At 45.7% G+C, this 70,251-nt stretch overlaps 3 protein-coding genes and 1 long non-coding RNA gene across 7 annotated transcripts; 1 reads left to right on the plus strand and 3 right to left on the minus strand.

Annotated features, from left to right (window-relative positions):
• Nucleotides 1–2,473: 2,473 nt before the first annotated feature.
• On the minus strand, nucleotides 2,474–5,830 carry LOC139596094 (T-cell surface glycoprotein CD1b-3-like). Of its 3 annotated transcripts, none has more exons than XM_071440132.1 (6): nucleotides 5,697–5,830; nucleotides 4,223–4,480; nucleotides 3,350–3,634; nucleotides 2,976–3,260; nucleotides 2,757–2,853; nucleotides 2,474–2,630 (listed from the first exon to the last, which is right to left on the minus strand). In XM_071440132.1, the coding sequence occupies exons 1-6, from the start codon at nucleotides 5,767–5,769 to the stop codon at nucleotides 2,585–2,587; spliced, it is 1,044 nt and encodes a 347-aa protein (XP_071296233.1). In that variant the 5' UTR covers nucleotides 5,770–5,830; the 3' UTR covers nucleotides 2,474–2,584. The 3 variants fall into 3 exon arrangements, with proteins under 3 accessions (XP_071296233.1, XP_071296232.1, XP_071296234.1); XM_071440131.1 differs by having other exon boundaries at nucleotides 4,223–4,483; nucleotides 5,697–5,807; XM_071440133.1 differs by having other exon boundaries at nucleotides 4,223–4,399; nucleotides 5,697–5,780.
• Nucleotides 5,831–9,024: 3,194 nt separating this feature from the next.
• LOC139596096 (T-cell surface glycoprotein CD1b-3-like) lies at nucleotides 9,025–11,799 on the minus strand. Its single transcript, XM_071440137.1, has 6 exons — nucleotides 11,044–11,799; nucleotides 10,470–10,727; nucleotides 10,029–10,310; nucleotides 9,655–9,939; nucleotides 9,452–9,548; nucleotides 9,025–9,283 (listed from the first exon to the last, which is right to left on the minus strand). Exons 1-6 carry the CDS (start codon nucleotides 11,120–11,122, stop codon nucleotides 9,223–9,225), a joined length of 1,062 nt encoding a protein of 353 aa, XP_071296238.1. The 5' UTR covers nucleotides 11,123–11,799; the 3' UTR covers nucleotides 9,025–9,222.
• A 2,909-nt stretch (nucleotides 11,800–14,708) lies between these two features.
• On the minus strand, nucleotides 14,709–52,934 carry MAJIN (membrane anchored junction protein). Of its 2 annotated transcripts, none has more exons than XM_071440134.1 (11): nucleotides 52,790–52,934; nucleotides 30,057–30,183; nucleotides 29,721–29,766; nucleotides 28,352–28,427; nucleotides 24,346–24,471; nucleotides 22,999–23,030; nucleotides 22,101–22,210; nucleotides 18,985–19,039; nucleotides 16,115–16,187; nucleotides 15,865–16,009; nucleotides 14,709–15,080 (listed from the first exon to the last, which is right to left on the minus strand). In XM_071440134.1, the coding sequence occupies exons 2-11, from the start codon at nucleotides 30,155–30,157 to the stop codon at nucleotides 15,035–15,037; spliced, it is 810 nt and encodes a 269-aa protein (XP_071296235.1). In that variant the 5' UTR covers nucleotides 30,158–30,183; nucleotides 52,790–52,934; the 3' UTR covers nucleotides 14,709–15,034. The 2 variants fall into 2 exon arrangements, with proteins under 2 accessions (XP_071296235.1, XP_071296236.1); XM_071440135.1 differs by having other exon boundaries at nucleotides 52,769–52,927.
• Nucleotides 52,935–53,014: 80 nt separating this feature from the next.
• On the plus strand, nucleotides 53,015–54,028 carry LOC139596098 (uncharacterized). The gene is made up of 2 exons (XR_011681245.1): nucleotides 53,015–53,146; nucleotides 53,883–54,028. It is a non-coding gene; the product is annotated as an uncharacterized lncRNA (long non-coding RNA).
• The last annotated feature ends 16,223 nt before the right edge of the window (nucleotides 54,029–70,251 follow it).

Consider the following 70,251-nt stretch of genomic DNA (forward strand, 5'->3'; position numbering starts at 1 on the left):
TCTGGAATGTATATGCAGTCCTGGGATCAGGAGGTTTTTAATGGCCAATGCATTTTCTGCAGATGTACAAAGTCTCATCTGACATATGTATACTCCACGTGGATCTTATTTCCCAGTAATTGGAGTGTAACTGATAGGCTGCTGTGCTTCTTGAAAAGTGTGTGCCTTGATTGGAAAGTATTGGAGTCTTCAATGTCTTTAAGGGGGAATAGAAAACTTGTATCTAGACAGAGATATCACCGTTGGGGAGTCTTAATTAGATATTAACAACTTAGGTGGGAAAGCATTTTCTGGGGATTAGTGACCATCTGGGAGAAACCAATGGCCTAAGAAACCCTGATCATTAGTGTATAGGCCTTGTACTTAAGGTCATCAGTAGGGCTGTAGGGTATGGCTGTATCAGAATTTAAATATCCGTTAAAAGGCACCTTCTGACCCCTGAGTAGTTTGTCCCTGATTTGCAGCCAGCTGCGAATAAACTGGTATTATCCAGAAGGTTTTGAAAGTATTCAGAGACCCTGTTTGAATGACGGATAAAAGGATCACAGATCAGGTAAGCTTTAATCTCTTCAGTTTATAATATCCATCAATTAATTTATTTTACAATAAAGGCTTTACCCTGGAGCTCATTAGAAGCAGTTTTGATGGTGTCAGTCCCCAAAGATGATAGTACCTTGGTGTCTCAGATTTCTGCCTGGCATATCCACTAGCAAGAAATGTTTCTCAAAAGAGGTGGGAATTGCAGGATAACCCACCCAAACAGGGAGATATTATTGCTTTGGTATGAAATTTTGGAAGTTTAAATTTTCAGCAGTTTTATACACGTTTTGTATTCATACATATAGGTATGTGCATACAGAAAGAGAGAAAGAGGGAAACAATGTCATGACAATGAGGTCCACAATGCTCTAATAATTCTGGACCAAATGGTTGGATTATTTCACCATGTCATGTCTCTCTGGCTCCCTAAGACAGGTGATGGAACATGCCTTTGGGTTTTTAAGCAGGCCCGACAATTGCAAACATCTTCCTGGCTTTTTGCCTTTATCTTGAAATCTGGAGCTGAGGCGAGAAACGCCTTGGGCTCATCCCCGGCTCTCCGGTGCCGGGGGTGACTGACGGCTGGATCCGGGGACATGCGGAATCGGCAGGAAGCCACAGCGAGCGCTTGGAAGCTCAGGGCCGGGGTTGAATGGGGCCGAGGGCAAGGACTGGGAGTGCGGGTTAGCCCCACCTCCCCGCCGCGCTTGTCCCACGCTCGCCCGGTGACCGGTGACGTAGGAGGAGCACGAATGGCATTGGCGAGCGGGCCGTGGCATAGCCAATGGAAGCGTGAGGCGGGGGGGGCAGAGGCGCCGGGGATCTACCGGGCACCAGGTGACGTCAGGTGTAGTCCGGGTCACCATTGGCAGCTCGCTCGGCAGCGGTCCGGCAGGGACCCTGCTGGCTCCCGGCAACTGAGCAGAGATGGTCCCCGAGCAGCCTGTGGTGAAGACCTTGGGGAAGCAGCTGTCCTGCAGCAGCCCATGAAGGTCCACACCTGCAGAGATCCACCTGCAGCGTTTGGAGGAGTCCAATGTCGTAGAAGGTGGGTGTGCCTGAGAGAGACTGTGACCCTATGGAGACACTGTGCTGGAGCAGGTTCCTGGCAGAACTTGTGACCCTGAGGGCAATCCACACTGGAGCAGCCCGTTCCTGAAGGAGTGACCCCATAGAAAGGACCCATGCTGGAGCAGTTTTTGAAGAACTGCAGCCCACAGAAAGGACCCATGCTGGAGACATTTGTGGAACACTGTCTCCTGTAAGTGGGACTCCACACTGGAGCAGGGTGAGGAGGAAGGAGCAATGGACAATACAAAATGAACTGATGACAATCACATCCTGCTGTGGGGTGTGTTGCTCAGAGTCTCCCAGAACCTCAGCATGGCTCTTTCATAGCTGTCAGGCATAGTGGAAGGGTGACAATCCTCCATCCTTCCAGCTTTTACAGAGACAGGAAGGAAGCATGGGGGCAGGAGTCAGAAGTGGAAGAGATCCTGATCTAAAGGGTGAGGTCAGCCCTGGAGATGGAGCAGCTCAGTGTACTAAAAATGTGTCAGGGATGTCAGGGGTGTTGGTTCCTCCCTTCCCTTGTCTCCCCAGTAAAGAGCTCATGTCTCTCCATCTCTCCCTGATTTGTGGCCTGCACCATCACACATCTCACTCAGCAACCCCACAGTGGTCTGGCCCTGGGTTGTGACTGCCCTGTCAGGAATAGACACTGGCCATGGAGAGATGTGGAAGGGACTGTCAGAGGACTGGCTTCTCCTGACATGCCAGATGCGGACCAACCAGAGTCCAGGAAAAGGAAGAGTCTCTGCTTGCAATAGTGAGTATCTCTAGTGCGCCGAGGAGTTTCCTGAGAAAAGCTCCTGAGGGGGGAAGAAGGGTGAGAGACACAGGAACCACATGTATCAGAAGAAGTTTTCAGCTGTTTAATGTGGTGGTTTTCCAGAACAAAATCATGTTGGTGCTGATGGGTCAGGGGTGGGACATGAAGTAAGAACAGAGAGCAAGAAGCTGTTGTTGTGTGGGTAGCAAGGCCTCAAATGATGAATTCCTGGGTCTCCCATGTAGCCTCGTTACCTTTCCTGCAAAGACTATATGTGAGCTGTGGTGACAGTCTCAGGGACTTCACCCCTACAGAGCTACTGCAACCCCTGAACCGACCTATATGGCCATAAATCTTACAGCAGGAGATGGGAGGGAGAGCTCACCTGCGCTTCCACCACCAAAAACCCCCAGCAAAGGCTGTGGCCACAAGAAGCAGCACTGCAATGGTGATGCTGATGGTTGGAGCTGCGCTGCGGTTTTCTGGGACAGGGAGAGAAGAGGGTGACTGTGTGAGGGTGGCAGCGCCAGTCAGGAGCTGCCCCTCACAGGGCTAGGGGCTACTATCTGCAGCCTGCACCCCATCTCCCACGGGTGGCACCTACCCCATGGGATGAGAAGGCTGCGGGTGCCCAGGCTGTGGTGGCGCACACGGCAGACATAGCTGTGCCCATCACGGGGAGCCACAGCCAGGACGCTGCGGAGCTGGTAGGTGAGGTCAGCGTTGGGCAGGATGGTGCTGGTGTTGAGCACCGGGCCCGGAGGCACCTCCTGGCCATCCCGCAGCCAGGCCACGCTGATGGGACGGGGATAGAAGCCAGTGACATGGCAAACAAGCAGCAGCTGGTCTAGGCTGGGGGTGCGGGCGAAGACCGTGGCCACAGGCAGCTCTGGGGAGTGAGAGCAAAGGGGTGGGGCACAGCTGGGCCCCAGTGTGGGGGCCTTTGGGCTGGCTGTTGCAGGGTCAGGGTGGTCTTACCTTGTCTCTCTAGAATTTCCTTCCCATACCTCTTCAGGGTGAGGAAGTTGCTCTGGCATACCCAGATAGAGAGAAGGTGCTCCAGGAGTATTCTGAGAGACTTCTGCCTGTTGAGGCTCTTGCTGACCAGCTCTGCCACCTGGGATGGCTGCCGGGCCTCCCAGCCCTGTTTATCTACCTCAAAAGCTACAAGGTCTCTGCCATCCCAGCCAACATTCAGGAAGCCCTGGCTCGTCGTATTCGGGTACAGCACACAGCCTGCACGGAACTGAACCACCAAGGGGTCTGTCAACGGCAAAGGCAATGGAGAGGTCCCATGAGTGGGTGGAACGTGGGTGGCATGAGGTGGGATGTGTCTGAAAGCACATTCAGGGATGCAGTGGAAAGCAGGGTGCAATGGGCAGCAGGGGATAAGGCCATGCTTCAGGAGACCCCAGACACCCTGCAAGCCCTCAGGCCCCTTGGAAGAATGGAGTGGATACTGGTGTGGAGTGCTTGCTTAAAAAGAATTCTGTCCCCCAAAGTATTTGCCCCCAGTTTTCTCTTTCATGATGTGTTTGTCACACATTTTTGCTTTTTCAATCCTTCAGCTCCAGTAAATTTGCTGTGTCAATCCTTCAGCTCCAGTAAATTTGGTGGCAGCTCCCTGACATACAGAAGGGCTCCTTGTGCTAGATGGCAGAAGCCCCAAGGGGTATTTTTGGTCTGCTTCCCTACCCACTCCTGCTAGTCATATTCCGCAGCAGCTGCAGTGTTTCAGCAGCTGTTGCACCCTGTGAGATTCCCCCAAATGCCATCCTGGTGGGGAGGAGGCCACAGCCAAAACCTGGGGAGAAGGACTAGGGATGTGGCAGGGCTTGTTTCTGTACTCACAGTGCTGTTTTGTCTGCTGAACTGTGTCATGCACAAATCGGATCATATTGCGCAGAGCGATTTTGTACTGGGACATCATCTTTTCCCCGTCATCTTCAGCTGCAGCCTGGCTGACCCAGGGCCAGTGGAAGTGGATGCTCCAGTTGGCTGGATCCAGTGTTAAGATGGCTATGTCCCCTACGAGTGCCACACATGACACCTCAGCAGAGCTGATGTTGGCAAAGAGGCTAGTCAGGAGGTACTGGATAACCTGTGGCTCTGCTAGAAGAGAGGATGGAGACAGGAAAGGGTGCAGGAAGGAGATGAGTGGAGGTGCTAAAGGCGAAACACAAAGTGGAGGCGCTGGAGGGGAAACAGGGGATTCAGACTAGATAATAAGAAAGAAATTATTTAAGTGAGGGGTAGTGAGACACTGGTACATGTTACCTAGACATATGGTGGATGTCCCATCCCTGGAAACATTCAAGGCCAGGTTGTTTGGGCAGGGAAGGTGTTCCTGTCCATGGCAGAGGGGTTGGACTAAATGGCCTTTAAAGGTCCTTTTCACCCCAAATCATTCTGCACTTCTATGATTCTATGCTCTTCATCCTGCTCAGGGTTGCTTTCCTGTCTAACTTCCTCTAACTTCACTGCTCTTTTTCCTTCTCTATTTTTCTTTCAGCAAAGCGGTTATCTCCTGCAGAGGATTTTAGGCATTTTGTCCCCTCCTTTCCATGCCTCCCTCCTGGCCACAGCTGCTGTATTATTGTGCAGAGCAGATGAAAGGGCACCTTGCTGCTTGTTTGGAGTGATGTTTCCCCCCAGGAGAAACACCTGTGCCAGGACCTGTATCTGCCAAAGATATGGACATGGTACAGAGGATATGGAGGATGGTTGACAGAAAAGGGCATTTTGTCCAGATTTGGGGGTCCCTGATAGGGCCAGGACACCAGCCAAGCCCAGAGATCAGTCCTGACTTTTTGTGTCTGATGCTGCCTGCCCCGGAAGCATAAGGTCTCACAGGGTTGTGGTAAAACTCTCTGTGTGACAGCAGTGCCCAAAAAACCCTCTGACAGGTGCAGCTCCCTAACAAATGAGAGGCTGCTGGAAGAGGCCCTCAGCACCATGTGGAGCTGAGATCTGCCTGGCACCCATGGCCCATGGGCTCCCTGCAGGGGGAGGACATCTTGCAGGGTAACTTCACACCCAAGGCCTGGCTGGGGACCACTGTTGTCTCTTCTGCTTGTGTGCCCAAGGCCTTGTGTTGGAGCTGGTGAGGCAGAAGTCCTGAGCTGGAGGCAGGAAGGGTGGGCAGACAAGGCTTGTTTGGATGGTGCACGATGGGAGGTGGCCCTCTGATGCTGGGAATCATCCACCCCCCCTCCCCGATATGGCACAGTAGCCTGGCCATGCCGCCCCTGAGCAGAACTTGTGGAGTTCTCTGACAGGGCGGGGGTGGTAAGAGTGGTTGAGGTGAGTCAGGGCTCCCACTTACCCTCTGGGTCTGCCCACATCCCAGGGAGGAGGATCGGGAGAAAGAGGAAGAGGAGGAGGTGAGGCTGCTGCATGGTGCACACGGCAAGGCTGAAGAAGCAGCAGCAGTGACTGTGGGAGGAGGAAGAACCTGTGGGAACCTAAGCTTCAACCCAGCCCAGCAGTCACTGCGGTGCGTCTCCACCAATTGGAGAATCAATGTGTCAAGGGAGGGGCCCAGAGGTCCCAAGCCGAAAGCTGGGGATGTGTGGGAGGGACAAAAGCTGAAATAAGGTCGTGAGCATGAAACGCCTTGACAGGCTGGGGCTGGGGAAAGCTCAGCCAGAAGGAGAAGGTGGGGAAAGAGAGACCCATGAAACAGCACTAGGAAAATAGATATTCAAGCATCCAAGCTGGGTTTTCCTGACTCCCCCTCCCCACCTATTGTCCTATCCCTGTTCTTGTGGGATGCATCAGCACCAATGGAGGTGACGATGGCTTTTGGATTTCAGACCTGACTGGAGAAAGATGGTTGCTGTCTTCTCAACCCCTTCACGGGGAGAAGGGATACCCTCTCCCTCTCCTGGCACCTCCAGCTCAGGCTGCTCCTGCGTCACTTGCCTAATTCTGGGGATGGGGCTCCCAGGGAGGAGGCAACAAGCTGTTCTACCTAGACCAAAGCTGTAGGACACTGCTGAGGAGCCCCTACTCTGCTCTAAACACCTGGGGGTGGGGCTAGCAACTCCCCTTTCCTTCCCACCAGTTTTGATGAGGAATCCAGTCCCCATCCTCAAGAGCCCCTTGTGCATGGGAACAGAAATGGTGGGAGCCATGCCCCTGCTCAGTCCCTCTTGGCAGCAGTGTCCAGTGCTGGAGGGATCATGGGGTGACCAGAGTCAGCCTCTCCTCACAATGTTTCCAATCGACTCCTCCTCTCAACTCCTCTCCTCAACATGCAGTTTCTCTTCCCCTCTTTTGGGTAGTGCCTGCACTGGGGGCAAAGGCAGAACCAAAAGCACAAGCAAGGGCAAGTTTGAGGGGTTCAGCTCAGTAGTGTCCAAACACTGAATACTTTTGTTTCCATGGAGCTGTCCCAGAGAGAAGTAGGGATGCTGTGGTGGTCTGGTAGGCCCAGAAATGACACCAACTTCCCCAGCAGCATGGCACAGGGGATGTCCAGCTATGCCACCACAAGGTCCACATCCCTCCCACTAGTCCTAGACCTAGAGGAGACTGTTTGGCTGTCAGGACGGCAAAGTGCAGCCATGGGGCAGCCAGGGAGGAAAGAGACAAGGGGGCTTTTGTCTCTGCAGTCCTGTGAGGTGATCATTTGTCCCCATGGCTTCCCCTGAGACGACTGCTGGTCACTTCTTGCTGAGCAGCTGAGAGGCCATTCACAGCCTTCTGTCCTGTGAGCTGCTGAGTTGCTCATAGGACAGGAGCAGGCACCTGGCTTGTGTGGGTGGTCACGATGTGTTCAGCCCCCACAGAAATTCCTTCCATGTCTCCCACTCTCCCAGTGCCCAGCGGATCTGCTTTAAAGTTCTGCTTTAGCACTTTCACTTCTCTATTGAATGTACTTCTCATGTTAGCAGTTTTTTCACTTCCTTTTTTGCTCACTTCTTCCTCCTTCATATTTTCACTTCTCTGGTCTGAAAATGACCCAAGAAGACAGGGGACTGTTGGTCCACACAGTCCGTTGGTCCTCAGAGTCCTCTCAAGGGACCATGGTCCTCAGAGTCACACCCAGGTTACCACTGGTCTCCACAGTTTCCTCAGGTGACATCAGTCCTTAAAGTCCTCTGAAGTGATTACTGGTCCTCACTTCCCCCCTGCCCTAGAGTACTATTGGACTTTGAGGTTCTCATGTGGCCACTGGTCCTCAAAGACCCCACAGGTGATATTGGTCCTTGCAATCTCCCCTGAGGTAAAGTCTGTAATCCCCCCAAGCTGGTCCTGGGGAAGTTGGAGTGGAGGGGACAGGGATGCAGTGCCTCTGGGTGCCATACTGGGCGTGTGGGTGAGCAGCAGCAACCACTGCACTGGGCTGTGATGTGGTGCCTTTAGAACCCTCTAAAAATGCCTGGATGGGGTGTGTCATTGTAAGGTCTCTTAGGGGATGTGAGCAAACACTTGCAGACACCCCTCTGGTACCAGCTGTTTGTGGGTGTGGAACTGTAGGGTCTCTTGGGAGGTCATTCACATGAACAGCTTTCCTCAACAGGTTTCCTCACTGGCTGCACCTGATCTCCAGGTCTGCCCGTTATCATGAGTGCTGCATGATGTTCCACTCTGCTTGGGACAGGAATTGCCCCATTTGCCCTGTGGGTGCCAAGGCCACAGGGAGGCATGCCCATACCTAAGTGTTTTATCTGCCTGTCCCAAGTCAGCAGGACGTGGGAGAGGCTTGGTGTCACTCCTCTTGCAGGGAGTTCCTTGAGCCATATGATGCCAGCAGGTGACACTGGCTGCTAGGGAAACACAGTACTTACCCCAGCATTGTGGTTTCCAGGTTCTGGCCAGGGGAGAACAAACACCATTGGATTTGTGATGGATATGGCCACGAGGCAGCCAGGTTTTCTGGCTTGCCATGGCTGCCAGACTTATCCTGGGAAACTGCAGGAAGTTGTCCAGTGAAACCAAAACTTTTGAAGCTACATGTTCAAGTTGATTGGGAGCATGAACTACATGCCTTCCTGTGTGTGTGTGAACTCTGCTATGTTTCATGGGACATGGGCTTCTTTTTTCTCCTTTATTGGGAGCCTTGGGGATACTTTACCCTCATGTGCACAGTTGTTTATTTCCATGCAATATCTGAGAACATGTTCATATACGCACAGGCACACATGTACTGTTTTTCCCCCATGCCTTGGTGCTTCCTGCAATTTAGTGCCAATAATTCAGTGGTGTTTCAGCTTGCATACATGGCTGATCAAAAACTCTCCAAGCCCATTCAACTGCTAAGGAAAGGCATATTATCTTAGTGAAAATATGAATGGTTTATTTTTGTTTCATACACATATGCAGCTCCCACACATTACATCAGAGTTTCAGTATTACTTAGCACTTTGTAAAGCCATTTCTGACCAGGTTCTGTTAGTCTGTGTGGAACAGTTCAGTCTTAGCACAAATATTTCTGGAATATGGCTAATAAAGGCAATTTTTAGGAAAAAAAGTACCAGAAAGTGACAGTAGAAGGGGACAGCTTTCCACCTTCTGACAAAAGTGTTACTGAAGCAGAACCAGGAGAATTTGCCATTGGATGCTGAGGTGCCCTACAGCATCAGTGTGTGGACTGGCCAGTGCCACAAGTGAAGAGACGATCATGTGTAACAAGGGAGGAAGTCACAGATGTGCACTTGCATCTGTTTAGAAAATTCAGGTGAGTCAAAAGCTCAGATTTCTCTCACCAGGTTTCTCTTGTTCATCTCTGAATCAAGTTAGTCTTGCAATTGGCAATGCCCAAAACTTAGGTGAAGTAGAAAAAGGTAGTTCTTGTTACTCTGTAGGCAATGGGAGGGAACGGGGACTGTTGGCTCTCTTCTGAGCTAAGCTTCTTTGCTCAGGATGGAGTTCCTGGACTCTGATTCCTCCATCTGCTGGTGCTTTCTGAAACAAGAGGGAAATGGCTGGATGCTCCATGGCAGAGACCTTGTGGGAGTGCAGACAGCATCTGCCAGGGTACAAGCAAGAGCTTTGTTACTCAGTGCAGAAATCCCCACGGCATTTCTTTCTTTCCTCTCTCACTGCCACTCCATGGGGCAGACAGGGACTGACCTTTGTCTCCACACCCAAAGCAGCGACATGGCAGCTACAGCCATGGCTGTAAGCAGCCCGGCCATGAGCCCTGTGATCAGCACCACTTCTGAGTTCCCTGGGAAACATAAGGAGAAGCTGCCATGAACTTTCTGGGGTTTGCTCCATCTTGTGGTGCAGGGTGGCTCAGGACCCCCATCTCATCCCCCACAGGTGGCACCTACCCCATGGGATGAGAAGGCTGCGGGTGCCCAGGCTGTGGTGGCGCACACGGCAGACATAGCTGTGCCCATCACGGGGAGCCACAGCCAGGACGCTGCGGAGCTGGTAGGTGAGGTCAGCGTTGGGCAGGATGGTGCTGGTGTTGAGCACCGGGCCCGGAGGCACCTCCTGGCCATCCCGCAGCCAGGCCACGCTGATGGGACGGGGATAGAAGCCAGTGACATGGCAAACAAGCAGCAGCTGGTCTAGGCTGGGGGTGCGGGCGAAGACCGTGGCCACAGGCAGCTCTGGGGAGTGAGAGCAAAGGGGTGGGGCACAGCTGGGCCCCAGTGTGGGGGCCTTTGGGCTGGCTGTTGCAGGGTCAGGGTGATCTCACCTTGTCTCTCCAGAGCTGCCCTCCCATAGTGCAGCAACACCTCCATGTCATTGACACAAGTATCATTGAAAAGAGTTTCCACCAGCTCACTCAAGGCGGTGTAGTTCTGGAGAAAGGACTGGACATACCGTGACAACTCGGTGTCCTGGGAGAGGGTCCAGGTGAAATTCTTTGTGTCGAAGCTGAGGAAATCCTGACCATTGTAACCCACATAGACAAAGGCCAGGGAGGTTCTGTTGGGGTACAGCATGCAGCCTGCTGTGCACTGAACAACAAAGGGGTCTGTCGGGGCAAAGAGGAGAGAGAGGTTGCGTGAGGGGCTGGGATTGCCTTCCTCCAGACATGGTCAGTGTCTCCTATACAGCACCAGCTCTATCAGATCCTTCCCCACCTCCCAGCTGCTTTTCAAGAAAGGGGATGCAGTGAAGACCGAGCACTCACAGGGGATGTCCTTTTGCATGGCCCCTTCATTGATTAGATGGTTGAACTGCTGCAAATAGATCTTAAGCAGGTTTTCAATGGTGTCCCAGTCGGCACGGGGAAGGGCTGGGCGCACCCAGGGCTGGCAGAAGCGGATGGACCATGTTTGTTTATCAAGAGAACCAAGTTCGATGTCTTCCAGCAGGCCCAGCCCCTCTATGTCCGCAAATGAGGTGTTTTGGAAGGTGGTAGTCTGGAGCAGCCGGACAGTGAAGGTCCCTGCATGAGACAAGAGTTGACAGGGAGGAGATGGGACTGGGAGAAGAGGGCTGAGGAAAGTGGAGGAACTGAGGGATGGGTCCTTGAAGTTGCAGGGATCCCTGGGTTCCCCATAAGCCCCTTACAGCATTTGCAGCCCCAGTTCCCATCTTCTGCACCCACCTGGGGTGGCTGCATCCCTGCTGGGGAAGAGGTGTGAAGCCAGGGGACAAGGAGGAGTGAGGAAGCAAGTGCCCAAGGTGGGTGTGAAGCAAGAAGCCTCTCCCCAATGGAGTCCCATGGAGGTAGATGTGTATGAGCCAGGGGTCTCACTTACCCTCCAGGTTTGCCCATGTCCCAGAGAGGAAGAAGAGGTAGAGGAGGAGGGAGAGAAGGCAGCAGCAAGGGGACTGCATGATTCCAGCAGTGAGGCCCAGAGTGTGCAGCAGTTGGTGCAGCAGCAGGAAGAATACTCTTGAGAGATGTGGCCTCAGATGTCTCCTCAGGCTGGCTCTGCCTGGGCAGCTCTGCTGGTGCTAATGGCCCTGGCAGCAATGGGGCTGGCACTGAGGTTTAGGGGAGGGCTCTGAGGTTCCCACTTGGAGTGAGCTGGGGCATCCTGAGTATGGCTGTGAGTGCTGGGAGAATTTGATTGTGAGCAAGGTTGTTCTATTACATGCAGAAGCAGTCCCTCATGGCTGCAGCAGCACCCTGACAATCAGGGTGATGTGGGTGAACTGAGTCCTCTGTTCTACCCCCCTTTCAGGTCAATGTGTCTCTTGGCCATGTGCTGCATCCATTGCCCTGATAGGAATATCCTTTACTTATGTCTGGCATATCTGGCCCTGCATAGAACAGACATTGCCACCTGCTCTGCACTGCCAGGTGGGTTCACAACAACATGGCTGTTTTTCTCACAGGGCAGGCAAGCCTTATTCTGACCCCAGGGCCTCATGCCTGAGCTCTCTTTGCCCCAAGGCTGTGCACTGGTCCCATGCCTCTTTGTCACCTCCTAACCATCCCACACCCAGGCCACTCTGATGGGCCACAGGTATATAAGCCAGTGATGTGGCAAACCTGCAGGAGAGCTGGGCCATGGAAATCTCTGAGGGATAAGAAAGTGAAGGAGAAAAGTTGATGGTAATATCCCTTGACCCCTCAGCACTGCTGGTCTCATCCTGGGGAAGGGACTTCCCAGAGTTGAGGCAATGAGCACTTCCAGCCTGGATCACAGCTGTGGGGTCAGGGATGCCTGAGGAGGCAGTTCTCCAGGAGCTCTTCTTGGGGTGCAAGAAGTGAAGGGAGTGGAGCAGCTATAGTGTCGTGGTCACCAAGGGGAGAGATAGGCTGCAGGGCCTGGAAAGGACTGTTTCCCACTGACAGTCATCAGACTCCCGGGGCAGTGGCAGTGACAGGATCTTCAAGCTGGGATGGGACCCCACCATCAAGCCCATTCCAGGGAGTTGCAGTGGATATGCAGCTTCCCCATTTCCACAGAGCTCTATCCAATGCCATGGGATCTGGGAGCTGCCTCTGTTTCCCTGCACCTCACAGTGTAGGGGAGCCTGAAGTCTGCCCTGAATGCCCCAACAGGGGAGGGTCTGAGGATCAGCTGCAGCCTGGCAACTCCTCTTTCCTTCCCACCAGCTTTGGTGAGGAATCCAGTCCCCCTCCCCAAGAGCCCCCTGTGCATGGGAACAAAAATGGTGGGAGCCATGCCCCTGCTCTGTCCAAATTGGCAGCAGTATCCAGTGCTAGAGGGACAATGGGATGACCAGAGCCAGCCTCTCCCCACGATCCCATATCCACTGCTCCTCCCTCACCTGCAGTTTCTCTCTCCCTTTCCTAGGGGTGCCCATGTTGAGGGTGAAGGCAGAGCTAAAGCCACAGCCAAGGGGAAGTCTGAGGTGGGGTGTCCTGATAACAACCAAACACAGCAGAGGTATCCATGTTGGTATGTGACCCTTCCAAGCACAACTGGGATCAGGTGTCACTGCTCCATGTCACCATTTTTGGTGTCTCCAGCTGGGGACATGGGGAAGGCCCATATGGGGATGCTGCAGGATGAGCTCCAGCACCCCATGACACTGAGTCAGATATGGGGACAAAAGGACACCAAACCCCTTCCCTTCCATGGAGCTGTCCCAGAGAGAACTAGAGATGCTGTGGTGGTCTGGTAAGCCCAGAAATGACACCAACTTCCCCAGCAGCATGATGCAGGGGATGTCCAGCTATGCCACCACAAGGTCCACATCCCTCCCACTAGTCCTAGACCTAGAGGAGACTGGCTGTCAGGACGGCAAAGTGCAGCCATGGGGCAGCCAGGGAGGGAAGAGACAAGGGGGCTTTTGTCTCTGCAGTCCTGTGAGGTGATCACTTGTCCCTATGGCTTCCCCTGAGACGACTGCTGGTCACTTCTTGCTGAGCAGCTGAGAGGCCATTCACAGCCTTCTGTCCTGTGCAGGTGCATGTGACAAAACTCAAATAACATGCAGCCCCCTGTACCCCAAGATGAGGTCCAGTGTACACAATCTTCTTATATCTACTCATATTTCATTTCTCCTTACTGGTGGAAATAATCACTAGATACAAAATTGTTAAATCCCACAGACTCGACAGAAACAAAGACAAACCCAAAACAGAGGGGTACTCCCCCCTTTCAAGATGGCATCTGCCACAGGCAACCATGTTTAGGGAGACAAAGGGAAAATGCAGTCAGCCTTCCTCCCTGCTTATCTCTCCAACAGCAAAGGTGGCTGGCACATTCCACAGGTGATACTTAGCAAACAGCTAGAAATCATGGAGAGACTTTGCCACACTGGGGCAGAGAACTGCAAGGCAAAGCCAGGCAAAGCAAAGCAGCTGGGCTGGGTGACGGTGCCTTTTTGCCTCGGCTGGGTAGTGCTGGCAAGCTCTGGGCAACTTAGACTGGAGCAGGGCCACTGTTCAGTATGGCACAGTGCTGCTGACAGGCACTCCTAGAATTTGCCTTGAGGCAGGCCAAGATGCAAGAGAGGAACAAAAGGGAGGTAGAAAAAGCAAAGCCCCAAAGATTCTGCCTTGAGCAAAGATAACAAGGCAAGAGGGGTCTGCCTGAGAGACCCCTGACTTTGAAAAGGGGTCTTTGCGCCTTTCATGTCAACTTCCATCCATGGCACTGGATCTTAAAGAGACAGTAATAAGTTTGGGCACAGATAGATATGGACTACAATAACATCTTGGGTTACCCAGGACACATGCTTATTTGAAGTGGGCCAATCTTCCTTCCTGCCCTTTCCCAGGCTCAGTTTTTCCTCAGACTTCTCTCCTCCTGCTCATTACAGCTGCAAGTCACGCTCGATGCCATTACCCACGTGCAGGGTACAGGTTCTGTGTACAGTGTAGGCTCTTGCTTTACCTGTGCTCCCACCTGGCTTCTCTGCAGACTGCAGTCCCTTCAGGGGTGGGAGGGGGTGGCCCTGGCTGGGAGGTGACCCTCCCATCCTGCTGCCCACTCCCACTCCCTCAGGGGGACAGGAGAGAGAGTTACAAAGGCATGAGAAAACACTCATGGGTCAAGACACAGATGGTTTAACAAGGGAAAGAAGCTTTCTCAGGAAACACTTCCTCATATCACACTGTGGCCAAGGATGGCAGGAAGCTCTGAAGACCACTGGGGCCAAGCCCTTGCCCAAGCAGAGTCACCTATAGCCCAGCTCAGGGGGTCGTTCAAGAATGATAGATAATTTAAAAAGCATAAGCATGGCAACAGAAAGCTGCCTGAGTGTGGCCTTGGTACGTCCGAAATCTTCAATTCCAACCTCAACCCTTTACATTTTGAATGCATAAGTAATTACCCAAAGTGTAGTGTAGTGGCAATATCTAATGCAAAATGTTTAATTTTGACCTTTTTAAAGCTGTGAAGCATAGTACTGATGTCCATCTAATACTAGAAACCTCTGCTGCTTCTTTGAGGGAAAGAGTATCTTCTACATGGGTAAGTCTGATTAAAATAACACACAGTTCCAAATTGATGCTTGTTTTATTAGAACACCACATAATGTGAAATTCACAATTTATGACACTTAAGCATCAAAATCTTAAAGTTTCTTGCTCTATTCCAAAACCTCTAAGATGTGAAAAAAACCCCAACATGTTGTTCTAACCCAACATCTTCAGAATGTTACTTTGAGAACATTAGCAAAGTAGAATTTAATTTAAAGCATTTAATAGCTGAGATAAGCAATGCTTGAAGAAAGGTTGACAATGCTTACAGAAGAAACCCAATATTGTGCAACCCAATATTCATACTACAGATCTACCTTTCCACAACAATTAGTACTTCCAGGTCAGTTTTTTCCACCAAAAAGATGTTGTAGTGGCGAAAAGATGATGCTGGGGAAAAAGTAACAACAAGAAGAGCACATTAGACTTAAAATACTTCTCTGAAAATATTGGGAAAAAAGCTGATTTCTGTGCAGAAGGACACAATGCTAGTACAAAACAATACAGAGGGAAACTGAAAAAAACCAGAGGAAATATTGAATAACTTGTGCACTAATGGTCTGGTCTCAGTCATTAAAGGAATGGCACACATTACAATTAACAAGGAGTTTTATTTTTGAAAAAAATAACAAAAAACAGCAGCTGCCAATATCCACCTGGTTCTGTGCAGTGATGGATGGCACTCACAGGATCCAGCCTCAGCAGCATGAGAGAACTCCTTTGGCCAGCCAGCAGGTGTCTGAACAGTGACACTGATTTCCATTTAAAATGGTGCCTTTGGGAAGGCAAAGTCCAGATTTGTTCAATGGCCAAATAAGGTCACATGCAGCTTCATGGGGCTGACTATCCATCCAGGAAGACCCTTTTAGGTGGCACTTCTCAGCTGAGAAAAGCCACTTTGTATAATGGCTGTGATGGAGATTCAGTCACCCTCTCTCATCAGGAGTTTTTCCCAAAGACAGCTCAGAAGAGGAACATTTAGTGGTAATGCTGCCCATTAGCATGAGATAAAATGACATCCCTTTTTTTTGCCTTGGGAGACTTTGGTTTAAACACAGAAAAATGTCTCTGTCCTTCAAAATTATGGAGAACAACCTGGCACTGCCAGAATCAGCCTTTAACACATCCTTGGACAGAGCCAGGCTGCCGCTGCTCATCAGTGTAGGATTAGTACCTTCTCCAGAACTGTGAGAGACCTCTTCCTTCTGACTTCATGCTTCCTTTCTTTCCTGTTTGGTCCACTTGCTGCAGCAGCTGCACTGCACCCTCGGCCTGACTGACTGCTCTTTTTTGTTCAAGGGCAAATTCCACAGGCCCCCCTGTAAGAAACAGCAGCAAGAACAAAACCACAACCTCGCTCTCTACACACTCCCTGTGTATCCAGGGAAATGAAACTCAGTGGAAACCCGGAATTACTTACTCACAGAAACTCAGTTGGTCACAGTCTTTAGTAAGGGATGCTGGGCTGAATTCAAGTTCATTTGCTTTGGAGGAATTCTAAAAGGAAAAGGAACCCAAGAACTGTTACATAATGCTAAATTATATAGTACAGAGATTTTTGTTAGCTTGCTTCCTAAAAGTATTAAAAAGCAAGGTCTAAGTCTTTGTTGTGTGGCTTCATTTGGGGATTTTTTTCTGTTATGATGAGGACTTTCTTCACCAAGGTTTTTTTACACCTCCTTCATCAGGACATAACATAAAGCTGTAATTTATTTAGAAGATTTTAGCATACCATATAGTGAACTAATAGTAGCTATGGAATAGGCAGAGATTTCAAAAAACATGAACAGAAGAGCTGTGGGAAACGACAGCCCCTGGACAGTGCAGGACCCTGGAAATTCATCCTTCTAGGACATAGTCCCAGGACAGAAGGGTCAAAAATGAAAAGTTCCAGAAGCAAGAGGTGGGCCAGGAATACCCATTAGGAAGGTGATCAACAACACAAAGTACGACACAAAACGAAATAAGCATATAGAAACACAGCAAAATCAGCAGGTAAGCTTCTAAAAGAGAGTAAACCCTAAAACAATGACAGGTCCTAATGGTGTTTCCCTTGCACTAATCTCAGAACCATTTCGGTTTGAAAAGCCTTTTAAGATTGAGTCCAGCTGCTAACCCGGCACTGCCAAGGCCATCACTAAACCATGTCCCCAAATGCCACATCTAAGCTCAGGTTAACACAAAATTCCAAGCCTCTGATGGCCTGAGATCTTTGCAATTTAGTCTGAGAGCATTAACTAAGTTAGGAAAATTCTCTGGAGTGACAGGCTGAGTCTCTTTCTTTATTTGACTCTTGCTGGTGCACTGTGTAAGTGAAAAGACATGCAGGTTTGACCACATTCATCCTGACCAGATGTCACCATCACAGGCCTGGGACACATTTGGATGACAGCTGAAAATGCAGTCTATTGAACAGTCATGTACCTGTGGAACTTCTTTGCTCCTTATTCCAAATCCAACATCCCTAAGTCGATAACACACATACTACATAGACAGATTTCCTTCCTGTTTAATGAAACCCTTCCCTTTTTGAGAAGCATTATGAAATACCAGGTGGATTTGAAACCAAAGCCACACACTGTTGATAAACTGAGAAAAAGCCTTGGAAGAACAACCAGAAAAACTCCAACAAAGTACAGGAGCTACTGACATGTTTTTATCCTAAACCTAATCTTTCTTCTCATCCTGAATTAAAAGAAAAAAAACCAAACAAAACCCAAATGGAAAGCATGTCACAGAAATATTTGGCTTTCATCTTCTAAAAATGCATGTTAGGACTTAATAAGAGGACTTCTGCCCATGATTTCACACAGTAATTGTGACACCTGATCTAGTGTTCATCAACAGAACAGCCTGTGTCCAGACAACCCTCTCAGTTTAACAGCGCCTTAACTAGTGCAATTTCGAGGACAAGTCATGATGTCACAAGCAGCTGTTCCAGAGAAGGTTCTTTTCACCTGAGTTGGTATTTACTGAGTTATTTTTATCACAGTTCCAGTTTACCTGGAAAGTGCTTATGAGATGCCCTCCCACATTAGTTAACACAAGAAGAACTTAGAGTAACGTCTGCCAACTGTCATTCTGTTTCTCAGAGTCCAAGCTGCTAACCTGGAGCTCCAGCATTCAAGGACTCTAATGTCTTGAAAACTGTATAAACAACAGAGGAATTCTGGAGACACTGATTATAGCAAAGTGGAGAACAAAAAAAGCATCTTTCAGAAAATTATCCTTATCTCACCAACAGTGTTTGGAGTACCTGAGGAAAGAAGCCAGAGAGGGCATGTGCAGAGACCTGTCACTTATACTGCAAAGATAAGGAGGGGGGGGGGGGGGGAAAAAGGGATACAAATTTACAGACAAATAAATCTGCTTTTTTTTAGGTAAGTTATTCTTTACTGAATGCTCCCAAGGAGTTATTAGGCAGTCTTCTTCCTATCCTGCAAATCCAACAAACCTGTCAAAAAACCCTGTTCTAAAATAATGTTTTGGGCTTCTTTTGTGAGAAACCCAAGAGAAATGTGTTTGCCTCCTTGGAAAAAACTCTCTTCCAAAAAGCTAGAGAGGGGGAAAAAGCCAGAAAGGTGATAGTGTAGTAGGGATTTGAATTAAATTTAGAATGGGTATCCAGAAAATATATGAAGTGCATTTGGGAGGATGTGCAACATCTAGGAGGACACAGGTGTTAGGGTGTGACTAAGAGCAGCTCTATCTGAGCAGGCTTGGAGCCTGTGGGCTAGAAGAAAAAGAATCTTCTCCCCCTAACAAGGTCTTTGGAGAACACAGAGCAACAGCCAATCCCTCTGGAACAATCCTGTCATGAATCTGCCTTCTGGTGACATAGTGAGAAAAGGCATGGCAATGTTTCAGGAACAGGGTGATGCCTGCACAGCCATCAGCAGAGAGAGGGACACTGGTGGGGAGTGGCACATGGTCACAGCAAAGCCAGTGACAAGATGCCAGCACTCACTGTTGGCCCTTTGTGGAGTTCTCCATAAAGGGGCATGTGAGATGACAGAGGACTGGAGTCCTGGAGAAAAGGCAGGGCATCCCTCAGGCTCACCTCTCAGAGGCTGAGCTTACCCCTGAGCTTGTAGCTTGACAATCAGAAAAGTTTGCGTAATCTCAAAAAAAATATAACTCATCCTTTTGCTAAGTCTCGTGAGGAGTCAAAAATGATGAGGGTGATGCAGGGAAAAAGGGGACAAATTACCTGCAGGCATTTTTATGCTTGCCACTGTAAGGGTCCAGGACTAAATAGGTGATGTTGTTTCTTTCTGAATATTCTGTAGCTTACCTTTTCAAATCCTTGCTCTGCTTTACTCATGTGGTGAACACAGTCAGCTCCAGTTCTAAAGAAAAGTAAGTAAAAACTGAGTTTACAAAAAAGGAAGCAGCCACTCCAAGTACTTCACTAGAAACCAGGACTTTAGTAGACTCTACTCAACAAGATATATACCCTTAATCTATATTTGTACTCATGTTTCAAAGTCTTCGTTAAAAATGAAAATATGCACTCATTCTGCTTTTCTACTGTTGGGAAGGATGAAAGTTTGACAAGAAAGTCTCACAGATATGTATGCTTGGCAGAAAGATTTTTAAATGTAGAGTCTGATGAAGGAATAGAGATGGAAGCAAGTTTTGATATAGAAGAAAAGAATTGCTGAGCCAGTCTTACTGGATAACCAAGAAGGCAAAAGGTATGTTAGTCAGAAGGGGTTCTTATGACTTAGAGCAAAGGATAAACCCACCTCAAACATGAAGATGTTTTTACCAAGCAGAAAGAGCGCAGGCAAACAAGTCAGCAAAGTAGAAAACAAGTCTTGCAAGTAGAAAAAAGGTCTCAGAATTTTCCACTGCACGAAAACTGAAAAACAACTTCTAGCTTAAACTGTAATGTACTAACTTTTAGTGATTGGAGAACAGTAACATGAATATGGTAATTATAGTAGTTATGATAGGCTATAGATAATAGTTAAGGTATAGATTGGTTCTACTGCATTAAGATGCTAAGCAAAGAAAAGTATATAATGCATTGTAATCAAAACTAAAGGGTCTCCAGGCCTGCCTGCAGCTGGAGCTGACAGCTGTAGGCACAGGCTCTGTTACCCACTACCCTGGACTGCTGTAACGTCTTGGATGGAATAAACTGCATTTTGGAGAGCCCCCTGGAGTCCCACGTCTCTCATTTACGCTCTTACATTCTACGATGACAAACAAGCAGTTAAAGAGAAAAAGCATTACATGAAAAGGGGGATGAGCAGATAGCTGAGAAAGCTTGTGAATCCTACAAGGTTACAAGGGCAGGTTGTAAAGAACCACAGAAAGATCTTGCAAGACTTGGTCATGGGGCATTAAAATGGCAGAGGAAACTCCATATGGGGAAGTATGAAGGGATGCATGTGCAGAAAAACCACCCTGGCTTCACTAGAGGTGATCAGAATCACTGGGAGTGCCACTTGGAGATTCTGATTTCTCAACACTCAGTAGCACTCCAAGAAAATCCAAATCCCCCGAGACAATTTAGGAGCAAGAGATTGTCCAGAAAGAAGAGAAGACAAAGAGCTGGTCTCATTGCAGCAGACACACTCCTTCCTGGGGCAGGGAAGATGCTCACTCTGAATGAGCTCTTCAGTCTAACAGTGTAACTGGAAAAAATGACAGAAGGCTTGAAGCTAGTGCTCACCAATTTGATTTTGAATTCAAGCATACACTTAAAAATTACGGATTGTTCTAATCATAACTGCTGTGGCAAGATTCAGGACCTAGAGAGAACTGCCAGACTGGATCATGAAATAGTCCTTTTTGACCTTGTATTTTATTAATCTACAACTTGTGTCTTTGGGTAAAAGAAATAAAATTCTGAATCCTGGGCTCATTCCTCCCTCATATTCAACAGTTGTACTGTGAGTAGAAACAGGCCAGGGGGATGGGGGTGGGATTAAAGGAGTACATTTGCATGAGCAGGAAAAGAACTGGCTTCAGACTTTGTTAATATCTCCACATGAAACACGCTTGGGAAATGGTTAGGATATAAGGCACCAAGGTAGATATAGTCTGTACATGGGAGGGGAAAGGTGTGCACTAATGGATCCAGGACTGTTTGCCACAAACTTGTGAGGATTCAGCATAGGTATAGATTTTCTTCTTTTAAAAAAATACACTCTAAGAAGAAAGAAGTCTGCCAGCCTGTAAGTAACACTGGATATCTGAGAGGTAGTCAAGAAGTAAGCAGAAGGTTCGCCAAGAGCCAGCCCTGTACCCTCACACAGAAGAGTGATTCAGCTGAGCTGAGTGATTCACCCTGAGCTGAACAGGCAGAGCTCTGCCAAACCACTGCCCTCAAGCAGTGATCCCTCCCCTCTGCTCAAGGCTGCTGAGGCCCCTCTGCCCCAGTATGGACTGGAAACCCCAGTACATAAGTGGGACTCACAGCAAAGGGCCACATGCAAACATGATGATGGGATTGGGGAATTTTTTTTCAAGTGGAGAAGCTTTAAGAGACGAGGCTGTTTAGCCTGGAGAAGGCTTGGATGGGATCTTACCAATGTACACCTGATGGGAGGAAATGAAGAACAGAGAGTCAGACTCTCCTCAACCCTCTTGTCTTCTGGTAGGACAAGAGGCAAATGGCACAGACTGCAAAATATGAAATTAAATTTGAACACAAGAAAAACCTTTTTGACTGGAATTGTGGTCATACACTGCAAGTGGCTATTCACAGCTGTGGTGGTTCCACCCTCAGAGTCTACTCAAGACCTGAAGGAACTTGCTTTGGGTGACCTTGCTTGAGCAGAAGGGGTCTGAACCTTGATATCAAAGGACCTGTCCAACCTCAACCATTCTGTAAAATCCAGACATAGAGATCTACTTGGAAATAACCATGAGAAGTTTAGCTACTGAAGAAATATGGTGAAGTTGTGTGAGAATACTCACACAATGCATGCAATTTCATGAGACTTTAAAGCACTTGGAAAAGAGCAAGTTCCAAGGCATCTTGTCATCAGCCTCAAGCCAAGAGGGCAGCATTTATCAGCTGGCTCAATGGAGCAGGCTGGGAGGCAGGTAGAAAACTGCTTCCAGTTCTTCCCTTGCTGTCCTAGACTCAGGTGTGCAAGCCAGTGCACTGCTCTGTCTGGCTGCTGAGCTATCACCTCACTGTGACTCAAAAGGTGATGTGAACACAGAGGAGTTAAACAGGCAGAGCTCTAGTCAATAGTATGGGAACTTGGAAAGTACGGGACCACTTTTTTCCCAATATGAGCAATGATGCTTAGATTCTGTTAACCATGCAAGAAAAGGAAGAAGGAAAATGGGGCAAAGGATTGCACAGAAATGAAGCATGAAGAAGGTACAAGAGACATTAAGAATATTAATATGTGTCCTGGGAGACTCTTCTGGAGTTCAACTTACCTGTCCATACAAGACTGTGGGCATGAGGTATCATCTCTGACTTCCACTCTTCTCCTCTTCACTGCTTCTTTCATTGCAGTACTTTCTGACATTTCATTTCTTTTCCTGACCTTCAAAGGATTGCAAGTTTGGTATTGGTAACAATTGATTTTGACTTTTCTATTTTAGAACAAAATTCCTAGTTGAAGTACATTCATAGTTTGCAAAAATTGTTCCTGCTTATACTCTGAAAACAAAACAAAAAGGATTCAAGACTAAAACAAGCACTGGGAGGTCAGCCAGAGAATTATGCTCAATAGTTTTAAATAAAGTATTTCTTTCTAGGACATCCTATTTTCTCCATTTTCAGAGGACTGCCAATGAATGTAAATAGCAGGAATGCAGAGACAGAAAAAATTCCTTAGGGGAATTTGGACACTTCCTTGGGGGAATTTGGATTTGAATTATTCTTCATTAATTCACTTCAGACACTTACCTATATTGAAAATAATCCTATCCTGAACTCTCATTACACAGAAACTTCTCAAATAAGCATAACTTTGCTGTTTATGACACAGTACCTAGGGAACTACTTAATTACTCAGAAATATCAACCTCGCAGATTCTTCCAGTGATGGAAACACTGGACAGCTCACTCAGTCAGGCTTGCAGAAAATCCATGGAACTGAAGGCAGCAGGCTCTTAGGTCCTGATACAGGACTGCTTTCCAAGCTCAACTGAACTGCCAGAAGAACGTCTCTCCCCTTGGTTCTATGTGAGAATTCGGTGCCACTTTACACTGCCTGACTAACTCCTAGTGGTAGGAGAACTCTAGCATTGCCTAAAGGCATAGATTCTGTTTCTCAAGAATACTTAGAACATAAATTAAAAACAAAATAAAACCAAATGCACAACTTACAAGCTCACCACTGCCCTTGTTTACTTCTTTACCTGCAACAGAGGTATAAAACTTGGTGAATATTTGGACTCAACTTTCTTTAACCAACTGAAAAGTATATTTTTGCACTGCAATTTCTCTTCCAGGAGCAAGATAAACTGCTGTGAAACAGTCTCGACCTGCATATGATACACTGAAATAGAAAACGTTCAAATACAGCTCTTTCTGAACCAGAATTCCTGGCTATGAACAACAGATATCACTGGGATGGGACAATTGCTTGTCTTAAAGAAGTCAAAGGTATCTTCAGAAGAGAAGGGCCTGAAAAACAGTTAGCATCTCGCTGTGCTTTGGGCACCAGATGGAAGATGCAAGGATATCTGGATCACAGCCTCTAGAGAATACTGGCCAGCTGTAGGATGTATGGGATTCACACATATTTCCCTGAAGAAAAATCCCCACCAAGAGAAATGTAAGACATCAAGTCTGAAAGTAACAGTGCCTTATACTGTTCCTAATTCTAGAATAGCAATGCTGTACAACTATCTGGATAAGGCAATTAAATACTGTAGCAGGTGTGCAGGGAAGTGAGTGAACTCTCCATGGTTAGAAGTCTTTACATCCAGACATGGTATGTTTGATAGGAAATGCAAATAGGCGAGACTAAGAAAGTTGGCCATCTTATAAAGATCCCATTATCTTCTAGGCAGTCATTAAAGAAAAACAGTAAGTTTTTCCAGACCCTGATAATCACAACAGGAAACAATATGAATACTCAGTTTTCACATCAGGGGAGTTTTAATGTAGAGTCCCACAGAGTCCTTAGCTGTTGCTTGAGGTTGTTCAGAGAATTCATAGAAAACCTGGAAATTGAGATGCTCTTGAGGTGAAAATGTTTGCTAATTGTATAAAAGATATTATTAACATGATTACTATCATTATTTTTTAAATAAAAATCCATTATTTCTTTAAGAACATAGCAACAAAGAGTGTGATTTTCTATGTCAACAAATGTAGTCATGCACAAGGAAGGAAAACATGTGTCCCATATACATTTATGTGCTGGCTCCAGCCCACTGACTGACATAAAAAAAGGAAGGTTGGGAGCCACTGGACATAGCTTCACAAAAATACCAGCTAAAGAGTCATCAGTGGTTGGAAGACAAAGGGGAATTCAGGGAATTTTAGACAAGCAATATGAGACAGTAAGGAACACACTCTTAAGCACTATTTCAAACTCATGGTACAGCATCCCACATGCAGTTTTGCTCTCTCTGATTCAGATATAGTGACAAAGGAAAAGAGAAAAGCAAGACATAGATCATAGATGTTTATAGAAATTACCCAAACATAATCACAGTGACTTACCACAAGATATATATCGCTGAAATGAATTCAATTCTAGATACAACGTACAAATGTAGGGATAAGGCATGAGATGGACATTCTCATGTTTGAATTTCATTTTTGATACTTGCTCCCATTTACTCAAATCTGAGAAGAATGGTAAGACTCAAAAACACAACATTAACATTTCAAAGGAACATGAGTCCTGAAAATGTCTTCTAAAGCTTCAGAAGTCACAGCACACTGTACATGTGCACAAGGGAGCTAATACAACCTGTTCTATGAACTTGTGAAACTGCACTAGTAACACACTACAGGAAACACTTATCCATTTTTATTTATCCACACTGCCCCATCAGTCACCTGTATTAATAGTGTTCTGTTCCCTTAACTCCTTAACTGTGCTTGCCTTCAGTACTAACACCCTCCTGAAAAAAACGTAGCCAGGCCCTTCCAAACCTATAAATAAAAAAAAACCCTTCAACAGTCTTCCTAATTAAAAAGGAATTATTTTAAAATTTTATTTAAAAATTAAAAAGTATTTGGATTCATAGAAGCAGCATGTCCTGGTTTGAAAAGGAAGTGAATTTTTCAGGATGCTGTGGTCAGACCAATAGGTGCTCAGATTTGAATATTGGCACCTGGTGTGGGCACTGAGGACATGGATATGCCTCTGAGAACACGGGGGTTAAAAGCAGAGAACTCCCAGGGGGAAGCTCTCTTGGGTTCCGGTCAGTGAAAGAGGTCAGAGTTGCCCTGTCTGGCTGCGGGCTGGGCTGAGGAGGGGAAGCCATGCGGCCGGGTGAGGTAGGCCGGGCCTTGGACAGAGAGGGGAGGTGAAGGCCCCTGCAGGATGGAAGGGTGGAGGAGCACTGAGAGGCATCGGGCAGCCACCCCCCACCCCAGGAGAGAGGGAGAGAGAGACAGCTGGTGCCTGTGCCACCTTGAAATTTGATAGCACGGCCAGCTGAGAAGTGGGGGGGGGGGGGGAGGGGTGGTGTGCGGCGAGAAGGTGCCCGGCAGGGCAGCTGTGGGAGTTCTGGACATGCAGAGCCTGAGATTTTTAACCCTTTTCTTGGGTGATGGAAACCTTACAAATGCTGATCCTCCTGGAGTTGAATGAGAAGAGAGACAGAGATGGGATAAGAGAAAATGGGCCAATGTGATGCAAGTTTGTGCAAGTGAAAGATGTCCAAGAGAAGTTGAGAAGAATCCTAGGTGGTGGGAGGAGATGATGGAGTGGCCTTTAGCTGGACTTTTCTTGTATAGCCATGGACAGAATCATTTTTCCTGTGACACAGAGACTGCATTTAGCAGGAGGCAATGGCTTGGAGCCAAGACAGTGCAGTGATGTTATATGAACAGAGACAACAGGTGAGGAGGGTGGTGGTGTCCTCCGTCTTCAGGGAAGAAAAAGATCTCTGTTCTCGAGACCCCTCGGCCCCAGGGGGTGAAATTTGGGGGGGACAGGTGTCCCAAAAGTGAGAGACTGTGCTTTTTTTGGAATTGGGCAAAGCATCCTTAAAAGGGGAAACCTAGAAGCAGCTCTGGTCCATGCGCAGTGGTGAGAGCACTGGGCATGGAAGGAAGATGTCATGATGGCAAATGATCTCCAGCCAGTGCCACGTGTGACATGGAAACACAAGAGGTCTCAACTGTGTTTTCAGGGGAAGCCTATGGTACAAGAGGCACTCCTCTCTCCTTGATGAACCGAGAATTGATTATCTAAAGGGTGGTGATGGACTGAGAGTTGGGGACCTGACGGGTGATAACTGAATTGAGAATCCAAGGTTTTGTACTACTGTGATGTATTGGAAATTTGGTGGCAGGAGGAGGAATGTTTTTAGAGGGTTTTCATTCTGAGTTCTGTGTGTGTTTCTTTTTATATATAGTTGTAGGTTAATAAAGTTTTTTTTCTTTATTCCTAAGTTGGAGCCTGCTTTGCTGTATTCCTGGTCACATCTCACAGCAGACACCAGGGAGAATATATTTTCATGGGAGCACTGGCATTGCGCCAGTGCCAAACCATGACACAGCATCATTAAATTTACTTCACAGTTCAAAATAGGGGAAAAAAGACAATTGATATAACAGCCATTCCTTCATGTGAGTGCAGTTCTGACATGCAGGAGCTTTGCTTGGAAGGTCAAAGCATGCTGGACATAAGTCTCCTCACACACCTCAGATCTCAGGGAGAAACAGATGAAATGAATACTGTTAGTCCTCATTTCCTAGCAGAAACTAACGTCTTGGGGACAGAAGACGATGAAACATTGATACAATCAGTTCCTTTCAGGACTGAAACTGCCTGATTTTTAGCTTGAGGGACTGATCATTGGTGATTAACAAAGACACTGTCACTTTACAGAGAGGAGCCCAACACACCAACTGTAAGACAACCCCTCATGCCAGGCCTCTGAGCTCACAGTTCTCTTCCAGGCCCAGTGCTGGCTGAGCATGTGGATGGACTTACAAGTTCTAGAAATACAAGTTTGTAACTCTTCAATACACAGACAGAACTGGTTGAGCTTTAGAGCAAACTAATAAAGTTGGTTGGATTGGGTGTCTTCTGTATAATGATGCTCTTGGCTACCTTATCTTCTTGACTCTAACATGAGTAAGTTGCTGTCGTATGTACCTGCTTCAGACAGAGAAAAAGGATTTCTCATTCCATTATGCCTGCTATTAGGAGGCAGGAGGGGAATGCCTCAGAGGTTTTCATTACTCCAGGGCACTCAGAATCACAGGAAGTGATGCCAGATCTGATCCAAAAATGGACACGCCTTTAGGACTGGAAAACGCTAACATTTAACTGAATTACTTTTCAACAGAAGTCTCGGGATATTAACTTCTCAACCCAATACACAACAGCAACTACAAGAGAAATATTAACAGTTACCATCTCTCTTATCAAGTTATTGTCACTTTAAATTAAAAATCTGCAGAATATGTAGCAGCAACAACTAAATTCTGTCCAGTTGCACAAGCCAGAAGAAAAAAAATGAAGGCCACTTATGTATTCTGATAATAGAACACCTAGAAAGAGGAGGAGCCTGTAGTACAGCCACTAGCTAGAATAATCCAATCTCAAATGCCTCAGCACTTCTGTATCAAAAGTGAAATCCTGGGAAACTATACTCCTCAAAACCTGTGCTTCTATATGACTATGCTGTGCAACTGCACACAGCTTTTACAGCACTGTCTGTGGACAGCAGGCCAGACTGACAGCAGCTCAATGCCTCTGCAAACTTTAGGGAAGACAGAAAAGATCTGCTGACTGGTCCCACAGGAGTGAGAGGCATGAGTGCAGTAAAGTGAATACTGTGCCGATACATTTGCTTCACAATTGTTTCTAGGCTTCAAGGACTGAAGAGGGAACCAGGATAACTGGATGACAATCCTGCAGGCTTTGTGTGTTTAAAAGCTTTTCTGTTCTTCCAATTATCTTAGCTCAACTACTGCTTCTTGTAAAGCTCACTCTGTGAGGTACTTTTTGCTTTTCTCAGCCATCTCTGTGGAGACATGAGTGCAGACTCACACTTGCTCCCATCTTCCATTCCCAAAGGCTCATGGTGGTTTAACCTTGAGGGACCTAACAAGGACAAACATGTGAGTTTCCCTGCTCATGAGCCAGCATTGCTGGGCCTGTAAGGAGTGTTTTACGTTCCACAAACCTTTGGGAACAATGCACCGGCTGTGCTTCTGAGCACATGAGATGGGCTTCCTGGCACTTTATGTTTACCTTTGTTTGCTCTGGCTAAAGCTAATTTGGAACACAAGGCTGTTTGGATGAAAACACTGCAAAACACTCTCGTCACATCAGTTCTCTGGTGAAGGCAACACCTGAAGTGTTCACAACACCTGAGGTGTTCACAATACCTTCAGCCAATGTCAAACTGCAAAGATTGAAGTAGTACTACTCCAGCTAAAGAACTACACACTCCTACACATAAATGTTGACTTATGCAATGCCCAAAAGATACAAGTCATTGAATCTTTTCTTTTATGAGTAGGAAAGAAAGGATACATGGAAAGACGGTGAAGTGGTCTGTAGAAAATGGATGTAAATCATCAAGATTTCCAAGGATTACTCTAATCACTTCCTGGAGAGGCCAAAAAATAAACAAAGGAAAAATATTAAAAACATAGTGACAATTCCACTGTCAAGTATACTTTCAAGACTTGGGGAAAAATTAACATTACTTTACAGTTTGCATGAATCATGGAAGACCAGATTCTATATATTCTGCCTTTCCTCCTCCCCTTCTTCTCCCCACTCCCTCTCGCCATTTTAGAGAGCACTGCACTGACAGACTCATAGACATTTAGGTGAATGAGTACCTTAATCTTGAATTAACATAGAAGAAGTACTATGGAAAATGGGGGTGTGCTTTTAAATTTAAGGAGTGTCATTTAATTTTTCCAGCAAAACACACACAGCATTTACCTACCCCTCTTTCTCTGAATATTGACCCAAATCAGTTATAAGGCAAATGCAGTTAAGCCCCAACAAACTCCTCTACAAACACAAAACGTTTTCTAGTAATACCTTTCAACATTTTCAAAAGTGAAAAAAAGTTGTAGTTCTTCATATCAATTAAAATAAGCACATTTTCTTCAGTAATAGCATCTTCAATGCTATTACTGTACTTTGAAGTTTTTTAGAAATTAGGTAATAGGAAGAAGCATTTTTAAGCAGGCAGTATATTTGTTTCAATTTCTTAGTAATGGCAGGGGCCTTCTTCCGTCTCAGGAAGAAGATGACAACAACACAACTCATCCATTGTGACCATCAGTTTGTGCTTGGACACAAAGCAATGGCATCATTAAAAGAACACCCACTGGTTCAAAAGTTGCAAGGAAAGCACATGCAATTTAGCATTAGATTAGCCTCCATCGAGCCAGGTCACCAGTACTGCCACAGCTCGTGAAAAACCAAGAGGGATTAACAGCTAAATCAAGTCTGACAACTTGAAAGTTTCGACTTTGAGAAAGTTTCGGTTGAGACTGAAATCTTGCAGGGAAAGAGCTCCTGTAAGAATGACTCTGAAGAGGAATCAGACAGGAATTGGGTGTGACTAGCTCAAGAAAGAGGAGTTTCCCTTTGTCCAATTTTAACAGTCAGTAGCTTCTTTGGAATATTTCAAACAAAAGCATGACTCTTCTACACTAAATTTTCCCTGTTGAGGAACATTTTTCATTTGTGGGGTTTTGTTTTTTTTTGTTTGTTTGTTTGTTTTTTACACTCAGACTCTCCAGGGAAGTTCCCCCTAAGTTCCCCATTGCTCACACTTGAAATGCTGCATTTGACAAAATGTTCTCAGTCCTGTAACAAGCATATAATTTGTTTAGCCTAACACCCATCTGAAGTCCTATGGACCTGCCTCAGCTCCTACCTCTGACTCCTTGGCAGCGCTTTCAGTGAGACTGAGATTGGGAGAGCTGTGAAACAAAGAGAGAATTGGAACCATCCCAGTCAAAATGCAGTGAAGCTACATTTCAAGTAACAGTTTAAACAGAAACAAAACATAATTCCCACTGAACAGGAAAAAATACTTAGTGGGCAGATTAATTCCTAACCTATTACTCTTAAAAAACATCCCTTATTCACAAGGATTGTTCCGTGTGAACTTTCTATCCACTTGTGTTTTGTTTTTTAAGGTCTTGTATTAACTCACTGCCATGTGCAGCCAACAAACAGCAGACTGACTTCTTGGCTTTAACACACATACCTGTTGAAGTTGCCATACCGGATTTTAAATTTGTACACATGCCTTCCAGCATGAAGAAATCTTGTTTCAGGCAATGGATAGGTGAATGGTTTCAACGACATCTCTCTCTCTCTCCCTGAATGCCAGACTAGGAAAGCAGGAGAGTCAAAGATTAATTCCTGAACCCCTCACCACATCTCTTTCTGTTGTATGGAAAGATTATATGCAGTTTTTCTTCCAGGGGACATTTGCAGAGAGAACTCTCCTACCAGTGAGCAAAAGGCTGATCTGAGTGTCCCGTGTCAATAGCGCTGTGTTTTTGAGCAGGATCTGAGGACAGGCCTGGAGCACACAGTCACCTCGTCTTCAGCTGCACTGCCCTGCAACTGCTTCTGCCGAGGTCCCTGAAGCTTTACGGGACTCGTGCTACGGGGATGGCAAACCTCCTTTTCGGACACCCCCCCCACCCCAGACTCCTCTGCGGAGCCCTGTGGGGCCTGCGACCGGCACCAGATGCAAAGGAAGCCGTGGATCCCGGCTACCCCCGAGAGTCCGGCCCACAAGAACTCATTGCTCTCCACTCCCAATCAAAACCTCAATCAAGTGCTGATGTGGAATGATCAGGGAAATTCTTCACCTGTAGAACATAAAATTCTATCATATCACTAAAACAATCTTACAATATAAGAAAATGCAAAAACAATGCAAAGAAAGTTCATTGCTCCAAGTCCACACAGCTGAGTCTCAGGAGAAAGTCCATGGACTGAAGATATTCCTCTTTGACATCTCTGAAAGTCCCTTTTGGTCCTGAAACGGGCTTGCAGAATCCTGAAACAAAGAACTGCTAAAGAAAATCCAACAACAATTATCAAAGATCTATTGACAGTCATCAAACAATTTTGAGAAAATTTCTGGAATGTCTTGGCCACAGCCCTTTATTGAACCACTTGGGCTGAAGCTAATTCTTGGCTCTTCAGTGCTTTTGAGCTGCTATTAGCTCTTTCAACTGTTTTAATTTTTTTTTTTTTCCGGAAAGAGCAGCAGCAGCAGAGAGGCCTGAGAGGCCCTTGGGGACCCTGGCCCTCTTGGAAAGATCAGGAACCCCAGACCCAGCCCACAGAATGGTGGCTCAGGTCCTGACAGGGGAAGCAAAGCCCCCAAACCCAACAGGAGGCCGGGCGGTGGCCCTGGCCCAGGGAACTGAGCCAAATGGCCCAGTCCCGGCCCATGAGGCGGGCTCTGTGTTCTCACAACCCAGCACCATGCTGCCAGTGCAATGGCAGAACAAGTGACCAAACGCTTCCTTCCCCCTGAACCACTGAACCATACCAGCAGTGGGGGAAGAAAAGCTGTCCCGAGAACCTTCATCTCGGTTCTGGGGATGTTTCTTCCCCACAGCAAGCGAGTGATGGTCGCTTTCCGCTGTTTCCCCTGCCTCTGCAATGCAAATGCAAAAGCAAAAGGTGTTCGTCCCTTCTGCTTCCCGGTACCACTCCCACACCCTCCGGGCTGGGGACCAGAGGCAGAACTCCCGGGAGCCACCTCCCCCTTGCCGCTGGGGGCGCGAGGGATGGCAGGGATCACAACCCCCAAGGGGAAACCAGCCCGCGAAAAACGCTGAGTTTGAAAGCAGGCAGCTGTGCTGCGTCCGCAATCAGCTGCCGAGCCACGCATTCCCCACGGAGGGACAGACTGGCTGCCGGAGCCGCAGCCCCAGCCGCTGCCGCAAGGGCAGACGGCTCGGGACGGTCCGAACTCGGACATGCTGCCGGTTCCGGAGCAGCCTCTGATGCAGACGCTGACACGGAGGACGGAGTCCCCGAAGGTGGCAGAACCGCCGGGGGGTAGGTGGTGGGGGCAGCAGGGGTGCGAGAGGTGCACGGGAAAGCGCCACCGTTGTCTCGGCTCCGGGAGCGGCGGTGCAGGCACGAGCTCTGTCCCTGTGGGAGGGGATGGCGGAGACAGCACGGGGTCAAGCCCCCGCCAGTGTCGCCGGCAGTACTGCGAATGCAACTGCCGGCTGTGATGCAAAGGGAGTGGGTACAGGACCGGCAGCAGCTTCTGCCCCTGGCTCCGGGATCGGCCATGCAGGCACAGCTGCCGAAACAATCAGCGCCATGGGCGGGGCCGCCCGGAGAGGCGGCCGCAGCGGCAGGGCGCGTTGGGGCGGCCCCGCGGGCCCAGGAGGCGGCGCCGCGGGGACTGGTGCCGACCACGGGGCTGGGCGGGACAGGGCCCGCGGCGCTGGCCCGGGCGGCGCAGCCCACTCAGATCCCCCCTGAGAGCAACGATGGGGGAGGAAAAGTGGCTCCATCTGAGCATGCTCCAAAGGCACGGAAAAAACTTTCCTTCGGCTGCGGGCAAAACCTTGGCCCCCCGCTGTGATTCAGGGGGGGCTGGGAAGCAGCAGGTCGTCTTCCTCCCAAGGGTCTTCTCCCAGGAGCGGAGCCTGCCCCCTGCAATCAGCAATCCACTGAAACGAAGCTGCTTTCCGTTTCAAAACTGGGAAAAGCGTTTTGAATGACGGATAGATCCGAGGGAATCCAAAATCCTGGCACCAAGCCATAATAATGAATTCCATGCATTCCTATATGTACGAATCGAGGGCATAGAGCACATTCGTGAAAAACCTGTGGAACTTTGTCGACCAGAAAAACTCATGGAAATGTCTCTTCACCATAGGAACTCTGTCCTCATGACCCCATTTTTGCCAGAGGCCAATAAGTGTCTTCTCTGAGGGAGCTAAAGGAACCTCCGCCTCCATAGGCACCCTCTCCCACATGTGCAGCCAGAGTCTGCGAAGGGCAGCATCATCAGGAAGGGAAACAGTAACAGTACCTTGTGACAGTGTCCACCAGGCTCTGGCAGGCTGCTTGATGCTGCTGAGCTTTCCGGACATCTTCTCTGCAGGCTTTTCAAAAGGTTCTCTTTGTGGTCAGCCTTGGCTGTGAACTCTGTCCAAATTCAGGATCTTCAGTTCTTCAGCTCCTGGCTAGAATCCACTTCTGTGGTCACTTGTGAGGTGACCATCAATGCCACACCCTTGGGGTTTACCCAGTGAAGCAGTGCTCCTCCGGGGTCTCACCAAGTGATGAATCTTCTCCAGTCACTTGGGGTCACCATCTGTGACGATGTTCACAGGGGTCCCAGAATGAGTGAAGAGACGAGGATTTGACTCCATGTTTCAGAAGGCTTGATTTATTATTTTATTATATATATTACATTAAAACTATACTAAAAGAATAGAAGAAAAGGTTTCATCAGAAGGCTAGCTAAGAATAAAAAAGGAAAGAATGATAACAAAGGCAGCTGTCTCGGACTCTCTGTCCGAGCCAGCTGGGCTGTGACTGGCCATTATTTATAAACATCCAAGATGGGCCAATCAAAGATCCACCTGTTGCATTCCACAGCAGCAGATAACCATTGTTTACATTTGGTTCCTGAGGCCTCCCAGCTTCTCAGGAGGAAAAATCCTAAGGAAGGGATTTTTAATGAAAAGATGTCTGCGACAGTTAATATCCAGGGACTGATACAGCATCCCTTGCTGTTCAGTCAGTGAGGTGAAGTCCACTTCCTATAAGCAGTGGCATGATGGTCTCCCTCAGCATTGGTAAAGACATGATGTAGAGAATAATTCGGCAGCTGCAGAAGAATTTTGAATTTATTTTCACTGTCTTTTGGTTTAAAAAAAAGCAAAATAAGCTTAGGGAGTCAGGAAGTAAATTGATGCATTGATTTCATACACAAGCAGGAAATTGGTAACTACCAATGTTCAAGCAAGCAGATAACGCAGTGGAAAACACAGCTTCACTAACTACTCTAACCTTCTCTAAAGATGTTGAGCCCACCCTTCTGGGTGCATCTCAGCAAGAAGGGCTATGTCCTGTTTGAGCTGCTCTTCAATAGCAATGGGAGGCTCCAAGTTGGCTTTACAGTAAAACAGCACCCTCAGGAATCCCTCCAAGAAATCCTTGGGGCACACCAAGGGAGTCCTCAACACTAATGGATCTTGCAGCTAGGCAGAGTCCCATCTTGCCACGGTGTCATAAACTCATGCCTGAAAATTAGGCAAGAAAACAGTAGTCCATAGTATAGGGCCTACGGAGCAGGTATATGTTTAATCAATGCCAGGAGGGGGATAGCTCCACCACAAACTCACTTGTCCATTCTTTGCACAGTACTGCATTTTATACTTTTTTACATAATGTGTATATGATACTTTTCTAACCTTCATATCGCAATGTATTTTCTAATTATATGATTATGTAAGCCCTCATAGCACACGCGCAGATTCTGCATGAGGTGATCGTCAGGCTCCTGGTGGTCACTTTGGATGAAGGCTCGTAAGTCTTCCGGGGGTTTGAATTTTTCACCTCTGTTTTCTGTGCAAGCTGTATAAGATTGTCTGCTCAAAGAGCCATTGGTTAGCTTTTGCAGTTAGCTTGTTCTGCTAAATTTGCTAAATTTGTTGATTTCACATACCCTGTTCCAAAGTAACTACACTTTCTGCATAGCTACAGCCTTTGCATAGCTCAAGCCTTATCTTGTCACCTAGCCATCAGCACAAGGAACTCAATGTACATTGTGACACAACACAGCCTCATGGCTCAGCAGACCATTATGACAACCTGAAATCTCATGGATCCAAGCATCTACTTGGACAAAGTAGGGGCTCGTAGGACAACAGGTGCCACTGGGACATTGCCAGCTCTTGTAGAATCCAGTGTCCATTGTGACACAGCACAGCGAGATGGAAACATGGAGACCACTGGAATGGAATCTGATGGAACCAAGTGTCAATTGTGAACACAGCATGGCCTCATGGAATTCAGGGGCAACTGGGACTGGACCATGGCTCATGGCAGCAAGGGGCCATTGTGACACAGCAGGGCCTCATAGAACCCAGGAGAACATTGTGGAACAATGGACTCCCATGGAAACAAGTGTCAATTGCCAAAATCTCGGGCTTCGTGGAACCTAAGTGACCATTGTGACTCCATGGCACTGCTCATGGAAGCAAGTGTCCATTATAGCACAGCCAGGTTTAACAAAATGCAGGAGACAATTGTGATGCAATGGAATCTCAAGACACCAAGGCTCCACTGTGACACAGAGGGGCCTCATGGAACCAAGGAGACTGTTAGGCAATGGAATCTCATGGAACAAAGTGTAAATTGTCAACACAGCAAGGCCACATGGAAGCCAGGTACCAATAGGATGTTGAAAGGTTTAAAAGCATTGTGCCTAGGCATACTTAGGCAAGAATAAGATACATTGCAGCCAATATAGAACCTGGCAAATCCTAGTCACAAGCTAGACACAGGATGAAACTGGGCAAAAAATGGGGAACAAAACTTCGAACAATGAAGTACACAGCTTGCTAAAACCAGTGAGAAAATTGCTGAAACAGCTAACAAGAGACTGATCATGCCTAGAGGAGAAAGGTGAAATGGGAACGGCGATAAAGACATCCAGCCTTCATCAGTGGACCACCAAGGAAGACGCAGAGCCTTCCTCAGTGAGACCTGGATGCACTGCGCCTGTGTTTTGCATATGCTAATGATAATGATGAGTTCTAAGAAATAGTTTGTATAACCACAACTTTTCTAAGGAAAAAAATAAATATGCATGAAGTATAAATACGTATTGTAATCTGCTGTGTACCTTGGGTGCCGCGATGCTAGGAGGATTGATCCCTGTGCACCCAGCACACTGAATAAAGCAAAGACCTGTTTCTTGGACTTTGTCTCAGAAATATCTCTTGGCCTAGTTTGGGGCGATTCAACATTTCAAAGGCTCATCCAAGCAAGTGTCCATTGTGAAACAGCTGGGCCTAATGGAACACAATAGAACATTGTTACACAATGGAATCTCATGGATGCAAGTGTCAGCACTTATGCACCGGGGCCTCATGGAACCCAGGCACTGTAATGCAAGGAGTCTTGGGGAAAAAGTTTCAATTTTGAACAACGCAGCTCCTCATGGAACACAGGTGCCATTTGGATAATGCCAGGGCATGTGGAACTCAGTGTCCATTGTGACACAGCGCAGCCTCATAGAACTCAGCTGACCACTGTGACGCAATGGAATCTCATGGGTCCAAAGCTCTACAATGACCAAGGTGCCTCTGGAACATTGCCAGGCCTAGTAGAAATAAGGCTCCACTACTGCGTAGCAAGGCCTTATGGTACCTGGGAGGCCACTGCGTCGCAATGGAATCTGATGGAAGCAAGTGTCCATTGTGACACAGGAGGGCATCATGGCACCCAGGAGACCACTGTGACACAATGCAAGCTCTGGGAATCAAGAGTCAACTGCAAACACAACAGGGTCTCCTTGAAGCCAGATGCTATTTGGATATTGGCAGGGCAGATGGAACTCGGTGTCCACTGTGACATAACATAGGCTCATGAACAACAGGAGAGCACAGTGACACCATGGGATCATGGTGAACCAAGCATCAATATAAACACATCAGGCTCTCATGAAACTAAAGAAAATTTTGTGATGCAGTGAAATGTCATAGATCCAAGGCTCTACTTTGGGCAAGATGGGCCTCATTAGACACAGGTTACTCTGGGACCTTGCCAGGCCTAGTAGAAGCAAGGCTCCATGATTGCACAGCAAGCCTCATGGGACCTAGGAGGCCACTGTGTCACAAAGCAGTTTGATGGAAGCAAGTGTCCATTGTGACACAGGTGGGCCTCATGGTATCCAGGAGACCCCTGCTGTGCAGTGCAATCTCTGGGAACCAAGTGTCAACAGGGCCTCCTTGAAGCCAGGTGCTACTGGGATATTGCCAGGGCAAGCAGAACTCAATGTCTATTGTGACTGCAGTGTCCATTGTGACACAGTGTTGCCTTGCAGAAACATGGGGACCCTTGTGACACAATGAAATCTGATGGAACTAAGTGTCAATTGTGAACTCAGCATGGCCTCATAGAACCCAGGGGCAACTGGGCCTGTGCCATGGCTTATGGAAGCAAGAGGCCGTTGTGAAATGGTGTGGCCTCATGGAACTAAGGAGAACATTGTGGAGCTATGGAGTCCTGAGGAAACAAGTGTAAATTCTCAGAACAGCGAGGTCTCATAGAACCAAAGTGACCATTGTGGCTCCATGGATTATAATGGAACAAACTGTCACGTGTAGCACAGCACGGCCTCATGGGACACAGGCACCACTGGGACATTGCAACTGTGCATGGAACCAAATGTCCATTATGACACAGCCAGGCCTGATGGAACACAGGAGGACACAGGAATATTGTGACGCAAGGGAATCTCAAAGACACCAAGGCTCTCTTGTGACACAGAGGGCCATCATGGAACCAAGGTAACCATTGTGAGGCAATGAAATCTCGTGGAAAAAAGAGTAAGTTGTCAACACTGCCTGATGGAACCCAGGTGCCAATGGGACGTTTCCAAGGCTCGTGCAAGCCTCCATTGTGACTCAGCTGGGCCTAATGGAACACAGGAGAACATTGTTGGACAGTGGAATCTCATGGATGCAAGTGAAGTCTTTTGCAGCAGGTCCTCATGGAACCCAGGAGACCATTGTGATGCAAAATATCTTGGGGAAAAAAGTTTCAATTTTGAAGAATGTGGGGCTTCATGGAATAGAGGTGCCACTTGTGTACTGCCAGGGAATGTGAAACTCAGTGTTCATTGCGACAAACCACAGCCTCAGAACTCAGCAGACTACTGTGGCACAATGGAATCTCATGGATCCAAGGCTGTAGTTTGACCAAGACAGGCCTCATGGGCCACATATGCTACTGGGACATTGCCAGGCTTAGTAGAAACAAGGCTCTATTATTGCACATTAAGGTCTCACAGCACCTGGGAGGCCACTGTGTCACAATGGAATCTGATGGAAGCAAGTGTTCATTGTGACACAGGAGGGTATCATGGCACCCAGGAGACCACTGTGACATAATGCAAGCTCTGGGAATCAAGTGTCAAGTGCAAACACAGTGGGGCCTCCTTGAAGCCAGGTGCTATTTGGATTTTGCTCTGGCAGGCAGAACTTGGTGTCCACTGTGACATAGCACAGGCTCATGAACAACAGGAGAGCACAGTGACACCATGGAATCTTGGGGAACCAAAATGGTCTCAACACAAATCCTTCTAGGAGTAACTCTTGCAAAAAACAGACTTTCTTTTGTCTTCAATGGCCTGGAATATTTAGCTTTGGAAAATCAACTAATTTACAAATGTAACTGCAGGGGCAAGCCACCATTCTTTTAATTAACCTTTATATGTGTATAACCCTTAGTAGGGATCCATCCTTGGGACACACTTCACATTTTGTAAGAAAAGAGGCATCATTTATTTGCTTTAGTGAAAAAAAATCTTGAATATACTCTGAATAGAATTAGAATCCAAAAGAGTGAATATATAAGGAACACTTGAGATACTGCCTGGGATGAGATGCCTTCTAACAGCTTCACTTAAGGTCTCAAATTCTCCATCCAAATATTGGCAGATTGGTCAGAGGAGAAAAGCATTCTTTTTTAATGGTCCTTTGGGAAGATAGAGCTTGCAGGGAATTTGGTACTTTCTGGTCTACTGCCTACATTTCAAGAGTTTTAGATACTGAAATGACCTATGGAAGATGAAGTCATTATGAATGTGAAAGTCCAGTGCATGGCAGTCCCAGAAAGGAGTCTATCAAAACCCTTGAAATCCCAACACAAAAGTTGCAAGTTGGCAGTGTATGCCAACCAGTTTTTAGCAAACCACAGAAAATGCAGATGAAAAAACAAAGCAATTAGGTCAGATACAGTATGAAGCAGAATTAAAAAAGGAAAGCAGATGATTGCAGCAACCCTGTTAAGTGGTATAAAAAATGCCAGTAGTCTTATTGACATTAGCAGAAATTTGCAGCAAGTCTGAAAATTACAAACTAGGCAAAAGAAAAGGGGAATGATGACTAGTCTGGGATAGGGTTTCCTAGCTGGGATTTTCAAAATATACAGATTGTATCATCCTTTAATCCAAAGTATGTTATTAAAATGACAGTAAGGAAACTGCATCAAATGCTAGAAAGACTCAGGACAGCATACATATAGCTAGAAATGCTACTGATACACTGAGAAAACTGACACCAATGCAGCAACATTGTACTAAACTCCACAAATGTCCACTGCTTCACTGTCTGGCGTTTCATTAATATGCACATAGCAGTTCTGCAACATTCCTACTGATCATCTTCTTGGCACACCACTAGTTTCTTCAGTGCCAAGATTTCAGGTAGACAATATTACAGATACAAATCTATGGCCTTCAAGTGAAACATAGTGTGGGGAGAAAATCCTGTCTGAGATGTTCATCATTCAATTTTCTAGACAGACCAAATAAAAAGAAAAGCAAGCTACAGGATTGTGCACTTGCTATTACAAAACACCTGCTGGCATCTGAAAATAAACTAGCAGAAAATCATGATAAATGGCAGTTGAGGCAAACAAACCTTTGAAGAGAATAATGATGTGATAAATAAAACCAACGCATTTCCAGGCTATCAAGGTACTTCAAATGTAAGAAAAGGATTGAGAGCAGAGGCTGAACTAATGAGGAAAGATTAAAAGAACCCCAAGAAAAACATGACCAAAAATTCTGAAAGATAAGGACGACTGACATGTTTAAACCTTCACAAAATCAGTGACCAGAGATTTAGATAGACAATTAAATCAAGCAATTTACAGGTGCACCTTCTGCTCCTTTTTCACCTGGCAACATCACAGGGTGAATTGTGACCACAGAGTCAAGATGATTTGGATTATGTTTTTTGCTACAGGAGAGAAGTACAGCAGCTGAAGTACCTGTTACTGATGTGATACCCAGGAACACAGAGTTGACACATTCTATTCATGTCCAATCACAACTAGCAATACTAAGAGGATAGGATTGGCCTCTTTTCATGACACTCTTCTTGTTTTACAGCCTGCTCTGATATTGATCCTCTTAATTAGCTTCTCTCTAAAAAGGAGAAAGTCCAATTAAATTTCCCTCCCTACTGGTGGAGCTTTGACATTTGGTTTGTTCAGCCTAAAAATGGAACTGGAACTAGCAAGAATTACTGTATTTTAAGTTTCCATCTCAGTTTGATAAAAGCCTACATGCTGTTGACTAAAGAATATTCTGTTTTCCCCAAGACGAAATGCATGCAGTTTCATCAAACTTTCTGTAATAAACCCCAGCAATACCAAAGAGTCACAAATAGCAGGAAGAATTATTTCACCATTTAGGGAATCAACCTTCTCACCCTCTTCTGGAGTGAGCATAATCTGGTAGCTGAAGAAACAAACTTGACAACATAAATCTCCCTACTACTGAGAAGCTGCTGACACAGGAACCACCTAAGCTCTGTGACTTTCTCCTTTACATTCACTTAGTCAAGCTTAGTAGCCTATATTGGCATATTGGCAATGGAGACAGATGAGGACAACTGACTGGTGGTCAGAATCCAAATTTATTCTGGACTACATATGCTTATACACTATTCTAGGAAAGCTAGTGATTTTTTATTACAATGTTTGGGTTCATCATCACATAAACAAATGTCTACATTTTGCAACATCTCTTGCTTGCAGAAGTTGATTCAATCTTCTTTCCTGTCTCATCCAATTTTCTTGAAATCTTCAAAGCTCTGTTTGTTCTTGCCAAGGCATCCTGGTTATCAAATCTCTTATGCTAATCTGGTCCAAAGAACATCAGCCTGAAATTGACCCAGTAAAGCAACCAATTTCTTATATCAAATATTTCACTTCTGTACTGAACAATCATATCTATAACTTAACACATGGATTGGATTTGGCAGCATGAGCATCTGAAGGCTATGGGCTTTGCAATGGCACTCTAATGCATTGCCAGAGGTTAATATGAAGCAGAATTCTAGAAAAGCATAGGAAAAATTGCACCCAGTTTCCCTGAAGGATACATCCCAGGACATTTGGAATCACTTGTCAGAAAAGTGCATGGAGTTTTCTTGATAGCACAGCAACTGTTTTTTTTTCTCCTTCTTCTTCATTTTATCCATATTTTTAGAAACTAGCAAACATGAGGATTGGTGCACCATGAAATCACAGACCACTGCAACCAGAAAAAAAGGCTTTCGTAGATTACTAGGAAAGCAATGTCATTCCTTTCTCTGGAGATTTCCTGTTGTTAAGCGAGTCAGTAACATTTGCTTTGTCTTTTGTATATTCTTTTGCACAAAAGGACTCATCTTTTTCATTACCAAAAACATGCACGGAGGAGCATATTGGTTCTTGTTTTGAAATATTTCAGAGCAAAGGCTAAGTCATACAAGGAGAATAGTAAAAAAAAGACACTTCTGAGAGCTCTCTCGGCTACTTTTAACATCCTGGAGGGATGGCAGGAAATATGGAACACTGGTGTGAAGTCAAGTCTGCCCTTAATTCTGTCACACTGACAAGGCTTTCCCCTCTGGTTCTCTGATGCAAAGAAGAATTTCAAATGGATGCACTCCAAACACATGCCACCATTCACTCCTGCCTGGGATGGCTTCTTACAGCTCAGCTCTTCTGTTGGGGGGATGTACAAAATCACAGGAGCATGACATAAAGCAGAAAGGCAGATATTGGAAGTCACCTACAATATGTCGGGCAAGTCTCTGATGTCCCAAAATAGTGAATACAAGAGTGAGACATCAAACAAGATGAGCCCCTGCGCATTGCCCAGCCCCACTGCCTCTGGCTGGGAAACTTACATTAAAAACAGCCAATCACTCTTCCCTTAGAAACATGGTGGCCAAATCCAATTGCCTACTGCATACAGTGGGTCCTGGATTCCACTTTCCCTAAACTATGCCTGGGAATTGTCTCTGTTTAACAGGCATAAATTCAAACCTGGAGTGTTGGTACAGCTGCAGTAACTAAGGATGTAACCCCACCAGATGACAGCAGGTTATAGGGCGTTACCACAAGTCAGAGAAGACTGCTTGCAAGTTGCAAAATAAATACTCAGAAAATTAATTTAAAGCTGAAATAACTCATGCTAAGCAGATAATCCAACATTACTATTATTATTATTATTATTATTATTATTCACTAAAACTTTATACCCTATCAAGTAACAAAAAAAATTTTCATCAACACAGCATATTATTTTGTAATGGATATTTTTTTCTATACCATTGAAAAATGGCTTCAGAAATTTTCAAGCTGAATTGTTTGTTTATTCTTACACTTTTAAAAATAACTTCTATTTTGAAGGACTCCCAAAACACAGCATCAGGAGTTAAAATATATCTCAATCCCTCCACAATACACAACACATTTATTAATTGTTTTAAACTGATGCACTGTCTGACTTTTAACTCCACCACTTACAACTTCTGCCTACAAGGAGCTCACAAAATGGCTATAGGTTGAGTTTCTGCTAAATGACTGCCAAGTTTCTGCCAAGTTTCAAAACATGAAATTAGAAATCAAAGAAAAAAACAAACATCTACATTATAAGCTTCATCTGTCATTAGAGGAAAAAAAAAGTCTTTCTTGTGTAACTTTTCTAGACTATGCCAAAAGGGTGAACAAAAAAGCCACTCTGTGCTCTATATGTTGCTGGAATCCAAAACTGTGGCAGATTATCATCACCCCAGCATGGTATACACTTACTTATTTCCTGGAGAGCGACATTTTCGTTTGCTTTGGTTCATTTGCTGTTAAAACATTTGTGAAAATAATTTAAAAGATTGAAAGAAATACCATCAAGGCGATACTTAGAAGACTTGCTAACTGCTACCTTCCATTTTATCAGAAAACAACCACAACGCTAATGATTTAATTGAAATGATTCCTTTTTAAAATGGAATTATGGCTTCCTATGAATTAGAACTAGATGTGATTAAAATTAACCATTTCTCAAAAAAAGAAATGTTTCATGGCAGTCACTATGAGGGAAGATATATGGCTAAAGATTCAAAGATTACGAATCTCAGGAGGAAGAATTTTAGGGACAAGGAGGGGTATATATGCAGACCTTCACTCTAGACTGTTTTGTTCCACAAGACTTCCCTTACATCATGGTTGCAAATAATCTGCAGAAGAATATTTACACTGAAGAGCAAGCAAGAGTTCCACAGATTTCCATCTTGAAAAGTGTCACAATTCAAACAAGTTCCATCAGCAAATACTTTGGAGGAAACAAACTGTCCGACAGATGATGAAAAGCATCTTGAAAGCTCTGCGTCCATCGTAGAAACGGTCTTGTCAACAGGCAGTGCCTGTTAGCTTAAGTGTCCACAAATGTAAGCTGTCCTAACAGCTAAACAACATATGGAGCCCTCTAGAAATGAAACTCCCTACCCTGAATGGAATCTACAAACAATGAAGTGCAAGAATAGCAAGTACCATGGTGAACATAGCCAGTGCAACTTAAAACACAAACACCCTTAACAGACACCTAAAATATAATAGCAGATCTTATCAGCTGCACCTCAACCATCATACAGAACTAACTAAAAAACAACACATTGCAATTCCTCCTAAGGGTGGCAAAAATGTATTTTCTGCTACAATATCAGGTTCCAAACTATAGGCTGAGTAGTACAATTTATGATGAAGCACTTCAATCTAATGAGGAACTCTAAGGCTAATACATCCCAGGGAAAAGGAGACCTGACTGTATAACAGAACTGTTTTACACACCATAGTTTCCAAACCACTTGGAGAACTGCTCAGTCCTGGCCTTCTGTATGGATGAGAACTGGAGATTCACCACTGCTAGGAAGGACTCATCAAAAGTCTTAAGAAGCCACCAAGAATTACAGAATGAGAAATTCCCAGAAATACCAGAAGCAAAATAAATTGAAAGGTGCACATCTGACCCATCTTCAAGTTCTGGAAGCATGTGTAGGACAAATCTGAACTGAATGAGATTTTTTTGCTCCAAATTCTCCTCCAGCATATCAACAGTGGCACACACCTGCTGATTCATCAAGTTACACAGTCTCTCCTTTGGTCTGTCATACACAGTTAAGAAACTGCTTTGTAATAAGATAAGGAGTCTTGTACTTAAAGCATTCGTAAAACCAATCAAACAAGCAAACAAAAAGCCCACTTTCCATCTCTTACCCAATGCGTCTGTATCCTAAGTAGAATCAGTCACTGAGCAAGAAGTTCTTAAACTCAAACCTCAAAGGCACAAGACAACCCTACTGAGATGGACTAGGGCTCCTGAAGCAGCTGCTTCTGGTCCATTGAGCTGGTTGGCAAAAATGAGAGGAGAAAAAAACTCTACAGAAAAAAAAGGCCAGAATTTGTCTTGAAGAGGAAAAACTTTTAGATCAAAAACAAATACAGCCCAATTGTAGTGCACAAATCAAAAGTTGCTAAGCAATCTGTAGTGACATGACTGGGTTAACCATGGGAACATGACTAGCTTTCCTCAGGAAGTTTCAAAGGACATTTAGTAAGTAAGACAATTTTAAAGGCACAAATTTCTTGCTCTAAAACAAGCTAAGTCACAGCTAAGTAATTAGCACAATTCATTTCACAGGCTTTTTAATCATCCAGTAGTAGCAACACTAGTTTTGGAGAATTGTTTGAAGTGCTATGAGGACAGAAGAAGGGAAGAATTCCAGCAAACAAACAAAAGAACAAATACAGAAACTTCAGGATTAAATCTATCTGCATTGTTGAAATGCATCATCAATATGAAGAGACTAGGAAGTCAAGGGAATGTTTTTCCTAACACCTTTTTTTCTTGAGGCAGCTGGTAATTAGTAGTCACGGGGTCAAACGGAAGCCAGAAACACTTCCATGCATGTTCCAAGCACTGTTTCAGACACTGGAGTACCTGAAGGATCTGCACAGGCTGCCAGATGTACCACAGAAGTTCAAGGACACTCCCATTTTCTGGAGCTGCTCCTTGAGGTCACACAAGGGTGTGGCAAACTGGGTCTTCAGTTATACTTACTGCAAGTGAAAAGTGCCTCCACAAATGCAGACCTTGAAGAATATATTCTGGGTTTATCATATAGAAATTGAAATAAAGTGAAAGGCTCAAAGAAACATTAGTTAAGTGCTCCACTTGCTAACAAAATCAGAATTTTCAGCCCACAGATGTTTGCTTACATCTCTAGCCTGGAGTATGCTACTCTGTTTTATCAAGTCAACCTAGAACACATTTCACTACAAGTAAAAAAAGGCAGTTAAGAGGAATACTAAAACTTCAAGTTTAGGCCAAGATTTCATCAAATTAGAACATCCAAGATCAAATACAAACAAAGGAGAGGAATAAGCGTTATGGCTTTTCCCTTCACCCACACAAATGTGGTCCAAACAGTTCCTTTTTTAGCTAGCAGTTCTATTTATGTATTTATACTGAGTTGAAATGGTGTAATAATTTTTCTAAGATTTCCATACTGAAACCTGACAAAGAACTCTAAAAAGTGTCAAATACATAAAAAAACCCATCCAAGCAGGCAAACAAACATGAGGTCTTATAAGAGCATGTACCAAAAGATTGAAAATAATCTTGTGAAGGTCAGACGGATGCTCAAACATTATTGACCTTTTAAGGAATTGTTTCATCCCTGCCTCTTTCCAGAGACAAAAATCCCCAAATCTAGTTTGCACATTTATACAGAAAAAAGAACTAATGCAACTTTTGCATCTGGTTGTCTCCCTAGTACCATCAGAAGAAGCTAGGCCATTTATTTGATTGAGTGAAAACAGCCTGGAGAAACAGTACTATTGGTCTGGACTCCAGACCACATGATCAGGTTGCTGAATACATCAACAAATTGCATTAATCCATAAAAGGATTGAATGACTTTTCAGAATTTCAGCATGTTCCATTCTCACCAAATGAAAGCACCTCCAGATGGAGCAGATGTAAGGCTCCATGTGAGTGAAAGAAAAACCATACTTTTACTGCAACATGTAATAGATAGGGACTCATACTCATCTTCCTGATCCCTCAACTCTATCTAGTCTTTCAATATAATAAAATTATATGATTACATTTCCAAGTCTTCATATAAAATGGCTTCCAGAGTTAAAAGATATGTATAAGTCTGGTCCATTACTATTTGTTGGCTAAGCAACGCAATTGTTTAAATTAATAGAACTGAATTTTCATAACAGGTTTTTTTTCCCCCTATGTTTTATCATAACATTAAAGGAAGAAATTATCTTCCTGTTTCCAAAATCTCCAAATTACTTTCCTCCTTCCTGCATCAGGCAAAATGCAGGATTACTAAGGGTTTTTAAACCCAAAATTATTCCAGGCAGAAAAAATGAAGAAGAGCAAGTAACAGACAGGGATTTGGGCATCAAACCAAAAATGGCCCAGCACTAAGGGCAGTCAACTTGAAAAGAAAAGACAAAGCATTAAAAGTCAGGTCTCCTGCGTGACATGGATGAGACAATTCTAATAACTAAGTTACATCCTGTATGATTGTCTTGGGGTGACTTTATGATGCTGAATTGTATCCCCATTCATCTGTTTAGCCCAAAAATAAGTTTTACACCTTTAAGACTAGTTCTGAGAGCAAAGGAGGGGGAGAGAAGAAGCATGCAGTTTGTTTCTGAAACTGCACTCACTCCTCTACATTCCAGCTCCTAGACTGTATTATCTACAGCACAGACAGACAGCAAGACAGAACTCTCCTTTACTTTTTAGTTTGTTTTTAGCTAGCTGAAGCAGAGAAGTTCCCTCAACTATAGTCTTTCTTTTTCCTTAGAACTCTTTGAACCTGCTCTAAACTGAAAAATCAAAGGAGCATCAACAACTCGCACCTATTAACCCACCAAGCCTAGCCTAGATCTTAACATTTCCCAATGCCAGAAAAACTAATAAAGCACTACATAGGCCCAGCATGAAGGGCAGTCAATTTAAAAAGGAAAGATGAAGCACTAAAATTCAGGTCTCCTGACTGACTGACCACTTGTCCACATCTTCTGATGTGGACAAGATAAATCAAATAACTGTGTTACATCCTGTACGATTCTCCTAACCACTCACTGTAATTCCAGCATGGATAAATTCTTCTTGCTTGAAGAAGCATTGATGTAGCTTATTTAAGCATGTGCCTGCCATCCACTAGCCATGCAAATTATTTATCCTGCTTTACAAATATTACACCTGGAATAAGCACTCAAATATCAGCATGTGCCCCATAGAGCATTTGCCACCATCCATGAGTCAGTGCAGAGGCAGAGTGCTGGCCACTTCTCTCATTCAGCCATATCCAAAGCTTTAAGCTTTAAGCTCCGTAACCTGACTGGATCCAGCTTGTCCTTCAGTGGCTTCCGCAAGTTGTCATGTAGGACTCCATACAGCAGCTATCCATTTTTGATGCATCTCTACAATATGGCAGGAACCATCAGTAAAGACAGACACTTTTCATTTTTTGGTCAGGGCCTCCTTAGCACGTGTCACCTTCACCTCTTCCCCTTCTGATGATAATCTGAAATTTTTGCCTCAGGGCCAGTTCGTAATGACTTCCAAGATGCCTTTCCCTTTGAACATCCAGCCCAGCACTGGCAGTCGGGTGCCAGTGGAAGTTGTGCTTTGGTGCCAATCATTTCTGACACAGATGGAACCTTCTCATAAGCTGCCAGTAACTGCAGTGTGGTGTAGAGGTACAGCTGGACTCAGATCTTTTGTATCCCAGAGTCAAGAGCCATAGGGTGGTCCTCGAACTTCCTCAGGTCCCTTCTGGCGGAGGCTCCAGGATGGACCATTCTCCCTGGCTACAGTGTGGAGCCTGTTTTCCACACCTTGTTCTGTCCTGACTGGTCCAACGGCTACTGTAGGAACAATCTCCTCTTTAATTTGTTCAAAAGCTTGTTGCTGTTAAAGACCTCACTTGAAATCAATCTTCTTCCATGTCACATGATAGAGAGAGTTTACAATCTGATTGTAACACGGAATATGCATTCTCCAAAATACCACAGTGCCAGGAAAGCCTGTGTTTCCCTCCTCTTGGTTAGTGGGGACATGGCTGCTATTTTGTTAACCGTATCCACTGAAATCTGACAATGTCCATCTTGCTATTTTACTTCTAAAAACTGAATTTCCCGGGCAGGTCCCTTGACTTTACTCTGTTTTATGGCAAAACCAGCCTTCAGGAGGATTCGTCTCCCCTCGCACCGAACAGCTGCCCCCATGGAAAACCCGCGGCTGCCCCGCCACCGCTCCGCGTGGCCATAGCAAGCCGGCCGATACTCGCTGCCTAGCCCCGGTCAGGGCAGCCTGTGGAACCGGGGCCGAGGGCGGGAGGGTGAGGCCAGCGGCCCCGGGGCGCCGCTGTTGCCAGATGGGTGGGCAGCCCCACCGAGGGATGGCTCAGAGCCGCAGTCTGGGCAGTGAAACCCGCTCACTGCCGATGCAACAGAAGCCCCGTGCCGGCAGTGCCCGCGGGCACCAGCCGAGAGAGACCGCCGGGAGGGGGCCAAGCTCCAGCATGGCTGCCAGCGCCGGGAGCAAGACAAAGCTCGGACAGCAGTGCCTCAACACCAGCACCAGCAACACGTCCAGCAACAGAAACACGGACCCAATGACAAAGGTAAAAATGTCCTTGCCATGAATGTTTTGGGGGTCAGTGAAATGGTTCGATGTAAAGAACAGATATGGTTTCATAACCTGGAATGTTAACAAAGCAGATGTGTTTGTACATCAGACTGCTATTAAAAAGAATAACCCCAGGGAATACCTCCACAGTCCAGGAGATGGAGAAATTGTGGAATTTAATATAATACAAGGAATAAAAGGGCCCCAAGCAGCCAATATGACAGGACCTGGTGGAGTTCCAGTGCAAGGTAGTGAACATGCACTGAACTGCAAAACTGTGAAATATTATCCACATCACAGAACTCCTCCACACACCTACCAAGGAAATAGAACCCAAAACCAACAGCCATCAAGCCCCAGCAACAGCCTAGAATCCAAAAGGGCACAGAACACCGACGAGCTGTCCTGCATTGAAAAGTCCACCTCCATAATGACTGAACCTTCCAATCGGATAAGTCCCACTTCTTCCCTTTTCCCCAATTCCTGTGGCCTCCCTGCCCCTCTCCCACTTTCCCATTTTCCTTTCCATTGTCCTATTACCCCTTTTTTATGTTCCCAGAAATTCCAACCTCCTCTCCCCCTTTTCACGGCCTCCCTCCACTAATCCCTTTCCCCAGTGTTCTTTCATAATACCAGAGGGAGTGTATTGGGAGGGAAAGAAAAGAATGTTTCCCTGAAGTAACCATCTTTTTTTTAAAAGTTAATAATTTCTATTTTGGAGTTTCCAACAGGCACACCACCACGTACACTACATCGTACAGAGCCAGTCACAGACAACAACACTGCCACAGGTGACAGAGAACCAGTCCCTGCTGAAGGAACCTTCTCCTGACTCAGTTTCCAGATAAACCGTACTCAGAAAACCCCACATCCGTCCTGCCAGCTGTAAGAAAATCAATTTGGAATTGTTTGCATGTTGAAAATTGTCTTATGAGTGCTTTTGATTGTTTTTGTCATTTTATATTGATTCAATTGATCCTTCAGAGAAGCTTTCTTAATAATATCGAAACGGGGAGTTGTGGAGACCCTGGGGGTCATCCCCTGGGTTGGGGAAACACAAGAAGCTTCCCTCAAAAAGCTGGTAAGACGGCATTGGCTCCTTCCCCTGTTCTTATCTCTGTTCCTGTGTTCCTGAGCCACTCCCTCTCTATTCCCTGATTGGCCCTTATCTTTTAACTGCCCCCAGACCAAGGTGACCCCGGGCTCCTGGGGAGAGAGAAACCTGGACACCCTCCATGTGTGTGTGCCTGGGACCTGAACATGTTACCGTGTGGCTGAATTAAACATCTGTAGATATTATGAAAATGGCCTTTTTGATTCTTTACCCTGGACTTTACTAGCAGCTATTCAGGCTGCAACACTGCAGCTGTGCCAGGTCATCAAAGGCATTGCCAAGGATGGCCGAGAGTGAGTTCTGTGACAGGTAGAGCGAGCGCAAGGCACTGAGTCCCTGGAAGAAGCGTTGTGGGACCACACGCATCCCCTGTGGCTGCTGCGCCTGCAGCTTCAGCTCACAGAGGTTGTGCAGGGAGCAGAAAGGCGGCAGCTGCTGCAGGTGTGGGCTCAGGCAGCACAGCGCATTGGCAGCAGCTCCAGCTCACCCAGGGTCACCTGCACCGGCTGGAATGCGGCCACGCTCACCTCCAGCAGCCGGATGCGGGCCAGGTAAAGCCGGCAAAGCTGCGGGAGGCCCTGGAATGCCACGGCTCTGAGTGCCGCAGGTTGTTCCCGCCCAGGCCAAGGGTCTGCAGGCGGTGATAGAATGACCCACTCAGTAGATGAGGGAAGGGCGGTGGATGTATATTTATAGACATCAGTAAAGCCTTTGACACTGGAGAAGCTGGCTGCTCATGGATTGGACAAGGGAACTGTTTGCTGGGTGAAAAACTGGCTGATGCCCAAGCCCAGAGAGTGGTGGGGAATGGAACTAAATCCAGCTGGGGGTAGTGTAGCAGGACATGTTCCCTGCCACAAGAACTTGCTAATTGGTGAAATAAATCACTAAGGACTGCTTGTCTCATGGTTATTTGGGTGCTATAGAAGCAGCACTTGTAGCTGGCAATAAACATCTTGCTGTGGAAGCAAGACTGTGGAAAGATAAGCTGGAAGTTCTGACAGACACTTTACTTCACAATCTATTAAAGCTACATCAAACTTTCACAAAGTAGAAGTTTCTGCACATTCCCTGGAAATGTGTGGGGCTTTTCCCCCAAAGTTGGGATGCTGGTTTTGTGGTTCCTCTCTTGAGGGTTGAGTGAAAAGACTTTGTGCACACTCTTGCCAGTTTGGTGGTAAGTTACATTGATTCCTAATCTATACTATTTCTTTCCTAGCTTTGATATAGGTACCTTAATGTTGTGAACTGTTTTACATAACCTACTGGTAGTTCTTCTGTTTTATACCGTGTAGCAAGTAACTCTGTTCAAGACCTTTGTCTATTATCTCCTGTCTATTCAATAAATAACTAATTTAATAATAGACCTGATCTGCCACTCTTAGAACTTGCAAGCCAGAGTGGTTTAGGTGCAGACCACCTAATTCAAGCTGTACCCAAAAATATTAGCCTAAGACAGGGCTTGTCTGAAGCTCCCATTCTATCCATAACACCCGATTACTTGTGGGTGACCCCAGGAGTCAGTGCTGGGTCCAGTCCTGTTCAACATCTTTATTGATGATCTGGATGAGGGGATCAAGTGGAAGTCAAACTAAGTTCACAAATGACACCAACTTATGTGGGTCTGTGGATCTGCTGGAGGGCAGAAAGGGAGAGGATCCCTGCAGAGGGATCAGGACAGGCTAAATCAAGAGGCTGAACCTGTCATCTCCCCCATTGAGATGCCTGTTGTGTAGGAATCATGCTCCAGGTGCCTCCACCTGAGGGACTGGAAAGGGCTGGAGCAGACCTGAGAGACTCACACCCCCCAACCCATCTCCCCCAGGGGCTTTTTCATCAGGTTTTCTCTTGCTGTCTCTTCCTGAAGCGTGAGTGATGGAGCAGCCTGGGAGGGCACCTGGGGTCAGCCAAGGTTTCCTACCCCAAACCTCCCCCACTTTTAGAATCCCAGGCTGGTTTGGGTTGGAAGGGACTTAAAAGGTCATCTCCATCCACCCCCTGCCATGAGCAGGGACATCTTCTACTATCCCAGGTTGCTCCAAGCCCTGTCCATCCTGGCCTTGGATACTTCCAGGGATGGAGCAGCTGCAGCTTCTCTGGACAACCGGTGCCAGGGTCTCACCACCCTCGCAGGGAGGAATTTCTTCCCGATATCCTATCTAACCCTACCCTCTGGCAGGTGGAAACCCTCACCCTTCATCCTGTACCCTGACAAAGACCCTCTCCAGCTCTCCTGGAGACCACTTTCTATATTATATTTTATCTCTCTATTAGATTTATACCTACATATATATCAGCCCAAAAAGTGGCTCAGGCAGTCCACCTGGGGTAGCCCCTTTTGGGGGGTGCAGGGGGGTGCCAAAGGTTTGGTCAGATCTATGGGTTATTTTAGAGAGCCTCAGGAGGTATTAGAGGGAGGTTTGGGAGGGTCCTGAGGGTTTATAGGGTCTTGGGGGGGAGGAAGCTATGGAGCATTTTCAGGGGATTCTGAGGGTATTTGGGATCTACTGGGGAGTCTGTAGGGGATGAAGGGGGGTCTCTGGGGTTTTATATACACCAGGTCCCCAAAGTCCTCTCAACCTGTTCTTCATCTGACAGGATTTTCTCCACCTGTCAGGGAAGTTCACTACACGGACTCTGTTCCCGATTCCCATGAAATTTTGATGCACGCAACATGCAGGAATGCTTTTCCTGCAATTTCCCTGGCTCCAAGAGGGACCACGGGAGTGACACGAAAAAGTGCGGGGGCCTGTCCATCCTCCACATCGGCAACTGCAGTTTTGATTCAAATTTTAATTAAAGGCTGAAGTGTTGCTGATACTGCGATAGAGTCAGGGTCTTACTCTACATCGTTGTCATCACGCCAATTCCCAGGGCGCTTGGAGGCCAGCTGGGGATGCTTGCGGGATCATTAAAGGGTCTGGACGGGCACTTAGGGGTCGGGGAGGTAGTTGGAGAGCACTTGGGGGTCCGAGGGTATACACAGGGGGCGTTTTGGGGGCAAGTAGGGGACGGGCGGACTTCGGGACCCTGAGGGGCACTTGAGGGTCAGGAGAGGGAAACTGGGGGTACTTACGGGGCCCCGGGGCGCACTTACGGTTCAGGGAAGCACTTGGGGAGCAGCTGGGACGGTACTTAGGGGACTGTCCCGGCCCTGACGGGCCTCTCACGGGCCGCGGGGCATGACGGGAACCGCAATCCCGGCTCTATCGGCGGCCTACGGAGCCCCGCGGTCTTTCGGGAGTTGTAGTCCAGGAAGTGAGTAAACTGGCGCGGAACCATCGGCCAATGGGAGGCGGGGGGGGGGGGGGGGTAGGGAGGGCACGAGGGATTTTTGGGGGCTTAGGGGGATCTTCTGACGCCCTCATGATCCCCCCGCCCCCAGCGCCCTCAGGGGCGGAGGACACCAGAACCCCCCGGCGCCACGTCAGCCGTGCGAAGGTGAAGAAGACGGGTGAGCCCCACTCCCACGGATTTGGGGGTTCCCCTCCCCGAAATGCCCAATAAACCCCCAGGCACCCCTATTGACTTCCTAGTGCCCGTAGACCTCCCAACGCTGTTCTGGGCCCCCCAAAACATCGCACAGACTCCGGGACCGTAAAGACCCCCCCCAAAGCCCTACCTGGACCCCCAATATTTTTCACAGATTTTCCTCGATACTCCTAGAGTCTCCCCCAAAATTCCCACAGACCTCTTCTAGATGCCCTAGGTCCAGTGTGCCCCTAACCACTCCCGATTTCCTGCACTCCCCATACAAGCCCCAATTCCCTTCTGAACTAAACAACGTTGGAGATTTTTCTCCTTTTTAAGGCCTTTATTAAAAATCAGCTTAGGTGGGGAGAACCACACGCCACCGCTGTGCCCAGGAGTGGCACGGAGGAGAAGAAGGAAGAGTGCAGCTGTATCCACTGGTCTGCAGACAGAACTGGGGTTTCCATCCTCAGGAGAACACCAAGAGATTGCCCAGTTTCAGGTTGACATTTGAGGGCCTCTTTCTAGCCGACATCTTTTAGGTTAGGGTGAGAAGTAAAAAGGGTCTTAGCAGACACTGGATTCAGTTCTTCACCTCTGGACATCTCTTAGATCTCTTAATTCCACGGTGGCTCATTGTTTTAGGGGTTTTTCCTGCTAGATTTGGTGAGGGGTTTCCTCATTTGCATGCCTACTCCGATTTCACCTCCTCCTCACAGTGCTGGGTGCCATTTTCCAGGAAGCAGCAGGGTGATACTCGAAGAAGAGGGATTTCTAACCATCAACAACAGGTAATTAAAAAAAAAATTATTAACAACAGGTAATTACAACATAAAATTATTAACAATAAATAGTTAAAACTGCAGCTTAGCAGCAATTGGTTTAACCTGTTAACTCTGCAACCTTTTTTAAAAAAAATGGACAACTTTTTTACTCATAACACCTTCCTCAGCCTCTGAGCCCCTCCAAACATCCTAAAGACCCTTAGGAACCCCCTAGAGACACCCAGTGCCCCACCAATAGCTGCTTTTGAGCCCCAAGAAGCTCCCAAATGCTCTTGGGGACATTTGGAGGGAGAGGCGATTGGGGGCAATCCCAAAGGTGGGGGAAGGTAAGGGAGGGAGTTTTGGGGGTCTCCCCACCTCCCTGGTGCAATTTTGGGGTGTCATTGCTTTATTGGCCCCACCATGGGCTGGAGGTGTCCAGGTGGGCATTCCAAGAGGGTCTCAATGGCCCTGGGGGAGGAAAGGGAGAGCACATGGGGAGTTAGGGGGACCTGGGGGAGGCTCAGGGGCAGACCCTTGAAATTTGGGGGTGGGGATGTCTTACCAAAGGCTTCCCCTTACGGCCTGGCGGTGGCATTGCAGCATCCAGAGGAGGACGTCCCCAAGAGGGCCTGGGGGGGGCTGCATGTCACAGGGGGTGGGTCACTGGGGGTGGCAGGTCCCACAAGTGTTCCCCCAGCCCCACAAGGGACTTCCTGAGCCAGAAGTGTCTCCCCAACCCACAAATGCCCCCTCAGCCCCTCAAGAGGTCGCTGACCCACGACTACCCCCCCCGCCCCACAAGTGCCCACCCTGGCCCACAAATGACCACCTGAGGCCACAAGGGCACATCCAGGCCCATCAGTGACCCCTCTGCCCCACAAATGCCCCCAGCCCCACAAAGGTGCCTCATAACCCTCAGTAGCCCCCAGCCTTCGAGTGACTCCCTGGCTGACAAGCACTCCCCATGACCCTCAGTTGACCTGATGACCCACAAGTGACCCCCATCACCCTCAAGTGGGCTCCTTGCTCACAAATGACCCCATGGCCCTCAAGTGACCCTCATGACCCTCAAGGACTCCTCTAGTTCCTCACCCAGTGGCTGCTGCCATGGCGCCCCCTATAGAGTATCACATGCACTGCTCCTGATAGGCAGTGGGGCCTCCCTGGGGTCACTTTGAAATGGGCAGGAGACTTTTATCCTTTTTAATGCCTTTATTTAAAGTGATCAGCTCTGGGGGGGAAAACTCACAGTCCACACCACGCTGCCACCACCGCCGGTGCCGGTGCCACTGCTACTGCTGCTACATCCAGGAGTGACTCAGAGGACGTGAAAGAATGCAGCTTTGTCTACTGGTCTGTGGACAGAGCTGGGGAATCCATCCTCACAAGAATATCAGAACAATCCCCTGTTCTTTTGGTTTGACCTCTAGGGTCCTTCCTCTAGCTGAGGTCCTCCTGGCTGGGGCGAGGGGCAAAAAAGGGTCTCAGCATCTCTGCAGGCTCTGGATTTTGTTCCTCACGTATAGTCATCACTTTGATTCATCAATTTTGTGTTGGCTCGTTGTTTTAGGGGTTTTTGGCTAGGTTTGGTGAGGGGTCTCTCCCGTTGCATGCTGGATCCAATGTCATTTGCATGTTGATTCATGTCCCTTCCCCTCACCCGTCTGGGTGTCATCTTCTAGGAAGCAGCAGGGTGTCACTCTGACAAAAGGCGGAATTCTTAACCATCAATGACAGGTAGTTAATGAAAACGACTGGTGATTACAATAACAAACAGTTAGAACTCCACCCTGGCAGCAACTGGTCCAACCTGTTCACTCTGCAACCTTTTAAAAAAAATGGGTAACTTTTTTTACTCATAACAACATGACCTCGAGCCTGGGGCAGGGGGTCAGGAAGCGCCTCCCTTGCAGGCCGCACGGCATCCTGGGAGCCACGTGACTTCCAATGTGGGGCACACCACAGAGCCCCGAGGCAGTCATGTGACCCCCGAAATGGCTCCTGCAGCAAAGGCTCATGGGACTCTCGCTTCCCATTGGGTGGCGCCCCCTGGTGCAGAGGTGCACAGCAGCTGCTGCTGATTTGCCGCAGAGCATGGTGGGAGTCGTGTGACTGTGAGTATAGTGCCCCCTGCAGGGTATCCAGCAAGCTGCTCCTTATCGGCCAGAGGGTCTTGTGGGAGGCCTGTGGCCTCCAACATGAATCCTGCCCCAAAGGTTCCTGGGAGACAGCCTGGGGTGAAGATGCCCCCTGGTGCTCGCAGAAATGTCTCCCGATTGGCCATGGCAGGGGGCCCTCAGGTGGGTCACGTGACTCCCAGAGCACTGCCCCCTGCAGGACCCTGGGCGGTCATGTGACCTCCCCGGTGGCACTCCCTGCAGGGAACCCCGGGGAGCAGCAGAGCCCAGCAGGGCCCTGGCCACCAGGGGCGTGCCCAACACTGGCTCCTCCCCTTGGCATCGCCTCCAGTGCCATTGGACAAGGGGATCATCGAGGGTGGAGCTGCAGGGGGCGAAGCCTCCGCTTGGCTCCGCGCCTTCCAGCCCGTGGGGGCGGGGGCTGAGCAAGGTCTGTCTGGGGGGGCAGAAAAGAGTTGGGGAGGGGCATGGAGCCCCGAAATGCTGACCCTGCACTGACCTCACGGGGCTGGTGGTCTCGGGAGAAGTTTGAGGGGCTACGGGACGCACTTATGGGCAGAATGGCGGGGTCCGGGGCATCACCTGGCATCGGATGGGGTAGTTGGGGGTCCTCGAGGCACTCTTGGGGAACGCTGGCGCAAGAGAGGGAATTGGCAGGCACTTAGGGGTCTGGGGAGCACTTGGAGTCTGGAACAACACTGAGGGAATGAGGGAGCAGACTGGAGCCTCCAGGGGGCAATTGGGGATCCCATAGGGCACTTGAGGATGGCCTGCTCTCCCACCTCCTTTGCACTGGACACTCTGTTTGCTGCTCCAGGCTGAGCCTCTGCGGGAGGTATGCGGGAAGTGATGATGCGCCCCCCCCCCCCCCCCCCCCCCGCCCAAGCCCTACAGATTCCTCCCTTGGTCCCCTCTGCCCCTCTGGAGCCCTCAGGCCTCACTCGCTCCATCGCCTCGTTTGGTTTCCCCCAGTGCTCCGAGCTCGGGCGCTGATTGGTTCAGGGCGGAGATGGGCAGGCGCTGCGGCCAATGGGAAGTGGGGGAGGGGGAAGGTGGGGGAGGGGAGGGGTCCATGGGAGGGCTTCGGGGATTCCCAGAGGGGTTTGGGGGCTCTGGAGGCACTGAGGGAGGCCCTGGAGTATAAAGGGGGGTCCCTGGAGCGGTTTGTCGGTCTGGGGGAGCTGAGACATGCCCAGGGAGTTCTGGGGATCACTGGGGTGGTTTTGAGGGTCTCAGAGAGGTTGGTTGGGATCCTCAGGGAAAGGTTTGTAGTGGAGGGAGGTTGGTGTGGTTCTGGGTGTCCTAGAAGGGACTTCGTGGTGCAGGAGGATCAAGGGGATCTCCATATGGTTTGGGAGGCCCTCAGGTTGGTTAAAGTAGCAGAGAGCTGGGGTCACACTGACAAAGACCCCGATATCCCCATGGACCCCCCCAAATCTCCCCTAGAAACTCCAAACCCTCCCAGGGACCCCCAGATCCTGACAGGACTCTCTCAGCTCCCCTTAGTTCCAGTAGCCCGTCCAAGGGTATGATACCAAAATTTGCTGGCAAATAAACTTTCTAACACAATTTGAAGCATTAGAAAGCAGGCGTTCTTTATCTGCACAGGACACACTGAAGGATTTCTCCTTTAATCTGATGTGTGCGGTGAAACTTAACCACAGGGTATGGTCCTGGAGGGACCACGAACGATTCTCTGGTGGTCCTGTTCACAGAATGCTTCCATATTCCATGTGACCTTTCCTTGAATGTTTTCATTGTGCATGCACTGTTACTTCTTGTTATGTAATGTAGTGTTGAGAGTTTTTTGCATGACAATGGACATATGCAGCATATGCACTATCCAGCCTTCATAGAAACTGAATAAGGTCACCATGCCCTTGAAAGGACACAAAAGGAGAAGAACACGCTCAAAAGCAGACAATTCAGGAGGGGAGACTGCAAAGGCAGACAAGAAAACCGCAGCAAGATGCATGAAGAAGGAAGACTAACTAAAATTAACTAAAATATCAAAATGCATGCGTAAAAAGGATTTAACCGATCATGTATTAGCTTGAGGTGTGAACGATAGAGAATAGTATAAATATGGCTTGCTTTTTGTAATAAATTGGCTTGACTTGATCATATTGGTCATGGCGTGATGTCCTGTTAATTATCCTCTGCAATGTAGCAGGCCCAGTGTTGCTGCCGCTTGGGGCGTGGCATCCCGGGTGGAGGACGGTTCAGTGGCGGCGCCTCTGCCACATAGGCCAAGCACATGCATACACCAATGTGGTGGACAGTAACTGGCCTTTATTAATGGTTAGACAGGGTCATTTATAACAGGGGGTAACGGTCAGTTAACAGTAAAAGGGGAGGGGTTCTGCGTGACCTCGCGATATCTCAAGAACTCGCGATATTTCCCCACAGCCCAGAGCCTGCAAGACTTCCCTGGTGGTCAGAAGCCTAAGATAGGAAATGCCAAATCCTGGTGACTGGACTAGAAGCCCACCTCTTCCACCTTCAGACCCCTTGCTTATCTCTAAGACTATAGGTCACTTTCCTTTAACCCTTGCTATTGGACAATTTCTGAAACCCCTGTACCCTATATAAAGAGCTGCTTTTGCCTAGTGCAGGAAGAAGAGCTGTCACTGGGAACCTTCGCAGAAGAATCGATAAAAGACACTCCTGTGGAACCCCGCACAGCTCTTCTCTCTCCCTGCGTCTGCCTGCCTAGGCAACCTAGCAAGCTGAGAGCTGAAATCACAATGAGCTGATAATCACTAAATGTAGAGAGCTTTTTGGATAATTGGTTAGCTGAGAAAGGACATTCCGATGTGATACCGATGGATAAGGGTAAGAGAAACAAGCTGGGAACTGAGCAACCGGTGCCCAATTACTGACGAAGGTCACAGTGACCTTCTCTAAAACGGGAAGACGGGGGAGAAAATTGCTTGCCAGAAAATGTAGCTATCCCAAGGTAGAGAAATTAGAAGAATGTACACATAGAAGCAAAATAATTGTTAAGAGATAAAGTAGGTGTGTTTGATCTAAGTGTGCTTTAACCAATAATGAGCTCAGCTTTTGCAATATGTATAAGCTTCATTAACACTAATATAAATATGCGTGGAGTTTCAATAAACTTCGGGATTTGCTATTCATCGCATATGGTGTGTCGCATCTCTCCCGCCGTTACGACAACTAAAGAGCTGATATCACTTCGCTTGCTAAGGTTGCCTGCGGCTAAGAACTGCTTGGGAGCTTGGACAGCTGTGCTGAACAGGTCAAACAGGTCAGAGCTATCTGGACACCCGTTGCAGCTTGCTGGGGTCAGCCTGAACCCCAGAAAAGGTCGCAATAACATAACTTGACAAAAACCCCACTACATTCCTCATTACCTATATTCCACTGGCTCGAGCTGTGCTCAGCATATCCTCTCAGCATACCTTTATGTACTTTCAGCTTTTTTGCCAGTTGTCTTTAAGCTCCATCCAGCACCTTCAGGGCAACTGAAAATTTCTCTTCTCTGTGTCATTTATCAGGAGCCCCAAAACCCTTCCAGAGACCCACATCTCCCCAGAGAGACCTTGTGGTTTGGGAGGTTCAGAGGGCTGAGGGGATCCCTGGGTAGTTTTGGGGGATCTCCAAGTGGTTTTGGGGGTCCCTGGATGGCTTTGGGGGTGGGGTCTCTGTCTCTGTCTCTCTCAAGTTTTGAGGATCTTTGTGGGGTTCAGGGTTTCCCCATTTTTATGTCTTCATTTCAAGGCAAAAGCCCTTTAATTCCCTGTTTGCCATCATCTCTCCTGGCTCCAGCTGGTTTTCTTCAGCTTTTTCAGTCATTTGGGCCAGAATTTCTCATTACTTGGAATTCCCCACTGGGACTTGGTTCATTAATTTTGGGTAAAAAACATCTGGATTTGGTTTGTCCTTTCCCCAGGGTCATAGTGTCAGGAGAATTAACCCACAAGCACTAGAGGTTTCTTTCCAAAAAGGAGACAGAGGAGTCCTGTAACTTTATTCAGATAATGCAAGAAATCATGGGCATTTCCCCTGGGTCTGCCAAATTTTTGGGGGATGCAGCCTGCTTTTTATCCTAATTTCCCTGCTGCATTTCCCTCTCTCTTTCCTCATTGGCTGGTGTGCTTGAGAGGCACAGTCTTCCTGAATCACCCAGTACAGACCCCCTTCCAATGTATACCCTCCTATTTCTTTTCCTTGTGTCAATCAATGGAATTCCTATGGAATTTATGGTTCTTCCTGTTGTTTCTTTTATCTCTTAGTATCCATTTTTGTTCATCAGCAGACTCACTGTTTGTAAAGACAAATCCCTCATTCTTTTTAATGGAGTCAGTGCCATGGGGATGGCAATTTTTTTGAGTTCCACTCTGTCACATCCTATCAGTGACAGGATCCAGCTGCCAGTTCCCAGATTCTGTGGAACTGAGGGTCATGCCTCCCTGGCCCCTCCTCCTCACCTCCCATCCTGAAATTTTGCTGAATCTGCCCAAATCTGCATGGCTTGGCTGTGGTTGAGCCCCATTTGGGGATAAAAAGAACAATTTGGGGACAAGTGCTCTGTCTGTGTCTGCAGAGTCCCTGGAATTCTGGAGTTGACAGGCTGGTCAGTGGGGAGGCTTCATTCCCTGTTTTTTCCTCATTTCCTTATTCTTTGGGGATGGACAGAAATTGAGGAGGGGTTTTTTGCCCAAATTTCAGATTTTTTACCCTTTCTCCTCCCCAATTTTATGGCTTTTGCCCCCTTATCCCCACAAGTTTCATAATTTTAACCCTTTTTCTTCACAAATGTTGGATTTAAACACTTTTTTGTGCCCAAGTTTTTTAATTTTTGCTCATTTCTCCCAAAATCTCAAGGGTTTGCCCTTTTTGTGCACTTTCCCCCCAGATTTCAGATTTTTTTCCCTCTTCATGCCCAAAATTTGGACATTTCCCTCCTTTTTTGATGCTGAATTGAGGATTTGGGGGAACTTGAGTGGGATAAGGTGGAAGGTAGGTTATCCTGGATTTTGAACACCATTTTGACCCAAACTGGGGGAATTTGGGGTCCCAAATTTCATCCTTTCCATAAAGTTTTAGTGTGAATTTGGTGGAAATGGGCTATTGAGGTGGCATCAAGGTAAGGTGTAGCATTGTGTTTTATATGGGTTTATTGTAAAGTTGGTTATTTTTATAAGTTAAGAATTTGGTTTGACTCTCGGTTCCCCCCATTTTCTCCCTCGTAATGGTTCGTTCCTTCCACCAGGTACCTGTCAATCAATGTAACCAACCCCCTTTCCTTCTGAGAAATTTCTATGTCAGTCTTCCCTTACCTAACATATGATTTATCCCCTGAGCCTTTTCCATCCCCTGGGCCATTTCTATTGGTTCAGTTGTGTCCCTTGCTCCTCCCCTTGGCTTCATTCATTTGTCCCTCGTGTCTCCTTCCGTTACACCCTTCCCCTTTATAAGTGCCTCCCTAACAGTTTTTCCCTGACGCCGTTACTGGCCCCGCCTGGCTCAATAAAGCGCGTTGGCATCCATACGTGTGTCTACTCCTTCCTTCCTTCACCTTAGTACTTCGCAGTCCTGCTCTCGCCTGCGTCACTACGCCGCAGACGGAGCCACTACTCGGGATTCTTGCAGAGAACCTTGTGTTAAGAATAAGAAGCTTGACTAGGCCAATATTCAAGCAGCAATCAATTTATTATTTAATATGGTAAAGTATGAGCAATACAGCGCTGGGTACAGTGGGGGAAGTTTTCCCTCCAACTGCACACTGATAATTGATGGTTACAGGTATTTATAGGGGTACTCATCAGGTTGTTTTTTTTTAACAGTTTCTATTTCCAATTTTTACTCATCAGCAATTTTTATTCCAAATCATTACATCACAATTCTATACACTATTGTGATTTGAATTTCTCAGGATGTATTTTCAAAGGAGTATCCCCAGATGGTGATGGTCCAGTTTCCGAAAGAAGAAAGACAAATCCCATCTGGTGGAGTCCAGCTCCCCAGATGTGTCCACCTTTTAATTGCAGAGACTATAAATCTCATAACAGTGATGTCCAGCTTCCCTTTGGTCGAAACCATAAGGTGATGTTCATCTTCCTTTCTCAAACTGTTTTTCTCTGCTTCAATAAGGCGTGAGATAAGCATATTTCCTATATATCTTCCAAAGCTATAGTTTCAAGGATACAAGTAATATTCTAAAATTATACTTTCAAAAGGTTATTATTGCAGAGCTTTTTTTTTATGGGTTAAATGCAAGCAAGAAGCAACATCCTTAACACCTTAATTCCAATGCTCCTAAATCAACCAGGGTTAATTTCAAACAAAAGACAGGTTCAAAGGCCTTTTTCCATGCTTTATTTTCCTCAGTTATTATTAGAATTCACAACTATCCCATTGTCGATGTCCACACATTTCGCATTTGCAAGTACACACTTCGCCTGTTTGTACCTGACATGAAACACAGCTTTGCATCTCACACTGGGAGTGGCGGGATTCGTGCTCTCCACTTCGGGAGCGGCTAGCCGGGACCTGTCAGCTCCCATGGCCGCGGGACGAGACTGCAGTAAGGGGTTGGTGGGGGAGGGCTGCACCAGCATTTTAACCTGATTTTGACATAAATATAGGTGATTTTGGTAAAACTTTATCCTTTTTGAATAACGTTTTGGGCAAATCTGAATGGATTGGTGTAGGAGCATCGGGGGGTAGGACAGTCAAGACAGACGGAGACGAGATCTCTGAAGCCAAGTCGTGGAATTTGCGGTTTATTGCAAAGGGCCTGGGTGCAGGGCCCTGCTGGGAGCTGCCAGCCACAGCTCGGAGCAGGCCCGAGAGAAGTAAAGACAATGGTAAAGAGGATGATAGAGAGAGAGAGGATGAGAGGATAAGACAGCGAGGTTCCCGTTACAATACAATAAATCTTCTGTGTTGAATATTCTAATTCTCACTAACCAATCCAGTACAATATACAAATCCTATAGCATTTACATACAGCCTATAAGAATCGTTACATTACCCTACTATGTTACATTTTAAGCCCTAAAACCTCCTCTTTAGACCCCTTCTGCTGAGCTAGTAGGGTCTGCTCTGACCCTTGGACCTGCCTGCAAGCAGAGGGCATTGTTTCATCATGAGGGGATTACCTTCAGTTGGGCCACACCATTGTTTTCCAGTTGTTCAGTAACTAAAGTATCTCAAAGCTTGCTTTCATTTCAATCTCGCTTATAGTTTCTATATTGTCGAAATCTCTTGCCAGGCAATCATATTTATAAGGCTTTCCTGTTTCATCTTCCCCAACAGATTGGGGAATTTGAAGTGGCCTTGGAGGGGGGATATCAGGGGGAGGGAGGGTTGGATCATTTGTTGAACTCCATTTTGATCCAAACTGTATGGAATTTAAACAAGCATTTTGGCTCAAATTTGTGGGATTTGAGGCAAAATTCATAGTGTTTGGAAAGTTTTAGGGTGGATTTTGGTGGCAACAGGGGCCAAAATAAGCCCCAAGGGATTCCATGGGGTGAAAAAAGACGTTTTGGGGGTTATTTGAGGGTTTTGGAGACATCTCTTGGCTCAGAGGGATTTTTCCCGTAAAATGGCAGTTTTTAGTAATTTTGGGTGTTTTTCACCGCAGTGGCACAGCTTGGTCCTGGTGGCTCCTCCTTCCCTTCTGTGGTAAGCAACAGCCCCATTTTGCAGACAAAATCCCCAAATTTCTTGAATTTGGACTTATTTGCATGCTTTTTTGTACAGAAAAGGAAATTCTGAAAGCCTGGAGTGTCTTTTTCCTGAAAATTCCTTTTCCCCCTAATTTTGTATCTTCCCCAACAACCTCTCAGCCTCATATTTTTTATTTTTAACAAAAAAGTGTCCTTGTAAAATAATTTGTTTTAATCCAATAGCCTTTAGAATCTTCTTCTTTTTTCATGAAAACATCCCCTTTTTCCTCACTTTCTAAAGAAAAAATGAAAATGCACTTCATCCTGATTATTTGGGTTTACTTTTTAGTTTTGGGGAGGTTTTTTTGAGGTAAAATTCTAATTAGCTATTTTGGTGTTTTTTCAGGAACAAAATCCACCATTGATACAATGACTGTATTTTTGGGGGAGAAAAAAAAGTCGATTTTTAGAATGTTTTTTATGAAAAAGGCCTTTTATTTGCTCTATTTTAATAAAAACAATTCATTTTTATGGGAAAAAACCATCCTATTCCTTATTTTCTTGACTTTTTCTTTAATTTTTCATGCAAAACCTATATCAACCCTATTTCTTAATCAGTTTTTTAAGGAAAAACCCTTTTTTCCTCTTTTTCTCCTAATTTCTTTCTTATTTTTCTTCCTTTTTAAAAGACTTCATAAACTTTCTTTTAGACTATGGTTTTAAGGAAAACCACCTTTTATTTGGTGTATTTTAATTTTTAAAATCCCAATTCCTTATTCTCCTGTTGATTTTTCTTCAAGACCACAATAAAAAAAAACCAAAAAAACCCCCCAAAAAACAAACCAAAAAACAAACCTGACTTATATTTTATTTAAGAAACACCCCTTTATTCCCATATTTTATTCCCAAACCTCATTATTCCTATTTTTCCTCCAAACACCCAAATTCCATTTTTTTAGAAAAAAAGCCAGAATTACCCTTTTTTAGTTAACCCCCCAGTTCCCTATTCCTTAAATTTAAAAAATTCCTTATCACATACTTTTATACATATATATGTATGAAAACTGAGTTTTGATCAATTGTATCACATTTTTGCAGGCTTCTGCTCCAAGAAAATCTCCAAGTTCCCTTTTTTTGCCTGATTAGAGAAAAATCCTAGCCTTTTAAACTTGTTTTGGGGAAATCCAGGGCTTTTTAAATTGCTTTGTAACATTAAAAAAAGTCCTGAAAATATAGTTTGAGTTCTTTAAAAATCTATTTATATATATTAGTTTTATATATTTATATTTTAATATATATTTTACCTTCTACAAAATAATTGAAATGTGAATAGGCTAAAAATAATATTAAATGCTATAATTGAATAGTAATTTGTGGTTAATGTGAGAATAATTAGTTCTTAGTGCTTATCTATAGTATTATATGTTTTGGATATATTAATTTTATATATATACAACTATAGTTATATAATACAGTTATATAGTTGTTAGGGTAATTATATAAAAATCTAACACATTTAAATGTTCTGCTATAATTATATTGTTATTATTCATTTGCATTTTTTTGTTAAAATGTCTATGAAAATTCAGTTTAAAATAATTTCAAAGTTTATATGGATGTATAAAATATGTAAAATATGAACATATGTATTATATTTTATATTTTATAACATCCTACTGTATCAGCATATTTATTAATATAGCACTCCATAATAGGTATAGTTTCATTTAGTAATTGAGAGGTAATTATAAAAGAATAGATATAAATTACTATAAATATAATTATGTTCAATTTTTAGTTTACATTGCAATATAAGATGTTGCTTTATATTATTGAATTCATTATATTGACTCATTTATTGAATTATAATTATATATTGAATTACATTACATTATAGTATTTATAATTCTATGTAATTTATTAGTAAGTATTATATGACTGTCCTGGTTTGGGGTAAATTTGGGAGAAAACCTCCAAAGGGGGCCCCTCCAGAAAGCAAACCCACATGGCCCCTCCCCCCAGCCGGTTCGGGAAGAATTCCTCAGAGAGAAGTGGAAAGAACCTGTTTATTTAACAGGCACAGCATCCGCCCAGCACACAAAATGAACAATACCATATGACACCACTCTTTCACCACTCTGAAAAAGATGACAACTTCAGAAAGTCTCTCTTGGGCATGGTCGCTCTGTTATCAGTCTGTCCTGTGCTGGAGTAGCTGCTGCAGGCCACAAGGTGCAAACCCTCGGTGTTTCCCAGGTCCCAGTCTGGAGCAGGCTCAAGTAGTTCCAAGAAAAGGAAAGAAAAACAGGGAAAATTTGGACTGCCTAGTTAAACTAACTAACAAGCAGGAGCAAGAGCAAAGCAAAAGCAAGAGTATAAAGCAAACGCTGCCCTATGTACTGCCCCATCTCTTTGTCCCACCAGCTGTTGCGGGAGTGAGCAGACTGATAACTGATAACAAAACTAAGCTTTGCTCTTCAGAGCCAGTCTTGAAGGTACAGTACATAATATCCAGCATAACAGAACAACGACTGGGGATACAAGCATCGTAAGGTCACCCTAGGACAATGACGAAATGATATATGTCTAAAATTTATGTTGCAATGTGATATCCACTACTATAATTTTTATATTACTTATATATAATCATAGATTATAATGTAATATTATAATATAATGGTATATTAGTTCTATTCTTTTCTCTAGTGGTCTTTAATATAGACATTACTGCTCTAATTCTGCTTCTTATTGCTTATTTTTGCTTGATTTTGGCCTTTTCTTTTCAAGCCATTTCTATGAAGAAAAGAAATAAAATTCTTTTAAATCACTATGTCTATAATATTCTAGAGAAAATATAAAGTATCAACTGTTGTATACAATTATAAAAATAAAATCTAAGTTTAATTTCTACTATGATTAATACTAAAATAAATAATTGTAGTGGTTATTATTATATTACTTTAATTATTTTTAATATTTCTGGTTTTGGATTGATTATTTGCTGATACTCTTTTATGATTATCTACAATATAATAGAAAAAATATTGTATATTTTCATAAAGGTATTGTATATTACAGGGTTATAATTAATAGGTCTGTATAATAATAACAGGAAACTATATAAATAAGTTATATACTTAAAAACTAATATTATATAGTATATAATAGGTTAAAAAGGTAATAACATCTTTTTAGTAATATGTGAGTTCTATATTGTTAATATATAATTAAACTAATAATTAGTAATATATCAATGTGTATTACATTATGTAATTAATATATTAATAATATAGGTTTTTGTGGTAGTTGGTGTTTTACAGTTGCTTTAATATAGAAGTTAGACCTTTTATGTTAGTCGGTTATAATGGTTTCTCCCATGTACCCCTTTTGTTCCCTCAAATGGTTCGTTCCTAAGTTGTTTACCACAAAGTTTTCCCGCCACTTGTCTGCCCATCAGTGTGTCAGTCTCCCTGTTCCTCCTCTCCTTCCATTATAAGCCCTTGTCTATCCCAGTTGTACTGCCCCTTACTCTTGTCAGTCTCTGTAGTCACTCCCCTTGTGTTCTCGAATGTTCTTTGTCAGTTACCCCTGCTTCAATGGCTGATTAGATTATAAAGCTTCCTTCCTCTCCCAAATGAGTCCTATTGGTTGAGTCCCCTAAGATACCCTTGTTGGATGAGACTTGTACCCACCCCTTGTATCATCCCCTCTTTAAAAATGCTAGTTGGACCTATTTTCTCTGCCACTCGACCCTGACCCTTCCTGGGAAGAAGCTTTCCTTAGATTTCATATGACTGATCTCTCCCAGTTTCCTTTGTTTCGGTTCCTTGTGCCTGGTTTCCTTGCTGTGCCACCCACACCACAGCCTGCTGCAGGGAGCCGCAAACTCCCTGTAAGCACCGCCACCCGCAGAGGTTTCAGGCGAGATTTGTGGGCGGCCACTCTAGTGCGTGCTCTCTGGCCACGGGAAGTGTGCTAGCCGGCAACTTTCTACCCTGTGGCCACAGCGTGCTGCCACAAGTTTTCATAATACAAATATGTGTTAATAATGTTTTATTATAGCATTTTATTTCATATAATAATATTAGTTAATAATGCAGCATTATTTCATGTTATTAACACATTGATATATTATTAATATTAATTTGATAATAGAACATATACATAAGAGTTTACCATTTTTATAGCACATAGTTTTATTTATATGTTGTTTATCAATAAAATAAACTAAATATAATTTTTATCCTGATTATATGTAAAAATAGACTATGAATTAGATACTGCAGTCATATCTTTAATGTAATTTAAGTACAATTCCTACTATAATTCTATATAAAACAAATATAAAATTGATTTATGTTAAAATGTGTATTTATGATTGGCTTTTCACAAATACTAAAATGAATATGATATGTGTTATGTTAGAAAGTTATGGTGTATTAATTTTATTAAGTAGTGTGTTAAATATAGCTTTAGGTTATAACATAATGTTAAAATAGAAACTATGCTATGTAAGATTTCTTTTAAAGAAAGGACTCGCAGCAAGATAGCAGCCACAGGACACCTAAATCTTTCAGAGAAAAAGAATTTATTACTATTATCAGAAGAAGCTAACTTCTTCCTGCCTCGCTCAACCTGGAAGATGCCGTGAGGATTAAGAGGAAGAAGTTGACGATGACCAGACAGACTCCTGTGTTTGAATGGAATTTATGCATCATGTATGAGGTGTATGAATATGCAACAGGCTATTGTTTTTAAGGATTAATCCTCTGTTAACTTGTGTCCTTTTTCGGGTTTATTTTGCCCAGAAAAGGTACCCGGACATCCATAACTCTTTGTTTTTATTGTCTCATATTGTCCTAATCCAAATTGTGCAAATTATTATTACTCTAATTATATTGCTATTTTGATATCTGTTTTATTACTATTAAAATTTTAAAAACAAGTGATTAGCGTTTTTCACAATTTAACAAAGGTCCCCTTTTCCCCCCATTTTTCCAGTGCTTTCCAGTTACAGCTACTGGGGCCAGGAGTTCCTGGCTGTGTTCCCACAGAACAGAGACGGGGCAGTATATAGGGCAGCTTTTGCTTTTTACTCTTGCTTTTGCTTTGCTCTTGCTCCTGCTTTGCTTTTGCTTCTGCTTCTGCTTGTCAGTTAGTTTAACTAGGCAGTCCAAATTTTCCCTGTTTTTCTTTCCTTTTCTTGGAACTACTTGAGCCTGCTCCAGACTGGGACCTGGGAAACACCGAGGGTTTGCACCTTGTGGCCTGCAGCAGCTACTCCAGCACAGGACAGACTGATAACAGAGCGACCATGCCCAAGAGAGACTTTCTGAAGTTGTCATCTTTTTCAGAGTGGTGAAAGAGTGGTGTCATATGGTATTGTTCATTTTGTGTGCTGAGGGGTGCTTTGCCTGTTACAGAAACAGGTTCTTTCCACTTGTCTCCAAGGAATCCTTCCCGAACCAGTTGTGGGGAGGGACCATGTGGGTTTGCTTTCTGGAAGGGCCCCCTTTTGGAGGTTTTCTCCCAGATTTGCCCTAAATCAGGACAAAATTTGGTGCTCAACATGTGGGGGCAGAGAGAGTGGAAAAAAACCTGTTTTGAGTGCATTTTGGTTACCATTATTCTGTGTTTGTATAAAGCAGTTAGTAGCCATGTTTTTTGAATTCATAATGTCTCTTGGTATGAAGGCTTGCATGCATTTCTGGTCCCTAGTTTTTTTGAGATCTTAATACCTCTATAGTCCCTAGGTTTATTTTCTTATCCAGAAATAGCTCTAGTATTGTCCTTAATACATAGTTTTTACAGCAGAGGGGCAGTGACCAGAATAGCTCTCCTGCTGGGCTTGGTGGTAAGGACTTGTAAGAAGTTTATAAAGGTGCTTGGGTCAGTTCCAGGTATGAATGGTTCATGGTTATGGTAATTCACCCAGTTTGTTAGAGGAGGAGAAGAGGATGAGGCTTTTCAGCCTTTGCTTTCCTTCTTCTCTGAATCTGTTACAACGCTATTGGAGAATGTTCAGTTTCCCCTGAATGTTAAAGAGACCATCTTTCTGGTATTTAATCTGCAGCTTCTCTAGAATGAGGGTTCAGATTTCTAGAGGGGCTGATGAGACCCCTGACCCAGGAGAAGACCTAGGTGTGGAAAATCCTGAGTGATGTGGGAAATGGGAGAATATGGGCCAAATCCTGAAGGAATTCTCTGACCCTATAGTCTGGGACTTTCCCCATGAACAAATTCAGAACCCAGCTGAGGTGGGGAAATACCTGAAAGAGAAGTAGCAGGATGACCCTAAGGAGGAAAAGATCATTGCAGTGAGCCGGGCCCTGGCTTGTGCTTATCTCATATTGCTAGATACTGTCGGGCAGCAGACAGAGGCAGGGCGGCAGGAAGATAAATCAGCAGCTATCCCAGTCAGACTACAGCCAACAGCCCAGGCTCAAAGCCAGCAGCCAAACTAGATAGTGAGCCTAAGCCAGCAGCTAAACCAGGCAATAAGCCTCAACCAATGGCTGTTGCTACCAGCACTAGAAGTGG

Source organism: Agelaius tricolor, unplaced genomic scaffold (assembly GCF_023055355.1).
Source record: "Agelaius tricolor isolate 1412-34295 unplaced genomic scaffold, bAgeTri1.0.p SCAF_14, whole genome shotgun sequence".
In the NCBI taxonomy this organism is placed as follows: domain Eukaryota; kingdom Metazoa; phylum Chordata; class Aves; order Passeriformes; family Icteridae; genus Agelaius; species Agelaius tricolor.

Coding starts and splice junctions, on each gene's coding strand:
- LOC139596094 (XM_071440131.1), bottom strand. CDS start 5,769: ATGCAGCAGCCTCACCTCCTCCTCTTCCTCTTTCTCCCGATCCTCCTC. Junction 3,635..4,222: donor TCAGCAGACAAAACAGCACT/GTGAGTACAGAA, acceptor TGCCGTTGACAG/ACCCCTTGGTGGTTCAGTTC. Junction 2,854..2,975: donor CAGCCTTCTCATCCCATGGG/GTAGGTGCCACC, acceptor TCCCTGTCCCAG/AAAACCGCAGCGCAGCTCCA.
- LOC139596096 (XM_071440137.1), bottom strand. CDS start 11,122: ATGCAGTCCCCTTGCTGCTGCCTTCTCTCCCTCCTCCTCTACCTCTTC. Junction 10,311..10,469: donor CATGCAAAAGGACATCCCCT/GTGAGTGCTCGG, acceptor TTGCCCCGACAG/ACCCCTTTGTTGTTCAGTGC. Junction 9,284..9,451: donor CTTTGGGTGTGGAGACAAAG/GTCAGTCCCTGT, acceptor CTCTTGTTTCAG/AAAGCACCAGCAGATGGAGG.
- MAJIN (XM_071440134.1), bottom strand. CDS start 30,157: ATGTCGTTGAAACCATTCACCTATCCATTGCCTGAAACAAGATTTCTT. Junction 23,031..24,345: donor TCAGCGATATATATCTTGTG/GTAAGTCACTGT, acceptor CCTCTGTTGCAG/GTAAAGAAGTAAACAAGGGC. Junction 16,010..16,114: donor CTGTGACCAACTGAGTTTCT/GTGAGTAAGTAA, acceptor TGTTTCTTACAG/GGGGGCCTGTGGAATTTGCC.